This window comes from Lontra canadensis, unplaced genomic scaffold (genome assembly GCF_010015895.1).
Source record: "Lontra canadensis isolate GAN:19392208 unplaced genomic scaffold, GSC_riverotter_1.0 scaffold22, whole genome shotgun sequence".
Taxonomy (NCBI): Eukaryota; Metazoa; Chordata; class Mammalia; order Carnivora; family Mustelidae; genus Lontra; species Lontra canadensis.
Window position 1 is genome coordinate 21,944,657 of NW_022631016.1, and position 72,089 is coordinate 22,016,745.

At 35.3% G+C, this 72,089-nt stretch overlaps 1 pseudogene; it reads left to right on the plus strand.

Moving 5' to 3' along the window:
• Positions 1-6,870: 6,870 nt before the first annotated feature.
• On the plus strand, positions 6,871-36,985 carry LOC116870316 (annotated as a pseudogene).
• Positions 36,986-72,089: the final 35,104 nt, after the last annotated feature.

Consider the following 72,089-nt stretch of genomic DNA (forward strand, 5'->3'; position numbering starts at 1 on the left):
TTTGTCAGAAGCTATCCACCCTTAAAGAGGCTTCAACAATCAAAAAGACAAAGAGAGAATCCTTTAAACATAAACATTTGGTTCTCATGACAGACATAAAGGATGTGCATGTACCAACCAATATGAATTCTCTCTCATAAAGACTAATTCAGCTATTGCTACTGGGGGTAGTCCAACCCTGCATGAATAGAAACCAACAGAGTTCCTTTAATACAGTCTAATTCCATCAGACCTCTTCCCTTGTGAAAGGGACAGCAACTTGACAGCAAGTTTTAAAATGAGTCTGTTTTCACTGACTGTACTGCCTCTCAAAACATTAACAATCGGAACTTAAAAAAATGTCTCTATTTCTGTGATATTTTACATAATTTTGCCTCTAAATAATTAAGTATTGTAATGTTAAAGGAAGTGTTATAATGGGAACATCAGCTCAGAATGCACTTGTATTAGTACACATGGTATCATCAGAAACATCCATTCTAATAGTATGCTTAAATGGCATTCAAACAGCTTAGCTAAGGCAATCATTTACAGAAAAATCTCTGCAGGGGTCCTGTCTCTCCTCCAGGATGCTAAAACGACAGGCAATATGCAGTGCAGTCACTCTAGTATCTATTAAAAACTGTTTCAAGAGCCAAAAAATGCTAACACTCCTAACGATGAAATTGAAAAAAAAATTGTGCTTATTATCACAGCAACTTTAGAGTCTACAAGATTTGATCTTGTCTTCCGCGAAGAACACTATTCGGTGTTTGATGAACTTGTGTCTGTGACTAATACCTGATCACTTCGTGTTCCTTAGGCAACTGAACAACCAGAAGGGGGAGAAAAAAGAGGGCGCGAGGGATACTTTACTGATTTTACTCCAGATACCATAATAATCTAGAATTCCTTTTACAGAGTAGGGGCAGTCTGAAACCGATGGAATTAATTGTGGCATTTTTTTTAATGCTTCTATGCTCATAAGTAACATATAATGTGAAATTACAGCAACTTCATTCTCAAAAAGCAACCATGTCCTTAGAACTCTCAGAGATTAGGCTTTAGGTTATACCAAAAGGGAGCAATCCAGCCAAGTTGTGCTGCCTAAATGTGAGGAAAATATGTAACAAATGTCAAAGGAGGGAGGTGAATGTAATTTATATTCTCTGCATAAGCTCTAGCAACAAAACAATTACTTGTTTCAGGAATCTCCTTGCATTAAGTCTTTGAAGATATGGGAGCTACCATTTTTAAATGTTACTCAGATGTAGTTTAAATTTAAAGAAAGGACAGAATATATCTGAGTAGTGCAAGCATGGGTCATATCCAGTCCAATGTGATTCTCTCAGTTTTACCTGTTTTTTGTCTTAGTTTTTGTTTTTTGTTTTCCATCCATCTGCAACATCAAATTTTGCAGGGATCGTAATCAGCTTCATGTTGGTACAATATCACAGTATCCTTTCACAGGACCATGAAATCTAGAAATGCAAGGGAGTTAATTATTCGTGGAGAGAATTTTTGACCAACTGGAAAAAAAATGATTAAGTGCTTCCATTTTTGTGCCCAAGATGATGGTCCTTGGAAATATTTATTATATCTTCTCAAATAGTATTATGAGATAAGAGAGGCAACTACTCGGTACTGCATTTTTGCACTGTTTCCCACTCTTTCCTTGATAGGTTCTTCTGAATTCCTATTAATTTTGAATTATATTCCCAATAGAGTGGTTTAGAAGCCAGGACGTTGTTTTGTTTTGCTTTTTGTTTTTTTAGGAAGGTTTTTTCGTTTTGTTTTTTGTCTTGTTGTTTTTTTGTTTGTTTGTTTTTTAAGATTTTAGTTATTTATTTGACAGAGAGAGATCACAAGTAGGCAGAGAGGCAGGCAGAGAGAGAGGAGGAAGCAGGCTCCCTGCCAAGCAGAGAGCCTGATGCGGGACTCGATCCCAGGACCCTGAGATCATGACCTGAGCCAAAGGCAGAGGCTTAAACCACTGAGCCACCCAGTTGCCCCTGTTTTTAAGTTTTGGATTCTTTCTTCTCTGTCAATGTAATTCTAGACCCTTATGATAATTGGAGTCTGCCCGTAAAGTCTCCTTTTAGTTTTGCCTTGGTCATTTGGGGAATTCAAAAACACAAAATAAAAATAAAAACTAATTAGTTAAAATAAAATATAACAAAATAAAATTCCTATAGTCACTCAGAATGTAAGGTATGGAATGAGTCAAGGGTAAGAGATAAATATAAGTAGAAACAGATTCTACTTAGTGTTTTGAAAGTTAAACTGAAAGTATTATCTCATAAGTGGCTAGAAACTCATTGATAATTTTTAAGTTTGGAAGTCACATTTGGAAAGCTATTATTACAGAAATTAAACACTCATTTAGGAAGGAATGATGCAGAAAAGATTTGTGTATGGCTGCCAGAGTGAGGCTATTTCAGTAATACAGGTGTGAGTTGATGAGTTCCAGAACTAAGGAGGTGGGAGTTAACAACTAAATAAAATAACACATTTAAAGACATTTAGAGGAAGGGATTGACAAGATTTGACTGCCTATTAGGAATAAGTGGTGAAAGAAGGAAATATATTAAAAATAACTCAGTATCAAACTGTACACAAATATTTGTTTTCTGAAAAGGATCCTTTTCTATGTCATATAGCAAATAACCAGATAGAAGTGACTATAATGTGATAAACAAAATGGAGATTTGGGAGTTAATAAAATTATTCAAGAACAAATAGTAATTGAGAATGTATTTTAAGACAGGCATTAAATATTAGGTGAGGCCTACAGTGAATAATGAATAACAGTGAATAAAACAGACAAAAAAAAATACCTGCTTTAATGAACATTAATTTAGTGTGTGGGGGGAGTTTGAGTGGGGAGAGGTGGACAAATCAGGTTAACTAATTCATTTTCATAGCATTTTAGAAGATTATAAGTGCAGTGGAAAAAAACAGATCCTGCTGAAAGGGATCATAAGTATTAGAATGTGTAAACTTGTGAATAGGGGATTAAAGTAAGTCTTAACTGATAAGCGACATTGGAGCCAAGCCTAGAAGTGAGCAAGGGGGATGTAGGTTAACAAGGACTCCAAGTAGATTGAACAGCTAATGGGAAGACCCTGTCACAGAAGTTTCTGAAAGGATACTGAAGCCCCTGGCAGACCGAAGAAAATCCCAGGGGCAATATTTAAATAACTTGAGCATCTACTTGGATTTTTTTGATATGTGTCTATTAGTTTTTGAAAACATTCTTGATTTCTGACACACAAAATTATTGGAGGCTTAGTTCATATATATATATATATATATAATTCTCCAGACCCCAAATCAGTTTTTTATTAAAGAAGCTTGCAGACAGTTTGTGAAAAATTGACTGGGGTCTGGACCTGCTCACTATTAGAATGGTATCATTGTTTCTAGGCCTTGTTGGTGGCCTGTGTTTTCTACTCATTTGACTTTTTATCTGTGAATTTAAAATGACTACTTTTAATTCTAACTCTTCCACCATCGAAACTGAGTCTTCTTCTCTATTTTGATGGGGGTCTATAGCTCCTTTTCCTCATAGAGTATCTGAGCTCCCACCTATATCTAGGTATTTTATTTCCTTTTGCAATGTATACAAAATAGAATTAGAATTGCTACACCAATATCACCACTAATAGCATACCTTCCAAGTTCAAGATTCCTTTTATTGTCTTTCAAACTATATCCCATAGAGGAAATACATTCAAAGTATGGTATTCAAAGTTACTTGAAATAATTAACTCTTGGTGTGTACATAGATGTATATATTCTCTGCATATTATTAATTTGATATTATATTTTTCTGCTTCTATTTGATTTTAGTTTTCCCTCTTGTTTGATATAATTTAGATTTAATTGCATTGTTTAACTTTGGGAATAATTAACAGAATTCAAATATCAAAGTCTCATTCTGTTCTCAATCCCTACTATCCCATTACTGTTCTTATGCATAAGTGATTTAATTTAATTAGCTTTGTGTTTATGATGTGCATTTTTTTTCTTTTTTCAAAAATGAGGTCACAAATACATATTCATGTCTTATTTTTTATTTCCTTACAACAAATAATTGTATTTTATGTACATAAAAATATAATATATATAGTATATTTGTATTGTGTTATAATATATATTCTGTTATATATTTTATAATATAGTATATATATTACATAATATATAGATAATTATATAATTACATAGTACAGATATATTATCTATGTAATTACACATTGCTTTTTTTTAAGTTTTTTATTTTAAGATTTTATTTATTTGACAGACATAAATCACAAGTAGGCAGAGAGGCAGGCAGAGAGAGAAGGAGGGAAGCAGGCTCCCTGCTGAGCAGAGAACCCAATTGGGGCTCGATCCCAGGACCCCGGGATCATGACCTGAGCTTAAGGCAGAGGCTTTAACCCACTGAGCCACCCAGGCACCCCTGCACATTGCTTTTTTGATATAAAGGTAACAATTTGTCCTAAAAATATAAATAGCTTTTCATATATTAATCATACATCATACATCAACAAAGTGATTTAAATTGTATTTACATATTTGTGAGTTTGTGTCTTTTTCTATTATATTCTTTGCAAATATACGTTCCACTTTGCATTTATTTTTTCATAAGTAATATTTTACTTATTTTTTTCCATACAATTGTTTTATGTAACTCAGTGTATTGATCCTTTTATTGTATATTTATTTACTTTTGTATTTATCATTAAAATGTTTTCTCTCCCATCCAGATTCAAAGGAAATCTACACAGTATTTCTTCTATTGCTTGTATAATTTCATTTTTTTAACACTTAAGTAGCATTCATTTGATGTTTATTCTAAAATAATATATTTTATGTAGTCGATTCCATCAATCTTTCTTTTTCAAAATGAGGATCCAGATTTGCCAATACTGTTTCATAAAAAGTTCACCTTTTCTGCGACTAGTTGAGATGCCACCTTAATTACATACAAAAAATTTCCCCTGTTTACTTGGGAGTATATATGGGCTGTCTACTGTTTCTCAGGTTTGCAGTCATTAGAATTGTTTATGATATGTTTTCTAATCTGAAAAATCTAAGATAATTTTATTTATTCTGGTTTCAGATTTTTATATTATTTCATATTAATCTTTTCATGTGAGCTTTATAATCAACTGGTATATACCAGTTGATTATATATAGGGAAGTATGCTCTATTTATTATAATTCCAAGGAGCTGACTTGCATTTTTTGACTATTACTCTGACTACTACTCTGTTTTTAGGTAGATTGATGGTGAAGATGGGGAGAAATGATGGAAACAGAATAATCAGTTGATATAGAAATAATCTTGGTGAAAGATGACTAAGACTTGGACCAGTTTAGTAACACAGGAAACAAATTATCGCCACTTAATGCACTGAGCCACCCGGGTGCCCCTTTCTGAGTCATTTTAGAAAGCCAAATTTCATTCTGTTACTTATTTCTAATAACATTTGTTCATTTTAATTCATTTACTGTATTTTTCTTTGCGTTTACATTTTATTTTATTTTTTTTTAAGATGTTTTTCATTCATTTGACAGAGATAGACGGGGGGGTCACAAGTAGGCAGAGAGACAGGGGGAAGCAGGCTCCCCACCAAGCACAGAGCCCGACGCGGGGCTCAATTCCAGGACCCCGGGATCATGACCTGAGCCGAAGGCAGAGGATTTAACCCACTGTGCCACCCAGGTGCCCCTACATTTTATTTTTTAAGTTACTGATTTGACAACTTAGCTAAATTTCTTCTACTCCAGATACTTTTTCTAACATACTCCATTAACATTATAAATTTTCCTCCAGTAAAATTTTTGGTTGAATTCAGTAAGTTTTGAAGGAAGATTTTTATGTTTTTAAAAATTTTATGTATTGGGGCACCGGGGACTCAGTCATTTAAGCCTCCGCCTTCAGCTCAGGTCTTGAGCCAGGGTCCTAGGATCAAGCCCCAAGATAAGCTGCCTGCTCAGCAAGGAGCCTGCTTCTCTCTGTCTTTCTGCTGTTCCCTCTGCTTGTGCTCTCTGTCCCTCTCTCTGTCAAATAAATAAATAAAACTTTTAAAAAATAAATAAATAAAATAAAAATTTTATGTATTTTCTCATTTCAATTGTTACTTGTTTATGAGACAATAACATATCTCCCTCAAATTATTGTTTATTTTAACAGAATATGGACAATGGCCTTGAGCAGAAATAAAGATCTGACCTGTCTTCTGAAAAATGGGTTTGTAATTTTTTTTTTTTACTATGTAACTGTAAGTACACTTTAAACAAATCAAGCATTTTGTATGCAATCAATCCCCTAGATTGTAGAGACTTGTTATTTGATAACTGAAATATTTATGCCTTAATGAAATATCTGGACAGAGCCAAAAGTGTTTGGGCTGCTGCTTTGTTTCAGAAATGGTTTTAAAATGCTTTTAAAGTAAATCCCTTGCGACTGAAAAAGTAAAAGTTCAAAATAATTAGAAGCCATTTCATTTTAGAGTAACTTGTCAAAGAACCATGAGTTAAAATTAATCCCTAGATGCTCTGAAGTCTCTCATTAGTTGAACTGTTTGTTCATAATTAATAATTAACGTATAGTTCCAAAATGCTTACATTTTGGGAAAGAAGAAATATATACATGTTTACCTATAAATGTCATTTGACAAAAAAATTTTATGAAAATAACTGACATTTTCATTAATGAGACTAAAATATAGGGAGCACAGGGATTGCAAAGGAGGCAATGTCCATGGGGGTCTGGAGGCTTCGGTGCTGGTAGGCAGCCCCTGGTGGTAGCTTGGGATGGCTGGCTAGAGATTTATAGCAACATGGCCAACTTCTCAGCTGTCACTGACAGAACTGATAGAAATGCAGAATGATCTCCTTAGTAAAGAGAAAAACAGGCAGTTATCATTAATTCCACCAACTGAGAAGATTGAAGTTAAACACTGAGAAAACATGCTGGCACTGTCTTTGTGATAAACAGAAACATTTCAACTCTTTACACTTTGTCATGCATTTAAGTGGGTGGGATTGCAGAAGTCCATTCTGGCTCTTGTGGACAGACACCTTTGGGACCTGTATAACCCTTTGACCAAGGCCTGTAAAGTTAAATTTCTTACCTTTTTTTTAAAGATTTTATTTATTTATTAGAGAGAAAGAGCACAAGCAGGCAGAGCAGCAGGCAGAGGGAGAGGGAGAAGCAGTCTCCCTACTGAGCAGAGAACCCGATGCGGAACTCGATCCCAGGACCCGGGATCATGACCTAAGCCAAAGCCAGTTGCTTAACCAACTGAGCCACCCAGGTGCCCCTATGACATAGTTCTAGAGAAGGAACTTGATGAGCGGATGCTAACAAAAGAGAACCTACATCCCTTCACAAAAGATACTTGTGCTTTCATTTATAACAATCTTCCATCTGAAACTCTGGAAGTTGAAGCCAAAGAGGCATTAGCTATCTATCAACACAGGGGTGCTTGGGTGGCTCATTTGGTTAAGCATCCAACTCTTGGTTTCAGCTCAGCTCAAGTCATAATCTCAGGTTCCTGAGAATAAACACTGCATCAGGCTCTGTGCTCAGCAGGGAGTCTGCTTGAGATACTCTCTCTCCCTCTGCCCCTCCTCCCACTCTTTCTCTCTAAAATAAATAAAATCTTAAAAAAAAAAAAAAAAGATATGGGGCGCCTGGGTGGCTCAGGGGGTTAAAGCCTCTGCCTTCGGCTCGGGTCATCATCCCAGGGTCCTGGGATCAAGCCCCCATCAGGCTCTCTGCTCAGTGGGAAACCTGCTTCCCTCTCTTTCTCTGCCTGCCTCTCTGCCTACTTGTGATCTCTATCGGATAAATAAATAAAATCTTTAAAAAAAAAAAAAAAGATATATTTCCAAACAGCAAGGACAAAATAGATTTCATAGAGGAGGGTATCTCCAACCCCGAGAGAACAGTACAACTACACAGATTTGATGACTTAATTGATGTGAGTAAGGGTCTTATTATTCCAAGAACAAATGTTTGTTTCTAGTTTGAAGAGTCAGCAGGTCACAATCTCCAGTCCAGTCTGGTAGGAAGATCCCAGGGGCTCTCTTTACTTGTACACATCAGGGCATATTTTGTGATACAGGATAAGCTATTGAAAAGATCTCAGAAAATGGTAACTAAAGATCAAATTAAACCTCAGAGGGAAGTGCATCTATCTAGTAGTTTTCTAAAATTAAATATGCATAGTAGATTAAAATAAAGTCTTCTATTACACAAAACAAAACAAACATGGGAGCATAGCCTTCTTGGCAGGCCAGGAATTACAGTGGTTCTGCACAAATGGCCTTGTTAGCTCTGATCCCTCCCTCAGTTTTTTTGTTTTCCTCATGCTCTCATCTGGAGCTCCCTTTCATCACCTCTCCATTTCTGTCTTCTCACTTTTCCAGAGAAACATTCCTGTAGTTTATGTCTTTGTAGATATGTTCTCTGGTTTCATTTAGAAACAGTGTTTGCCAGATAATTTAAATTATTTATGTAGTTCATTTAAGCATAAATAAATCTAAATTGTCTCCCCAAAGAAACTAAAAAATATATACATCATGAATTCCATGACTGACTGTGGTATTTTTTTGTCTTTGTTTCCATATAAAATTAATTCAGGGGGAAATGAAAGGTGTAGAGCAGTAGCTTGACTACTGGATGATAACATTTCAGTGACCCACTCGAAATCGAGCCCAACTGCAGACATTTAAGTAATAAAGCTCAAGAGATCCAAATTAATTTTAATCTATGTGATTTGTGTTTAACTGGGTGAGTAGATAATTTCTTTGTACATTCTCAGAAATGAGATATTTAAAGAATGAATGACAATAATTTTGGGAAGTTTATTAATCATGTGAAAAATTAACTCATCGACTTATCTGCCACTGGTATTTATGACTTTTTTCTTGTTTATTTGATTATACATTTAATTCAAGTCATATCTGTCAGAAAAAAATTGTGTATAACAATATTTATTTTATTATGTATAATATTTCTACATTTCTTTTGTCTAATAAAGACAACTTTCAAGAACTAACAGCTGAAAAGACACTTGAAGTAAATAGTAAGCCTTACTTTCTGAGCAATGTAATAGATAGGATTTTTGCATAAATATCCAGTAGACATGAAGATATTATCCCATAAAGATGTGTTGATATCATCCTGGAAAGTGGTCAAGTATTCTAGATTCAGAAAACCTTAGAATAATCTGGCCATGACTGATTCTATCAAAGACCAAAAAATGCAAAACAAAACATGTTTCAGTTGGATCATATAATACATTCTATTGTTCTAGCTATTACTGCCAAGTTAGTCTTGGTTTAATTAGACTGGTTCTAAAATTTGAAACAAATAAACGTTAATAATAGAGTTGGAGTCACACTTCTTAAGAACAATGCTTTTGGCCTAGAAGTTTCACTTCTTATCCATCATTATCATCCATCTTTGTCCTAAAGCTTAATTACACACACACACACACACACATCTGCATACCCAGATATTGTACAGAAATATACAGATAGGGGAAAATTTTCTTAGGTTTATCACAATAACCATTTCTTATATTTGCATTTTATTTTGTAACAGTATCTGAAACCCAAAAAGAGTAAGTTGTTCTCTGCTTTATTAAAAACACTACATTATAAAGTTTGGTTTATTTGTTAAAAATAAATGTAAAACACAATGATTTGGGATACTCTTTTCATAAACATATCCATTCATTCCTTTTATTAGAAGCCACACATGAAGTTTTTAGTGTTAAAATTCTTCCAAGGATAATATCAAAAGACAATTTAGGCAGTTTTATTTCCTTTATCCTCCTATTTGAGGTTTAGAGACTCTTTTGAACCCTAGATCATTTTCTTCACAAACACACCTATAAGATCCTTATAATTACTCCATAGAGACAATTCAAAAAGATCATTTGATTGGATATGAAATAACAATAATTCTAAATATTTTAATGTTAGCTCTTTTAAGGCAGCCCCTACATAGAAACAATTTATATTTTAAATCATCTTTCTGTATAGTTAATTGTTATTTTATACTTTTGACTTTATCATGGATTTTTTTCTAACTATCCATTTTTCATATCATACTTTTGTTTTCTTATTCATAGGGTAATAGGCCTGCTCTGAACAGTCGTGGGACCTGGGTCAAGAAAACAAATGCAGGTTTATTTTAAAATAGAAGTCAAGAGGAGCGCCTGGGTGACTCAGTTGCTAAGCATCTGCCTTCAGCTCAGGTCATGGTCCCAAGGTCAAGGATCAAGCCCAGCATGGGGCTCCCTGCTCAGCGGGAAGCCTGCTTTTCCCTCTTGCATTCTCTCTGCTTGTGTTTCCTCTCTTGCCATGTCTCTCTGTGTCAAATAAATAAATTAAGTCTTTAAAAATAAAAAAAATAAATAATAAAATAAAATAAAATATAAGTCAAAATAACAAACTTAAGTAAAACATGTTCTATATCCTAAACTTGATGATAAACCTGCCTAAACACAGGAATGAAAAATTGGGTATAAAACTATATTTTACATTCTGATTCATGTCCATGCCTTAAACATAGAACCCTAGTTAAGGGCCTCCATTCACTGAAGCCAAAGGCAGTCCTCAAGATTGGGGCTGGTACTTGATTTTTAATTTTGTATTACATTCATTAGCATTTTGTGCACTTACTGCATTCCTACCTAGTTGACTCCGGCAAAATAAAAATGACCCCAAAATATACCTTGTGTGTATGTCAAGTGGAACATGAAAAATAAATACTTTATGTTTAAGAAAGAATTATAGCAGAATATCTGATGACACAAAGTTGCAAAGGACTCCTTAAGAAAAAACAATAAAACACAACTGTAGAGGATAGATTATAGTACCAATAAACGTCAAAGGATTTAAAGGATATCTTTTCATAAAACGACACCAAAAACAAAGGTTAAAAAAAAAAAGTATACAAAGAAAATATAACCAGTGCATATATGTGATTTACAGGGTGATATTTATTCTCTGTTTCTTATATCTGTATAGGGTTAAGAAAATTTCCAACATTCTTCCCAAGAGCAGAGTATCTGTTGGGGGCGGTGGGCTAAACTCCATACACAGTAAGGAAAAATTGGCATTTAAAGTCAAGAATCTGGGTGGAAATTTACTAAAAGGAAACATCCAAGGAAGGGGAAGATTCTGGCTAAACTCACTGGGTGGGCTTCTTGCTGAAGGCAGGCCGGAGTGAAGACATCCCCTGGGGAATGGTGGAAATTGAGGAGCTGCATTAGATATCAACAATTCTGACTAAACAGAAGTAGGAGGTCTTGATAAAACTGGGTAATGCAGTGATGACCATGGAAGTCCAAAAATCAGGGCCTAGCTAAGAAGAGTTGAGGGAGGCTGAGGAGAGTTTAATTAGGGAGGGAATCTTTTTTTTTTTTTTTTTTTTTATTTATTTGATAGACAGAGATCACAAGCAGGCAGAGAGGCAGACAGAGAGAGAGGAGGGGAAGCAGGCTCCCAGCTGAGCAGAGAGCCCCATGCAGGGCTGGATCCCAGGACCCTGAGATCATGACCTGAGCCTAAGGCAGAGGCTTTAACCCACTGAGCCACCCAGGCACCCCCAGGGAGGGAATCCCATCCCAAAACCCATTGCCAGGTTTACCTTTCTCAATACCCCTTATCATCTTCACAGCATGCGATTGATATATACTTTTGTTACATTTCCCTCGTTAAAATGTAAACTCCAAGAGAGCATGGATTTTTGTATCTAATTTATTCTTTGCAGTTGACCCACCAACTAGAACCCGGACTGTGCTGAGTAGGGACTAAGCATACAATTGTTGATTTATTATCTATTGCATAATTTCTGTTGGGCATTTCAAATAAAATAACTCATGAAAATTATTTCTAATGATACCTAGAATAAAACCTTTAGTAAATAAAACGTGATCGTTTTGTCTGTTGGATTTAAGATGTTAGATCTAGAATGAGTTAGTATAATGCTGTAGAAAGTGAAAATGACCATTTAGCTGACAATGCTGAATAAAAGGATGTAATTAGCATACTGTTTTGCCTCTTAGATACAATTGATCTTACTGCTGGTAGAAATAGCAAATGGAAGAATTCACCGATTTTATTCTTGTGGATGTTTCTCCTCTCTTCCACCTGAAGCAGCTGACATGCTGCTGATAAGGAGGCATGAAATTTGACAAATATTCTCTAATTTATTTCTGGTTTTCAAGTGTGCAAAACACAGGAAAAAAGATCAGAAAGCCAGAAAACTTGCCATGATGTCAAAATAAGAAAAGAAGGTCTAACCTCAAAAAGAATATTTTTAGTTGAAATATACATTTGTATGTGAACATTATGAGCATTATCCTTCTGAGTAACAAATCCCATGGATTTCAGGTACTCTGGGAAGAACAACTATAATGCATTTGTCAATGATTTGCCTAAATTTGACTTACAGACTTCTAAGTGTTTAGGGGATTTTAGTGAACAAGAGAACAAGACAAGTTCCCTCTATGCCCTCACTGAAGTTACTGTGTAGGAAGACATGAACTCAATAATTCATTTATATGAATTTTGAAATAATGTATATTATACAGGACATGTTAGAAACGGACAGATTGTCCAATTTTAAAAAGTCTTGAGGTCTATGAAGGGACCCTGGAAAATATAATGGTTAAGTTAAGATTAGAGAAAGAAGTAAGTAGATATTATGGGGCGCCTGGGTGGCTCAGTAGGTTAAAGCCTCTGCCTTCAGCTCAGGTCATGATCCCAGGGTCCTGGGATTGAGTCCCACATCAGGATCTCTGCTCAGCAGGGAGCCTGCTTCCTCCTCTTTCTCTCTGCCTGACTCTCTGCCTACTTGTGATCTGTCTGTCAAATAAATAAATAAAATCTTTAAAAAAAAAAAAGAAGTAAGTAGATATTAACTTAGGGAGAGAGGAAATATAGGAGGAGGGAATCGTACTCTGAGAGGCTATGAGGTGAAATGTTATCTGAGCACTACAGGAAACTGAAGAACAATCTGACTAAAACATAGATCTTCAAGCAGAGAGAGGTGGGTGAAGGCTCAGAAAATCAATGGCCTGATAATGTATATTAAAAAATTAAAGTTTATCTTAAAGACAAATGAAGCCATTTGAAGATACAGATGGCATCCCTAGAGAGGACAAAGACCATGAGACAAAACTTGAAGACTACTGGGGCCATCCAGATCATGGTGATCTGGACGAGACTTGTGGCCGCGAAGATGTGGAGAGGTTGATAGACGGCAGAGATATGAAAATGACTGGGTGTGTGAGATGTATAGGGAGGAGTGGTCAAGGCTCAGTTCACCATTTCTGGCTTGAAAAGCTAGGTAATATGGTTTGCTAATTGCACGTGTGTTTACTAATATAGAAACAAAAGAGGAAGAGTAAGTGTGGAAGGAAAAAATCAATGATGGGCTCAGTTTTAGGGAGAAATGCAAAATACAGTGCAGGCAGAATGCAGATGAAAAGTCTGCACTAAAGAAAGATATTTGTCGGGGCGCCTGGGTGGCTCAGAGGGTTAAGCCTCTGCCTTCAGCTCAGGTCATGATCTTGGGTTCCTGGGATGGAGCCCCGCATTGGGCTCTCTGCTCAGCACGGAGCCTGCTTCCCCTTCTCTGTCTCTGCCTGCCTCTCTGCCTACTTGTGATCTCTCTCTCTCTGTCAAATAAATAAATAAAATCTTTAAAATAAAAAAAAAGATATTTGTCACCAGCAGCATATACATGGCATTCTGTTTCAACCCTTACTAGTAGTATGCAGTGTAGTTCTGAGATGAACATCCTGAGTTAGCCTCACACTCCACAGATCTATAACATTTTTTTTTCCAGAAAGAATTCACTTAAATAACATTTATTAAGAGTCAGAAAAACAAAAATCAAAATAGCAATTATACCCTCAGATAAGAATGTAGCAATCCCATTCCAGGCCTTAAATTAAGTAAATACAGTTTTATTTTTCAGTTGAACTCAACTGTATGTGTATTAATATAATTCATTGTCTTCAATGATCCATATTTTGCTCCTTTCAATACAAGACTCTTGTTTCCTTTGTTTCTGTTCCCCTTGTATTTTTCCCTACAAAGTACAATTTTCACTTGTATAAGCAGCTCAATCATCTGCCCTTGAAAACGTATTCTCAAACCTGCAATTCCACAGGGCTCTTTCATTTTGGCATTTCTTGTGAACCAAGACAATAACAGCTTCATTTTTAAAGAAGCCTGAATCGGGCTTCACAGCCTCTGCATCTGTCACCAGTCTCTCTTCACATATTTCTCTGGGGGGTGGGGCTTGGGAGCCGGCATGAGAATATACTGGTACTGTTACTGCTGCTATTGCCATAAATAAGAAAGTCTTTTGTCTCTGACCCGGGAGTATCATGACTTCTACTAATATCCAAGAATGAGGTTAATGAGACAGGTTAATGAGCTAGCTTCCAAGTAAAGTAACAGTTCTCTGTTAATATGAAAAACAAAAACAAAAAGCAACTATTATTTATATGAACTAAGACAGACTAATAGAACTTCCTAGTGTGCATTAGACAAAATGGGAGGTAAATTTATCGTGACCATGCAATGATATAAGGGTTAGTCAACCTGGTTTAGGTTATAAAAATGAGGTCTCAGGAGGTAATCTTGACAGGAAAAAGTCATACAAGATACACTTTTATCTAAGGAGAAAATTCTGTCAATTCAGGGAATCAAAAAATTACAGGTGCAATTTTATTGGTTAAGACATAGGCTATTAATTAGGAATGAAATTCTGATATCATCTATCCTAAAAGTTAGGTCTATGTTGCAGCAGAAAATATAATTAAATGGGGTGAGGCATTGTCTCCTTTCTCATTCCTTAATACATATAAGCGCTCTAATATACTTGACTGATGATAGCATGTATAGCACAGGTACACATCTATACTCCTAAGATTCAGTGTTTGTGTAACGGTATGATCTTCGAATTCAGAAGAAGGGGTACACTGGGAGGAATTCTCCTTTTGGAAATTGTTGGGGGAAATAAACTACAACAATATTCACCACGTGGACCCCAGGAGCTCTTTGAGCAGCACTACACAACAAGAACGGCTGAAACTGCGGACTTTTCAGGGAAGACAAGGGCTGATTTATCAAGAGCATGACAGGCCATTGAATTATGAAAGGGTCAGGTGCATTCTGCTCCAAATCTTTCATCTTTCTAAAGGTGATCTCTCACCTACACTTCAGGCGAGTTCCTCAACTACATAGTACCTGGATTTATGACTCACAGGCACTAGGCATGGTGGCGGGCTCAGTTTTTAGTGTGCTGCGTGTATTCAGAAGGGGGGGGTAACCTCCACCTTCACCTAAATTGCCGTTTCCAAAGGCCTGAGCTCGACTATCAGGCAGTATGTCTCAGAGAGGCAGAGCCTCCATATGGGAAGGATTGCGTGGTGTGTGAACATGTTGGCAGGTGTATGTGTGTACACATCTGTGCACACATGAGGACTTACACATGAAGCACTCATTATCGCTCACAAGGCTATGGGTAAGTTGGGCCTGACCCCTGTTCCGGACTGGGCACGTTCACATTTCCAGTCAACCCCAAGTCAGATGGGTCGTTCTACTGACATAGACTGGACTTTCTAATTTCTCTGTAAGGTCAGCTGACTGTCAGTTAATCTAGGATGACCTTGTCTGGGTCCATGAGCATTACTTGCCTCCGGCCATGTGATCTCTTATCTTCTACCATGCTGAACTAAACTTCTCATTTATGTCTCACAGGCAGAATTCCAAGAAGGAGTGGAAGGAACACACGGGGTCTTAATCACAGGCCCAGAACTAGAAAACTATTAGTTCCAGTACTTTTTGTTGGTCAAAACAAGTCACAGTCCAGCTCATATTTAAGAATCTCCAGCTCTAAATAGCATTTCCTCAGAGAGGACTACTCCAAATTTATTATCCTATCATTTTGTTTAATTCTCTGATCAACACATGGAACTGTCAGAGCTTGAGGAATTATTTGCATTTCTGTTTTATTTGTCCTTAACGATCTCCACAGATGAGAATGTAAACTCAGAGTCTTGTCCATTGCTAAAACCTCAACTGATGGGGTGCCTGTGTGGCTCAGTGGGTTAAAGCCTCTGCCTTCAGCTCAGGTCATGATCTCAAGGTCCTGGGATCAAGCCCTGCATGGGGCTCTCTGCTCAGCAGGGAGCCTGCTTCCTCCTCTTTTTCTCTGCCTGCCTCTCTGCCTACTTGTGATCTCTGTCTGTCAAATAAATAAATAAAATCTTAAAAAAAAATAAAACCTCAACTGATAAACTCAGTAAAATAGTTCATGGCACATAGTAGGTACTCGATTCACATTTTCTGATGGCTCTGTGAAAATTCACTAAGTGCACAGGAGTCCTCTTTTTTTAAGGACAATGAAAACTCTTATCCTTATACTCTAGTAAGTGAAATATTGCAAATATAAGAATGAAAAAGGAGCAGGGAAGTAAATTAAAAAAGCTGATTTTATCATATTTATAAACATATATGAAAAAATCCAAAATGCTTCTGAACATACTATTTGTTCTCTGGTTTATTCATTATTAACAAAAAATTTGTAAAAAAAAAAAGGTATTAAATTTTAAATGTTTTTTTAAATTAGCAAATTATCCATTGTAACATATATCATCAAATTTTCTATTTTTAAACATTTAGGAAATAAAGCTAGATTTGTTAACTGTTACTTTATTTGAATGCTGTGCTTTATCCAGAAAGGATGAAATAAATTATTCACTTTAAATGGAGAAATATATTAATAAATTCTGATCACTTCTATTCTGTGAATCATCTCTTTTGCATTGCAAAAAAATTAATGTCTCTCCATACCCTGAATAATTTATGTACTCTCCTCAGTCTTAGCAGCGATGTAATAAATGTACTGCATTCCTGGCAAGTTGAAGGTTCTGTTCACAAAGTGTGGTAGATTTTTTAACACAGTTGCCATGTGCTTCTAAGTCATCTGCCTACTAATTATCAACGAGGCTGTCATTCGAGCAATACAGTCTAAACCTTTCTCAGATTTCTGCCCAAACTACATGTGCCACATTCTCCATCAGGGTTAGCCAGGCAAATATAATGTTTATTTTTTTTTCCTTTTTATTTCTCTAAGCAAGATAATTTCTGTTCAATACGGACTTAAAACTGAGTGTCCTGGAGGTAAGCTCTCGTAGTTCTCATCTTTTCTCTATGTTTAATAGTGTAAAACTTGGGCAAGTAGTTTTATTTTTTTCTCCCACAAAGGCAGATTTTTTATTTTTTTAATCTGTATAGTAGTGATAACAAAGACTTTTTAAAAAATATTATAGGTAAAATACCAGAATTAAATGATGCAAAAATCATAAATTGATTAGAATAGTGTCTAGAACATAGAAATTCCTCTATAAGTTTAGTTATTATTAACAAAAGGAATTTATACTTTCATTAATTCAAAGCTAAATATTATTATTTTATGAATGTCAAACACATTAATTAAATTATTATCTCATGGGATTGGTAGTTTTTAAGAATAGGAATATCATTATTTTATCTGATTATAATAGAAAAATGAAGCAGAGAAAAAATCATAATATAGTATGTGTTTCTCCTACTTAGTGCAGATAAAATTGAGTCATGCATGCATTTTTATTTCATTTCTTAAAGAACTCAACCTGAAAAAACAAACTCATATTCAAAGTAACTAAATTTTAATTTAATGTTAATGGTGAGAGCAGCTCATACAGGTATACCCACAGGAATCCTGGATTACTTCCACTAGATGAAAATGTTTAGTTTAAAATGGCTGAGATGTCAAGAATTTGCTTTGATGACACCATTAAAGTAAACAAATGGAGAAAACCAAGGAGAAGTGCTTCTTGGTTATGTTGAGATGTCTTCCCTGGAAAATAACCAATATCCCATCTAAATCCCAAGTTTCTTTAGTTCAGCTATTTTAAATGTACCCAAAACTTCAGACATAAAGTACCCGTAGCAAAAAGTGTGGAAAACGAATAGCTTTTTTTAGGCCAGCAACTTTGGGGAAAGATTGAAGCAACAGAGCAGAAGAAAGAGAAGCACTAAACTAAAAACTGCAGCCAGTTTTAGCAAGCTTCAGGGGATGTTCAGAGAACAGGAAAAAGTAAGAGTGATGGAAAGAACAACTAACATGAGACTTCGAGAGCAATACCATAGAAAGAGAAATTCATGAGAAAGAAAAGGAAAAATATGAATATTTACACTATGGTGGGGGAGAACTAAAAACCCTAGTAATATCACTGGTGATGTGGACATTTATGTACTAACATGTACAGTTGGTAGCAACATTGCAATGACATGAATGGAGCTAGAGAGCATTAAGTTAAGCAAAATTGGTCAAAGAAAGAAAAATACCATATGATTCCTTCATATGTGGAATTTAAGATACAAAACAAAGGAGCAAAGGGCAGGGGAGAAAGGTAAACCAAGGAAGAGACTCACATATAGAGAACCAATGATGTTTACCAGAGAGGAAGGGGGTGGGAGGAGGGTGAAATAGGCGATGGGGATGAAGGGATGCACTGGGTGTTGTATGGAAGCATTGAATTACTATATTGTGCACCTGAAACTAATATTGCACAGTATAGCAACTAGCTGGAGTTTAAATAAAAATTAAAAAAAAAATGGCAGGTGTTAATTCAGCTTTGGGTTATGAATTAACACTACTTAATAAAGTGGGATTGATACACCAGACAATCCCATCATCCATCCATCCATCCATCCATCCACACATCAATCTACCCTTCTATCTCTCCATTGTCAATTAGGTATCAGTCAGTCTAACAACCACTCAATATCTACCTATATTGTACTAAATATTCAGGGTATGCCAGTGACAAGCCTTTCATTTCTTTTAATATATAATAATACATATTTATTTAAAATATGTGTTTGTATGTTAAAAATCTGGTTGTATAAATTTATTCATAATATTGAAATCTGACTTTTCCTCAATCATCTATCATTTGAAGTTCAATTATGAACCTGCTCTCAGCAAAAATACTTCACATGTGTAGATCCACTCATGCAGAGGTCAACATATGGGTGCCTATCTAGTATTATACTAAAATCTCATTATTTAGCATAATGTTGTGAAGAGGCTGGTTTGAATAGAGACATTCTACTGAGAATGCTTGTTTACAAAACCCAACATTTCTGCCTGGTGTGCTTGCATTTATCCTACTGTTACCTAACTACTTCTTCACTGTTGTTGGAGTATAATTAATACTTCATTGCTTTGAGTATTGACATGGAAAATTTCTGGGGTCAAGTACATATCCAGATAATCATTCTACTAAAATTTTAATTGATAATTCATTACTAAAATTCTTCCCCCTTAGTTATAAAGGAACACTTTTTAATATTTCTTTCCTGTAAAATTACTTGTAAAACTATTTTTCTTTGCTTTATAGGCCATTATTATCTTTTTCCATATATATGTTAAATATATGTATGTGTTATATATATCACTATATATATACACATTTTAGATACATATATATATATATATATATAACGGGAATAGAGATAGATAGATAGATTGACGATCAATCTCCTAATTTTCACCAAGACCAAGTTTTCTTTTTAGTTCAAGCAATCCAACATATTTTAATAATTGTTCTGAGTCAAGTAATTACAAAGGAGTCAAGATCAGAAATAATTTTATAGTAGTTTATGGTAACCTCTTAGATCTTCTGTAAGTTTTCTAAATATTTTACTTCACATCATGTATTTGTTGTGGAAAAAACAATGATGTATCCTGAATAACTTTCAGTTGGTGTTGATGAAGAGATAGTGATACTTTCCCTCCAAATTGAGTCTACAAATATTATTATTGTTTGTTTCCATTGTCTAGATGGGTCTTTCTCTTTTCTTCTCTAAGATGAATTTGTTGATATTTGCTCAAAATCTCATCCCTTTCAATATCCTTTGGGAACTCGATCTCTCCATTATCCTGTGTTTCATGTGCCTTCATTTGTCTCATCTCTACTGGGTACCTCATAATAGAACATAAGCACCAAATTTTTGCCATTTTAAAGTTAAGATAAATAAATAAGTAAATAAACAGTAGCATTCATTTGGGCCTTGTTCCTCTCTAGATCTTATGGTACAGGCCTCTTTCTAGCCATAGAGAATTTTCTAGAAAGAGTATCCTGCACTTGCTACTTCTGCCTCTTAACCTTTTGATTAATTTCCAAAATTGTATTCTGGCTTCTACCTTTTTCATGCTAATGAAGTGCTTTTCTTCAGTTACTAATGACCTCCTCATTTCTAAATAAAACAGGGCTTCTTTTTTAGTCTTCATCCTCTTGGCTCATTAATATGCATGTTAGTCTCATATTAGTTCACCTCCCTAGAATATATATCCCAGCAACGTTGATACCAGCTCGTGGCACTGTGGCTGAATTCTGGACAAGAAAACGTAGGGACATATGATGTATGTCACATTCAGGATTGTCTTATGAAACTTCTTTCCACTCCTGTAAGCTGTCTGTATTTTTTCATCTGTGGATCACCGTGGAGCTTCCATAAGACTCACAAATAGTAAAAACATAGTGGAACTGAAGAAAGAACCCTTGTTTTCAGAATAGTCAGGTAGAATGAGGGTGACCACCAGTTATCCAAGTTTGTCTGAGACCTGCCCAGTTTTAGAACAGAAACTCGGGAATTCTGGGAATCTTTTCAGTTCTGCACAAATCAGGAAGGTTGATTATCTTTCAACATGGGTAGCATTGAACACTATGATATCCATTGAACACTAGATATGTAGTGAATGACCAATAAACATTCCACTCTATTAAGATACAAAGATCTGAATTTTTTTTGTTATCACAGCCATCCTGAATAAATATCTAACTTAAATAAGAGAAACCAATTATCTTCTTTCATATTGCTTCAATTCCTCTTTTATTTATTACATTTCCAATTACTATTATCAATTCTCTACTTAGTCCAGACCTGATGATTATTTGATGCTCAATTCTTTTTAGTCATTCATAGAGCCAAGCAAACCCTGAATTGAATGGCCTAACTCCCTACAATCTCTAAATGTTTCCCTTCTCTCTATTTTCCTTCCCAGACATGAGTTTGTGTTCTCCTATTTCTTCACTTAGAACACTGATAATCATATTTGCTGACATAATATAATTAATCATTGATTTGTTAAAGATGTCCTGAATACACCTAAAGTATTCTGATCATAGGTCTGGGATGGGAGGGACCTGTTATTTAAATCAGCCCCATGACACTGATAATAAGTGTGACGGTTTAGAAACATTCGCATTGACTGTTGCTAAAGCCTTATTATGAATGCTTTGTACATTAATAAAAGTCCCCTCCATATTAGGAGTTTGGTAATAATAATTTTCTAAAGGAAGAAATAAACTCATATATCTGTGGCAGAGTAAATAGTTTTTCTAAAATAATCCCCCCCCCCCAACTCCATGGAAAAAAATATATGCCCTTGCCCTTTGATTAGGGCTTGATTTTAAGTGTGTATGATTTATATGGGTTATATATTTATACTTTAATTCTAAACAGAAATGACCCAAAAAGCCATACAACAGTAACAGGTAACTAAGTTGAACCTCTTCAGGAAATTGTCAAATTTTGTTGATGAGCTTAAATTCCCCAAAACATGACAACATTCACGTAAGAAATTAATCTGGTTTGACTCATCTGAATCTTTTTTTTTTGAAAGTTTCATTTGAGAGAAGGGGTGGGGAAGGACAGAAGGAGAGGGAGACAAGCCGACTCTCCCCTGAGCAGGGAGCATGACTCAATGCCAGGACTCTATCCCAGGACTCTGAGGTCATGACTTGAGCCAGGAACCAGCTACTTAACTGACTGAGCCACTAAGATTCCTCTCATCTTTTTGAATATTATGTCTTGAGGATTTTTAGGGAGATCCCAAGGTGTCACTTGAAATGATAGAAGGTAGACAAAAGATGTGCCATTTTTGGAAGCTGTTCAAGTTGCTCTTTGATTTCCTTTTCAAAACACTGAGTATATTTGTTTCACTCATTGTAAAATCCAATACCCTTTCAGTCATGGGAAGAGCCAGACATGGCCCTGTGTTACCTCACTTAGCTTATCCTCTAATCTCCTTCCTTCTCTCTCCCCCGTAGATATCCTCTTCTCCTTGTTGTTTCCTTGTCAGTGCAGTCTTAAGCAGAGTGATCATGTTCCTGAGGAGGCATAAATGGGTTCTTGATGTGGAGGTGTGGTGACAAAAACAATACTTTAAAAAATGTATATGCCACTGATATACATATGGTCCATTAACAGATTTATAGTGAGCATGTGGCATGAAAATTTCCTCGCAGGGGTTATTAGAGGAAAAATTGTCTAAAAGGGCCCCTTAGCAGGGTACTAATGAAAAAAAAAAAGGCTAAGAAACACTGTTAGCTCATCAGGAAATCAGGAAATACCATACATAGCACCGTATGACTGGTTGTGTCCACTGCCTGGAAAATTCTCTCCCTGGAAACTGCACAACTTGATCTGTCCAAAGTGTTTAAAATTTTTTCGCACTCTGATATGTTCCTTTCTTGCATTTTATTTTTCTCCTTACCCCTTAACACTAACAATTGTATTGCAAGTTTCTTTCTCATTCACTAAAATAAAATTTCCAATAGCTGGGATTTTTCCTTTTCCAGTTTATTCTCCAGAACCTAGAAAATTGTACGCCCTGAAAATAGAATAGTGGGGATAGGGAAGGAAGATAAGCCAAGCCTTTAGCTTTATATATCTAAAACATTATAGTTGCTAGCCAAACGTAGCATCACTATGTTCATCTCTAGATCCATTATCCTGGAGTTTCTGGGATAGCGTACAGATCTGAGGAAAGGCCAAATGAATTGATTCAACTTGTAGCTTGGAAAAGTGGTGTGATTAGACATAGATGTGAATGGACACATTCTGGGGAGCCCTCTTACCCATGAGTGTATGAATTGGATATTTTCATGAGCATCTGATACTCTGTATCACAAATTATATAAGTCCTAGGACTTTTAAGAGCACCTAGGCAACAGACCACAGGCTCTGCTTGCTTAATAAAAACATTCTATCCAAACATGCACAAAAATGAAAAATATCTCTTCCCCCTTTCTGATGTTTCATTGTTAGCACAGGGAATTCCAACAGTGTAATACTTCTGCCTTTTTTTTTTTCCTTTATTCACTCACATTCCTTGCTCATTCAGATCTTGGATAGATGGAAGGATTTATTTGCATCATAAATTTGGCAAACATTACTGTGCTTACCCAGTAACAGGGAGCTGGTTATAAGGTAAGGTAAGTGTCATAAACATGACACTTTGGCATGAACATAGCTTTGTTTTTCTTCTGAATTTGTTCAGAAAATGGACATAGAAAATTTATATTAGTAGCTCTCTTAGATACCCCAAACCGTATGTCCCATAATTTCTTCTTTTATTTACTCATTTATTCCATTACTCATTTAAACAATATTTATTAAGACTACTACTTTTTATGGACTGCTCTGGTACTAAGAGAACTTGTAATTTAGTCTCTAAAGTACAGGGAAGTCTTTTGGTTGAGAAAACAAAACAAAAAAAGTTGTTTCTACATTAATATTCCCACTGTACAAAAGACTTTACAGAGAAAACATTAAGTCTCCAAATGAGTGTTCTGCCTGATAAGCCAAATGCTAAGCCTTCTGTGAATATATAGATACTACCTTGTGGCAAGGATTCATTAGACTCTTCAAGTCACTTACTAAATTGTCAATATTCATAATTAGAAAGAAGAAAGGTTGTTGGCCTGGCCATGATTGCAACTCATAAATTATAAGGAACAGAAACTAACTCAAGGTAAGGAATTTATTTTGTCCAATTCCAAGATTGGGGATGATATTCTTCTTTAAGTACAGACCCTGCATAAGGATTTAAAATGTTGTCAGAAATCCTCCTACCTTTGACAGAAGAGGATCAGCCTTACGACCGTAGTTTCAGTCATATGTAGATACTCCTTCCGCATCCTATTTCTAAATTTCAGAGAAAGAGAGAGAGAGAGAGATCATCTGATAAGTCCAATCTGGAGCAATCATCTTTCTTTTTTAATGAGTTACAGCCAGGAGGTTGGATAACATAGTGGAAACATAGAATAGTCCCATGTGTAAGATAAGCATTTCTCTCTTTTTTATTTAATATTGTATTTATTTATTTTGAGAGAGAGTGCACGCATGAGGGCAGTGAGAGGGGTAGAGGGAGAGAAAGAGAGACTTTCTCAAGCAGACTGCACACTGAGCGCAGAGCCTGACATGGCACTCAATCTCAGGACTGATCTCTTGACCGTGAGATCTTGACCTGAGCTGAAATCAAAAGTCAGACGCTTAACCAACTGAGCCACACAGGAGCTCTAAGATAAACATTTCTAAGAGAGCTATTGCCAATCAGACCTACGAATAGTCTCATCTATGCAGAGAATAAAATAGACTTCAGTAATCCTTAATGTGAATGTTTATTCATGATCTTTATAGGTATTTTGATCTTTATAAAATTTGAAAGTTGTGTCATACATATTAACATATCTTTAAGAATAAGAGGAAATCATCCTTCTAGGAATACTTGGGGGCAATCTGGCTATTCTTATTACCTTCAGTATGTGTGTCTATTTATTAGTTTCAACTATCATCCGGTGCTTTTATCTGTAATATAACACTGATAACTTTCCAATGCAGTTAGACCAGAATTAATGTTTTTGAGCAAAATGTTATTGAGCATAACTTATTTAACAATAAACTAAAATGTGACAAATTTACAACGTAAAAATAGAGAACATTCATGTCACTGTCACTTTCTTCCTTTCTTTATGGGATCTTAAAGAAGAAGACGAAGGGATAGGGTATTTTCAGCTGACAGTACATATATGAGAGCAATTATATGATATAAACCAATGCATTAACAATCCCAATATTTTCCGCAATGTTTCATTTGTTGAAAATGATTTTGTCTGCCCCCTGTCCCAGCTCATTGCTGGGCTGAATGATAGAGATGCACTGGAAGATTGTAAGAATATGAGCTAAACTAAATCAATTACTATACAAGTGGTAGAGCATTATCACAGAATAAAAAGCAACAATGCATCTAGAAGTCTGGAGGAAGTCAGGCTAGATATAAGCAAGAGGATAGGGTAACAGGAAGCCAGGCTAGGAAATTTTTCAGGAGAAGAGGAAGAAGAAGGCCAATTGAGCAGTGAACAGCTGCTTGGAAGATGAGGTGGGTGAGCATTTACCAAAGAATGTGCAGAAATTTTCCCATGTGTTATTTTGAGGCTTTTGATCTCTATGATAGCTGAGGCATAACATACTAACACTGTTCTCAAAGCAGTTTATTTTTATTCAGTTTTAACACACGTCTTAATAATTCTATGTGAATGCCATTCATAATGCTGCTGTACTCCACAGACCAACATACATAATTGTTCTGAATCTAAGCATTCCAGGAAATTATCAATCACATATAATAACTCAAATGGGTCAGTATCAGATATTTTATTTTTGAGGACCACATAGTATAGATTCTGGGCCAAGTTAGATATAATAAAATGTAAAATCCGTTGCTTTCTTGAAGCAGAAAACCATCACATGTTATCAAAGATAATGACATATTCCTAAATTTGCCAATTTCAAATATGGGTACTATCCCAAATTTTATTTCTCCATTTCTATAAGTTGTATGGATTTCTCTGCAACAGGCATTGTTTCACCCGGACTGGTAGTCCAAAAATTAATAAGAAATAGCATCCTTATCTATTTTCAAGCAATTCTCTCTAAAACCCAAGAGGTTATTGTATACATCAAAGAGGATTGATAGGTAAGCAACTTCAGTACGGTACATATTTCCCCTCCACCAAAAAATTACCACTAAGGATGATATATACAGTCTTAGAAAACTGCCTTTAATAAATATAGGATTTTTTAAAAAGATTTCATTTATTTATTTGAGAGAAAGAGAGAGAGAGCACAAGAGCCAGGAAAAGGGCAGAGGGAGGAGCAGGCTCCCCACTGAGCAGGGAGTCCAAAGACACCAGGCTTGATCCCAGGACCCTGAATTCAGGACCTGAGCTGAAAGCATATGTTTAACCTACTGATCCACGCAGGTGCCCCAGCACAGGAGGTTTTGAAGAAGGCTGATGGGCAATAATTCAAACTAAAACCTAAACTTCATCCTGATAAAGTTAGAGCTCAGGTGGCTGCAATTAACATACACTATAATCACTATAGTTTATCTTCAGTCCTCAGAAGCTGAAGCATAAGGTGCTAGATAGAGCCCATAATGTGGCAGACTGGCTCTTCCTAAAATGCCTAGTAATGACCAAAAACTCGCAATCAAAGGCAAAAATAACAGCAAACAAATAGTGGAGATTAGTTTTTCAATCTAAGAAATCTAGAGCCACTTATCATATAGTACACGTGAAGAAGCTCCAGCTTGCCCTATTAAAGCCCCCTTGGTAAGCAGTCACGGTCCCCAAAAATGTCCACACCCTAATCCACAAGACCTGCTAACATATTTTCTTACATAAAAAGGGTACATTGCAGATGTGATTATGGCTGGAGGTTTCAAGATGTAGAGATTACCCTAGATTATCCCGGTGGGTCCAATCTAATTACATGAATCTTAACAATCAGACATCCTGTGCCCACTGCAGTGAATGAGATAAGCGACAAGGGAAGGGTCAACACAACCCAACTTGCTGGCTTTGAGAATGGAAGAACAGGCCATGAGTCCAGGTGTGTGGGTGATCTCTAGATGCTATCAGTGCCAAGAAACTCATTTCCTCCTAAAGACATCAGAAAGGGACCTTGTCCTGATCATACCTTGATTTTAGCCTTGTGAAACCCATGTCTGATTTCTAACCCACAAAACTGTAAGATAAGAAATTTGTGTTGTTTGTAAGTCATGAAGTTTGTAGTAATATTTTATGGCTGTAATAGGAAATTAATCTATCACCTAAAGTGTTGTTTGTTAAACTTAATAGGAATATGAATTGACTGAAGATCTTGAAAAATCTTGACCTGGTAGAGCTCAGTTTTTTTCCAGGATTCTGCATTCCTAATTAGGACCCAGGTTATGCCAGTACTGCTGGTCCCTGGATCATATGTTCATGAGCAAGGGTGCAAAATGTGCTCAGCTCTCTGGTCTTATGTCAGACTGACCCATCTATGAAACCTATGACAAAAAAAAAAAAAAAAAAGGCTGCAAGCATTCTAATTTTACTTAAGAAAGTTATCTTGTACTATTTATTGTTGCTTTCTTTCTATTTCTATTTTGATTCACCCTATGTTAAGTCTCTGACCCTACATCTCTTTACTGATAGTATAAGCAATGCTGATTATAAAATGATTTTTCTATTTCAGCCCTAGGACTTGACACAGAGTTCTTTCTCTCATAAAGCTTTTTTCCCTCTCATAATTCAACTGTTTTGCATATTAACACTGTCATGATTGGTCCCAGCATGCTTGACTCAACAACAATCACCTTTATGACCAACTTTTTAATAGAATACTTGCCACCCCTTCAATGTTTAAGGGATATAAAAGGTATTTTATTATGTAGGGGAAAAAACGTGTTATTTCCAAGTCTCTATAATGCTCTATTTCAAACATGCCCTGTTTGAGCAGAGACATGTCACATAAATCTAGGCAAATGAAAATTACAAACAGAGTTTCAGAATGTCAGGATCATTAGAGGTGTTATTTTAATTAGTGTAGCCTTTTTTGTGTGTGTGCTGTTCTATTGCTTCTGGTTATGTATACTCCATTGTAACAATGTTCTATTTTTGGATACATTAGAATTTAAATATATTCTTCCTGTTAATCATCTATATCTCAATGTTTGATTTTACATTAGAATTGCCTTAGAAGTTCAATATAGATTGATAGATAAATAAACTAGCCCCTTCTCCACACTCCAGACATAAATCAGAATCTCTAGAGAAGGTAAGAGATGTTAATAACTTTAAAATTTCCCTAGATGATTCAAATCAGTGGCCAAGTTTGAATACTACTAAGAGAAGATAATGACAATCTTACATTTTTCTTAAAGCACTTAAAATTTATTTTCTAAGATAATTGGAATTAGCTATTATTCTGAAAGTCAATTTTCTACTCCAAGGATAATAAAATATTGAAAACTATTTGCATAGTGAATCAGTCATTTATTGCTACATAAACAACCTTCCTAAAACTTAGTGAATTAAAACATCAATTTATTTTTTTCATAGCCCTACTGTTTAGGCTGAGTTCAATTAATGGATCTGCCAGGCTTACCTGGGGACATTCATGTGGCGATAGTCTTCTGGCTCATCAAGTGGAGCTGGATGGGCCAAGAAGACTCAGCAGTGAGTGGGGCTGTTGGCTGGGGTAGCTTGGTTCCCATCTCTGGTGCCTCACCAGCTCATCAGTCTAGATATCTTGTATAGTAGCGACAGTATTTGAGGAAGCCAAAGTCCAATGTACAAGTGTTTATCAAGCCTTTTTTTCTGTAACATTTATTGATATACCATTTGTCAAAACACATAACATGGCCAGGACCAAAGTCAATATAGGACGTGAGTAAACAAAAGCAAGAATACTAAAAGTGTGAGTAATGGGAAATCATGAATGTATATCACAATCAATATAAAGTGTTTGCACCACTAAAATGTGGACAGGGCTAATTATGAAATACATACTCTGACTTCAGCTTCTGCAAAATTGTTTTTCCTCTGAAATATAGTTTATTTACCAACATAAATAAAACATAATTGTCAAGCTTAGTAAGAGAAATGACTGCCAATAAACACTAAGGTGACCAAAATTCTGCATGAGAAGTAAAATTTTTTCAACACCCCTTGGAAACCCTTTTTGAAACACAAATTTTTATTTATCGCAAGTATCTGCTTCCCTCACACTGTGGGAATCGCTTGCTTGCTTTTCTTGAGAACCACTTTCAACAATTTTTATCCTGTTTTTTTTTAACTTTTAAGAATGTAATATAGTGCATATTATCTTTTGAGAACAGCATATATTCCAGTCATACAAGGTATTGGATAGAACTACACAACATTGATTTAATGGCTATATCGTATTTAATTTTATAAATACCCCATATTTTCTTTGTTCGTTCTACTGCAGCTGGGCATTTCAGCTTCTAGCTTACATTGATTATATTTATTATGAATAATATTGCTATAAACTTTTCACTAAACATAAATATTCATTAAAACTATGTATGTTTTTCTAGGTTCTAGTGCACATAAACATATATATATATATATATATATATATGCGCATTCTCAAAATGTATATATAAGCTCAGAATAGAACTGTTTCTGGGTCATAGGACACATGCTCAAACTTAATGATAATAAAATATAATAAACACTTCAGCAGTATGTGGCTAATTTTAGTGAGTGTTTCATAGTCACTTGGTGAAGATACGGACTTTAGCATTATATAAATTTCTGTATCTGTCATTTAACAATTCAGCTCATCTATAGATTTGTTTAAATTGTCTATATTCAAATTTAATTAACTGTGAATAATGAAAACTTTCTTTTTCTTAATGTTATTTATTTTTCTTCTTAAATAAACAGATATTTCAGCTCAATTATGATGAGAAATGTTGAAAGCAAGTAAACATTTTTACATGAAATAATACATGTGCAACTCAAGCACCGGAAAGAATGTATTTTTGCTTCCTTGACATCAAATCCCCATCTCAGTTCTATCTGCAGACATTATGCATTTTCTTTATGCCTATTAACTTTAATTACTCCATTTTCATTGAAATTCATTATTATTTTTCTATATTAAGCACTTTAAAATGAGTTTTGGAGGGATGCTTTGAGGGCTATTTTTATTGCATGTTAATATTACTATGTTCATTATTTAAGAAATAAAATGAAAAAAAAAGTCCTTTTTCAAATCGTGTCTCAACATTCAATTCATATTTTAGATCCTTAAACCACTGTGTAAGAAGTCATAGTCAGCTTGGACTGCCAAAATAAAATATGACAGACTGGGTGTACAAATGACAGGAATTTATTTTCTCAGTTCGGTCAGGTTCTGGTGAGATATCTCTTTCTGGCTTGCAGATGACTGCTTTTCTGGCGGTGCCCTCATGTGACAGAGAAAGAAACTCTTTGGTGTCTCATTTTACAAGGGCACTAATCCCTTCAAGAGGGAGCCATAATTATGACCTCATGTAAATCTCATTATCTTCCAAAGTCTATGCCTCCAAATCCTATCACATTGGGACTGGAGCTTCAATATATACATCTGAGAAACACACGATTCAACCCACAGCAAGAAGTACACCCCCCTTTATTCTTTTTTCCTTTCTTCCTTTTATTTCCCTTTTCTTCCCTACCCCCCCCCGCCCCCGGTTTCTCTCTCTTTTTCCTCTTCTTTCCTTCCTTATCTTTTTATGTTGAAAATTCTTTAAATAATAATCATAGCATAGTACTTTAATTTTATGTTAGTAGCCATTTCATGATAATCCTCGAATGATTTATTATCTCTTTGAACCTTTCAAATTGTCAGAACTTTTCTCTGAATCACAGGGGATTATCTCTTTCCATGAGGATAAAATAAGAAATATATATGACCCAGTTGGTCTACACACTTCATAGCAATAAGATATTCCTTATGCAGTAAGACTGTCTTTAAAACCCAGTATTTACATATAAATAAATGATCTAATCCCCTTTTCATAGAATATCCACATATCTATGTTTCTTTAGTTAAACTGACCTGTGATTATGCATTTAATTCAATACTTATTTTCATTTTAAATAAAAGAAGAACACTTGTGAGGTATTGAAGTATGAGTTATCCCTTTTAACTTTACCACATAGTAATTTACTGTGGTCCTTTGTATCTTGGTATATATACTTGTTATATAGTTTTATTTTTGAATACATTGGAGAACGCTAGTAAAGCATTCTTGTCACTTCACCTTTAACATGGTGGGTTTGGATCTAAGATATATTTGCTCTGTACTTTTACTGAAATATTTACCCTGGCAAATTATAAATAAAGATAATTTAAACCCTGGTTGTTTATGTTTCTTATCAAAATGAATTAATTCCATTGGAAATTATTTATTCTAAGACAATTTATTAACCTTTTGTTTACTCCCCTTTCTGTAAAATTATTTTTAACATATAAATGTGCACCTTTCCTCATTTTTTATATTGTTCTCTAGATTATTTTCAACTGAAGTTCAAAAAGCTTCAATGCATGCAATTTCTGCCTTATTTAAAAAAAAGTCATTTTAAAAATAAAACTGTTTCATCACAATTTTAAATGTATGCCATGGAATAGAGTTAAAGTTGCATCCGTATGTTATTTTTAAGTCAGAATGTTTGCACAACTTTTTCTCATTTGATTTGCATTTGCATTCTCTTTTCTGCAATATTTAACCCCAATGCAATGTATTTTTTAAAAAGTGTATTTCAGATCTGAATTATAATATTATTCTAAAAAAAAGAGATTACAAATTTAATTTGTTATTTACAAACAATTTATTTTAACTCAATTAGGAAAATTTTTTCTGGAATGAATGATATTTACAATTATTATTAATAAAGAATAATCATGACTTTTCTCAATTTTGAAAAAAGTTAAATTAACTAAATAAGGAGGCCTGTAGGTGCTCTAATGCTGTGGTGGCCTACACAAGCAATCCAACATCTAAGAACAAAATGCCCCAAGGTTACCAAATCAAATCCTAAGCACAACCAATAACAAAGAGCCAACTAGGCTTTAAGCTATAGCTGATCAGTAATTTCCTTACTTTGTTTCCCTTTTTTCTCCTTAAATCTCTCCCAGAGCACCTCAGAGGCACAATGCTCCTAACCACTTCTGATTTTGCACTTCCTGATTGGAACTGATTTTTGCTCAAATAAACTTTTAAAATGTTACTATGTCTCAATTTGTCTTCTACTAGAAATAAGGAGTGAAATCCCTATGTGAAAAAGCAAATATTAGCAAATATTTTTGAAGCAAACTTATTAGTAGCAAATATAATTAAGAAAAGAGTTTATTTTCCAGACAGTTCACACAAGTGAGGGCAGAGGGGACGGGAGTCATGGAGTTCAAACTGTTGAACCGAACAAAAGCTGAGATGCTAATTTACTAAATGCAAATGATGATAGCATAAGAAAAAGTGATGCATATTTACTAGGAACCTTTAAAACGCATATAGAAATAATAATAAATCATAAGTTATTATTAAAATACATTGAAAATATATACAATTAGGTGGTTGAACTGAATGTATTATTATTTTGCTAAAAAAAATCTTAAACCAGTTGGGTAAAGAGATCTTTACTTCAGATTTGTCATTAAAGACAAAAGCCTAGTTTGTTTTGTGAGATTAAGAGTCACTTATGGTTTGTCTCCCTCCCAATCCCATCTTGCTTCATTTACTCTTCTCCTACCCCCTTAACCTCCCATGTTGCATCTCCTCTCCTTCATATCAGGGAGATCATATGATAGTTGTCTTTCTCTGATTGACTTATTTCGCTAAGCATGATACCCTCTAGTTCCATCCACGTCGTCGCAAATGGCAAGATTTCATTTCTTTTGATGGCTGCATAGTATTCCATTGTGTATATATACCACATCTTCTTTATCCATTCGTCTGTTGATGGACATCTAGGTTCTTTCCATAGTTTGGCTATTGTAGACATTGCTACTATAAACATTCGGGTGCACGTGCCCCTTCGGATCACTACATTTGTATCTTTAGGGTAAATACCTGAGGGTTGATGGGGGGAGGGGGGATGGGGGGTGGGGTTATGGACAGTGGGGAGGGTGTGTGCTGTGGTGAGTGCTGTGAAGTATGTAAAGCTGGTGATTCACAGACCTGTACCCCTGGGGATAAAAATATATGTTCATAAAAAATAAAATTAAAAAAAAAAAAAGGAAAAAAAAAAGACAAAAACCTAAGGAGATGTTCCAGCCCTTCTCTCAGACACATCACTTGCTTATCAAGTAAGGGCATCATTTTGGCCAATCTGAGTGGACAACACTTAAGAAGTTTCATTACGTTATATTTCACTAGTGAATAAGTTTTTTTGTAACTTAAAGTCACAATCCTATTGTATCATCATTGTTTTCCTTCTTATTTCCACATGTGGAACGAATCTGTTTAGGATCTGTGTCTTTGGGTAAGGCTAAAGCAAAAACTCCTCTTTTTTCCCTTTTTTCCCTTTTGACTAGGGGAATAAATTGAGATTTGAAGGAAGCTGCCTTTAACATCTCCAGACTTAAAATCAATTCTCCAAACCACCTTTTCCCAGGCAGTACAGTCTTAACTGTCCCTACCATTTTCTTTTGTTTGTTTTGTTTTTAGTTCAGGTGGAAATTAATTATTTTTTGTGTGCTTTCATTTTTGACCAGAAGAGCTATACACTTTATTATAGTAATCCTGAATCCTCTTAAGATATCCAAAAAGACAAATCCATGAATTGTAATAAAAATAAAATGTTCATCAGGGGCGCCTGGGTGGCTCAGTGGGTTAAAGCCTCTGCCTTCAGATCAGGTCATGATACCAGGGTCCTGGGATTGAGCCCCACATCTGGCTCTCTGCTCAGCGGGGATCCTGCTTCCCTCTCTCTCTGTCTCTGCCTGCCTCTCTGCCTGCTTATGACCTCTGTCTGTCAAATAAATAAATAAATCTTTAAAAAAAATGTTCATCATACTATTACATATATTCACATAAGTACTAAATGGTTTTTAAGACTATACAAAGAAAAATCATAGGCATAGACAGAGCTACATGAAAAATTACTTAGCTATATGCTTATGGCTTATAAAATTATAACATGACAAGGGTGACAACAAATGTTACATGTAATTTAAAATTCTGTGCTTTAAATCTGTTTAAAAAGAAAGAGAGAGAAACAATAGGCTGCAAATTAAGTCTTTTGTGCTAAGCCCCATCACCAAACCAAGACTTAATACCTAACCTAATAGAATTTTCATCCTCTCCCAGAGTTGTCTTATTGGCACTAGTGAAATAATACACCTGGCAGAGAGCCCTGTTGTCCCCAGAAGGAAGATGACCTTGCCTGAAACAATCCACTCTTTGCTAGTAGCTTTCTTGTCCTGCCCTCTTTCTGACTATAAAAATCTTATATTTTGTACAGCTCTGCAGAGCTTTCTGTTTGTTCGATGGGCTATTGCTTCATTCATGAATCATTAAACAAAGCCAACAAGACCTTTAAAATGTATTCAGTTGAAATTTGTTAATAAATCCAATTAAAATATGGAAAACATTACCCATACTATTAGGCACAAAATCCAGATAAAGTGTTATTTTTGAATACCATAGATGGAAAAAACTCACATTCACAAAAAGAACAAAATTAAAAAACAAAATACCCTACTATTACTTATTTTTTCTAGTTAATCATAATAAAAAATTATTTTCCAAGTGTATTAATAAGACTAAATTACTATTTTTATTCAGCTGTACAATGTCAATATAAAGAAAAGGGAATCATGAAGATAATTTTGTGCAACTCAGTATACCTTACAATGTTTCTCATTTTCACTGTCATCTTTCATGCTCATCTTTATTTCTAACCCTTTTGAGATGGGTACACCTCCTCATAAACATATTTTCTTTTGTATGTATGCTTCATAGGAATACGGATAAAGGCATTTAAATATGTGTGAATGTATTGATAGTTTGCTATCAGGTCCTTTCATTTTAGATTTATTCTGAATGAATTTTTCAGTGGTATCCTTTTTGTAGTGACTTTCCAAGAATGTTACTTGTTAAAGCCACAATAAGGTTAACTTCACCTTGAAGGCATCTCATCATTTTGGAGGCATTTCATTGTATTCTTTGTCGATACTGCAATTATCATTTGCATTAAGTGACATTTTAAAAACAAGATACAAATGTTTGTGCTCTTAAAGTTTCACCATGCTTTTGGCATGTTCAAGTTGTATTTTTTCAATTTTTTTTTATTCTATTTACTCAATTTTGGACTTCCATGAGAAAAGTCATGAGAAATTGACCAATATTCATAGATTAGTGTTCATTTTATTCTGTTGAGCTTTATTGGGTGTGGTTTGAAGAAATTGTAATTGACTGTGAGCAATTTCTGTGCCAAAGTTAGAAGCAAAACATCGTGTTATTACTAAGAATATGAATATACTCAGTCGTGTATGCATAATTTGTACAATAGTGTTGTCTAAAATGATGCTAATAATAATAATAATGCATTTTATTTCATATCTTTGAATACTGTTTTGTTCCTAATTATTTTTGTTAGTTTTTCTTTAAGTATGACTGTACACAGCAAAGAATGTTGCACATTCTCTGACCTCTGTTTTGCCATTAAATTTAAGTAAAATAATCATGACACACTAGTATAAACAGTGTAAGATTTCATATACTTCCACTCCAGAAGCAGAAAATATTTTTCTTTTTCTCATCGTCTTACAAAGCCTCAACTGAACTGAAGAAATAGTGCTCTGATCCAGGGACCAAATCAAAGAAGCAGTGCCCGTGCCCTGTGGAGGCGGGCTTTCCCTGCCCCAGGATTGACAGTTCTCCATCTTTCCCTTCCCTGGGCTGCTTTTTTTTCTCCAACACCTGACCCGAGGTTTCATACTTCTCCTTGCAATAGGTTCCTCCTTCCCAGAATCACCTGGTCTCAAGCTATTCAACTAGTTAATCAGGAAGGAATTTTGTCTGAAATAGAAGATTTCAGAAATCAGATCATGAGAATGTGACCTTTCACAAGATCTCCACTTGCCTATTCCACAGAGCGAGATTCCAGGGACAGTAGAGAGACATGTGGTGGGCGGGGATCAGAGTCTGTGGTCCTCAGCATATATGCATGGTTCCTGAATACTGTGAAAGTTCAGAACTGTGCTTTACTACCTATTATGCACATTGCCTCTTGACTTTGACCAAGGAGCTGGGGACAGAAGTGAAAAAGCAGTGTCCATCTCTCTCTCTCCCTCTCAAGACTGGCGGCAATAATCAATACACAGACAGCAGGACAAGCTGTTTGTATCCAGTCCTTTGTGGCAGCAATGGCATTTCCTAGCGAGACCACTTCTGCTAGGAATGTCTGTGGTTGTCCCTGGAATCTTTTTACTGATTTAGGTCTTCCAGCTCTCCTAAAGGTTTTGTAAGCTTCCTGAAATCCTTAACAAATTTATTAAATTGCTTAATCATCTGAATTATCAGGCAGAATTGCATGGATTACTTTCAGCCAGGAAAATTAACTAAATTTGACTCATAATTTTCAAGGCAACTGCCTCCAAATGAAGTACAAACGTTATGTGTGGGGGAGGTAGGCGCTTTCCTTCAATTCTTGCTTTCAGATTTTGACTCTTAGCGGTGATGTGAACTTGGTCACGGCATGTCTTTTATATTCAACGTCTTATTGTCAAGAGCTGAACTGTCACTGTTGGAAGAGTTGATTAAAACGACAAGCCAAAATTAAAGTAACAGTCAAGCCTTTAATTGCTTATTGCAATGGTATAAGCAAGAGGCTAAAGAGCAAAAGATGTTCACAGCTGTAATGTTCGATTTTTCAGCACAGAGCTGCACCAGATGCATCAGTGCAGACGGGGGTGGGAGGTTGTCTCACTGCCATAGGATCTCTGAACAAAGAGCAGCTGCCATTTTATCGACCGCAGGAGCTGGGAGAAGGGAGAGGGAAAAGGACTGGGAGTCAAAAAGTCCTGAGACAGAGTAAAGTGCCTTTAAGTTTTCCCCCTCCTCCTCTGTAAGGAGTCTGGGCTGACATGCCAGTGGGAAGACCTCCGAATGGCAGTGTGTGGACCTGGAGTGCAGATGTGCTTGGAAGCTCAGCTGGCCACGGTGGGGCCTGACTCTTGCACGGCCACTACCTTCAGAGACCACAGTGGCTGAAGACCATGTAGGGTTTGGGGGGCTTTCTCCCATGAGATTCCACACAGAAAGCCTTGTAATTGCCTGTGATTGGGCCTAAAGGACCTATATTGTGTTTTGTTCAGAAACTGGACTCCTCACTTTTTTTTTTTTTAAAGATTTTATTTATTTATTTGACAGACAGAGATCACAAGTAGGCAGAGAGGCAGGCAGAGAGAGAGGAGGAAGCAGGCTCCCTGCTGAGCAGAGAGCCAGATGTGGGGTTGTTGGTGGGGGGGCTCGATCAAAGGACCCTGGGATCAAGGCCCCAGCCAAAGGCAGAGGCTTTAACCCACTGAGCCACCTAGGTACTCATGTACCCGAACTCCTCACTTATTAACTGGACTTGTGTTCTGGGGCTGCTATCACATGGTACACAGACCAAGGGGCTGACACAACAGAATTTTCATTTCTTACAATTCTAGAGGCCAGAAGTCTGAGAGGTGTGAGGACAGTCGGTTTCTTCCAAGTTCTTTCTCCTAGGCTTGTGGTTGTTGCTGAGAAGCTCAGGACATGCCAGCCCCAAATATGACGGTTTGGCATATAGAGTATTTTAAGCTGAAGGAGACCGAGAAAATCACAGAAGCAGCAAAGACCCTTGCCCTCCTGCCCTCATAAAATCCTTGAAGAATCTGAACAAACCAACCTGACTAAATTTCCCCAGGGCATCACGCTTACCTCCTTCTTTTTAACCTGTCATATTCCTCCTAGACTGTCCACTTGTCAACAGACCTAGCATAAAAATACTCAGCTGTGTTTCTTTAGATTTTCATTTTGAAGGGAGGGAAAAAATCTTCTCTACCCTCAAGATCTTCCAGCTAAATTGAGGATTAAATTTAAATGAGACAGATTAACAGGAGGAACAAACCAAAGTTTTATTAGATGCACATGGAGGCCCAATAATAAAATTGAGACCCAAAGAAATGACCAAGGCTGGCATTTTCTACAATTTTTAGAAAAAGAGACAATGAATTTGTGAGGGATTGACAGGACAAATAAAGCTTAAACTTTGAGATCTTCAGTTAGTACGGAATTCTGAACAGATTTTGGGCTGTGGTGGTAAATCAGTAAAAACTAACAAGGGTTATTTATACAGCTTTCTCAGCTCTAAATTCCCTATCTTTGGTGACAAGGATGTCCCTTCACCTCTGGGTACAGGGAGGGTAACTCTCAAATGAAAGATTTATTTCCTGCTTTAAGGGAAACAGAGGAGGGTCTGAGGGTCCTTCTTGCATAGGCTGGCTCTTACTAATTTTTATTTTAAATATTCCGTATGCCAAAGTGGCACATTTTGGGGCAGCTTGCCCTTGGAACCTAGTTTCCTTATGAAGGCTCCTGTGTCAGGTAAAATTTACATTAAATAAGTTTGGATGCTTTTCTGCTATTAAGGTCTTTGACAGTTTTATTTTCATACCCAGCCAGGGACTCTACAAAGATTGAGGAAAACTTTTCTCCTCTCATATAGAGTCTTGATCTGTTTGGGTTGCTACAGGGGAACATCCCAGAGTGAGTAGTGTATAAACAACAGAAACTTATTGCTCACAGTTGTGGGAGCCGGAATGCTGAGATCAGGGTGTCAGTATGGCAAAGACTCTCTTCCAGATTGCAGACTTCTCCGTGAATCCTCACATGGCAGAAGGGACTATGGGAGCTCTCTGGGGTCTCATTTATGGAACACGAATCCTGTTTATGAGAGCTCTCCACTCATGACCCAGTCACCTCCCAAAGGCCCCACTAACACCATAACATGGGACATTAGAATTCAAAAATGTGAATTTGAGGGCACGTAAACATTCAGATAATATCAGTTGGCCATCTTCTCCTTATATCTTCACATGGTCTCTCTGTGGGTACCTGTGACCTAATTTCCTTTTATAAAAGCACCAGTTGGGGGAACGCCTGGGTGGCTCAGTGGGTTAAAGCCTCTGCCTTCGGCTCAGGTCATGGTCACAGGGTCCTGGGATGGAGCCCCGCATCAGGATCTCTGCTCAGCAGGGAGCCTATTTCCCCCTCTCTCTGCCTGCCTCTGCCTACTTGTGATCTCGGTCTGTCAAATAAATAAATAAATAAATAAAAGCACCAGTTGTATTGGATTAGGACCCATCTTAATAATCTCATTTTAAACTTAGTTACTTCTTTAAAGAACTTATGTCCAAATATAGTCACATACTTAGTTACTGAGAGTTAGGATATTGACATATGAATTTAGAAGTGGGGGCACAATTCAGTTCATAACATTAACCAAAGATACAGTTGAAGATTTGAGATTTAAGGGCTCTCAGACTCCATTCCCACTCTCTCTCTATGGGAAATGACATCTTATTCTCATAGTTGTAATCTATTTTTCCAGTTTCAAACAATTTCCTATAATTTCCAAGATTAATATTTTTTAGTGTTTATATATTTTATGAGCAACTTGATATACGTGGCAGAGTGAATATGGCAAACTGATAAAAGAGCTTAGACAATTAGCAAGAGCACTATATCACTTACAGTTCATAAAACCTCATCTTGTTAGTGTCACTCTAACTAGACAGAAGCTAATAAGCACCAAAGGTTCCAGTTTTTAGAATTTATGAAAGGACGGAAGAAAGCAAAAGGAAGCAGGAAAAGTAGAGTCAGGAAGGTTTAAAAAAATCAGAATTTTGAGATGTTGAATGTGGAACAACATTGTAAAGAAGAATATGGTGTGAAGCAACTGGAAAAGAATGGGCAAACATGAGAAAGAACCCAAACTATGTTACCTGCTTCATGTTATTAGGAGTAAAGAAGAATTGGTAGATGTATGCAGCAGGACAAGAACCTTCAAGTTCTTCATGATGTAACATCATCTTCTTTAAGGTCTCGTAAGAACTAGTATACCAGAGTCAAAGTTAAATGACCAACTTTCTTAGAAGAGCCCTTCTTGCATGGCTGGGAGATTCCATTTGTATGTTATTCCCACGGTGATGGTTGTCAAAATATTTTAAAGTGATAGGTAATGTGAATTCACATAAATTTAAATTTTGATTTGTATTTAAAATTTCTCTTGCTCTCTTGCTTTCTGTGCACACACACACATAATGCTGCTTATTAAATAATATAAGCTTAGTCAAAACTACTAATCAAGTCACTTAAAAACACTCATTTTTAAAACATTTTTGTAAATGTTTGCTAAGTTGTTTTTTATGCATATGTCTCTCTCAAAAACAAAGCATCTGTCTTGAACACAATATTTCTTAAGGAATAGCATAAACTCTTCCAATGACATAGGTGTTCTTTAGTTTCAATATGTAGAGGACTGGGACACCTGGGTGGCTCAGTTGGTTCAGCGGCTGCCTTCGGCTGGGGTCGTGGTCCCAGTGTCCTGGGATCGAGTCCCACATCGGGCTCCTTGCTCGGCAGGGAACCTGCTTCTCCCTCTGCCTCTGCCTGCCTCTCTGTCTGCCTGTGCTCGCTCGCTCTCTTTCCCTCTGTCCCTGACAAAAAAATAAATAAAATCTTTACCAAAAAAAAAAAATGTAGAGGACTACTTTCAATGTTAATGATTTTGTTCATTACGCTTAAAGCTTCCCCTACTACCGCTGAGCCAAAAGCAATTGCATAAAAATATTACAATACTTAAAAGAGCATCTAAATTTTTATATGTATCCTATCTTTATTGTGAATTAAAAGTTACAAAATTGTGAATAAGAATGTCATATTTAATTAGAGAAAATTTCGTCCTTTAGGCTAGACAAGAAATGCTGTAGGATGAGGATAAGGAGTGCAGTATTGACAAGATTTGAATGAAAGCTCTACAACTTACATAACTTCTCTCCATCTCATTTTCCTCCTCAATCTAAAGTAAAAATGATACAACTTAAAGCAAATGAAATGAACAATCACAGATACTAGACATTGCACTGACATATAACTCTGGAGAGCTTCCATGGTGCCAAATATTAATCATTTAGTTTCAGGATCATGGGACTCTTGAGGGGTTTCCTGGTGAAATTCCACATCAGCAGGAAAAACAATCAAAACAAAATAAAACAAAAAAACAGGTAATGTTTTGGAAGTAGTGCTTACATATCAAGTATGGAAGTATTTGATATCTTAACATCCACTAACATCAGTATTTTAATGTTTAGTAATGCCAACACTAGATATTCTAATTTTGAATACCATAAGCATGCTGCCTGCTTATTAACTGTGATCACACTAACGTTAATGTGTTAAATTCTTCCTGGGTTCATGAAACAGAAAAGGGAGATGGCAGTAGGGTTTGATGGAGAAGAGTGAATGGACTGTAGTTTATAAGCTAAACTTTTCCAGGAAGGAAGGGAAAAGATCTTTGAGCCAGCAGAGGAGCTCAAAAAAAGATGTGCTGGACAGAAGTTTCCAGTGAATCAAGATGGTGGCATTTTTCAAGTGTTTAGAAGCTGTGTTAGCTAAATAAAAGGTATCACCAGTTGATAATCCAGTCTCCACTTTATAAGTAACATCATGTATCATTTATGCCTGGAGACCTTGAAACATAAACATTCAGAGGAACATTTGCATGAAAAATTTCCATTGGTATAATTAAGCCTTCTCCTTGTCGTATTTGCAGAAGTGATATATTTCTGCATCTAGACTTCTCACCAAAGAGTAGAGCTTCACCTCTGTTTTTGATCTTCCTGAAAGTTTTACCGTCATGGTAATGAAATAAAAGAAAAACCCTATGAGGTAATCATAGATGTATAAATGCATGGAATTGAGCAAATGTAGAGGAAAAAACTGAGCTAACAAGTAGCGAAACTGGAATTTAGATACATGCCTGATACCAACATTCATTGTTTTAACCACTCTTCTATAATAACTGTGAAGAATCAGTGTACCAGGATATAAATTTATGGATGAAGATTAATTGAATATTTCAAAGACTTTGTATAATGCTTATAAATGTATAACAATAATAATAATGATGGTAAAAATATATTAATTTAATAGCAAAATTAATAACAATGGCAACCACTAGCATTTATAGAATGTTCATAAAATAAACACCTTATTACTGGTTTTACATTCATTATCTTTTTTTCATTATCTTTTTTTAATTGTAAGAAATACCCAGTATGTAATCTCGTGTCCCATTTTACCAATGGGTTAAATGGGAATCAAAGGCAAAAACCAAGTTGTCTAAGAGTAAGTGGACAATGTCAAGATTTGAATATGTCTTGCTCTAATGGTATACTTCAATGATTTCAATGTATGAATTTATATTTAAAATACTTGAAAAAATACATGAAACAATATTAGAAACTGAGATCCCATTCAAATATTCAGCCCTGCTATTTAGTGAGAAGCAATTTAATGATTTTTTTTTATAGCAAACATTTACCATATAATATTTGCTTTGAAAAGGCATATTTTATTCTTACCAAGAAAGGAATTTTGAGTCATTGTGTAGATTTTTGTGTCATTTACTCCATAAGAATACAGTTAGAGTTTATAGTTAAATCAATGTTTTTCATATCTGTATGTTTTAGTATTGTTAATAGCAAAGAAGTTTGAAAGAACAATAAATCGACATCAAGTCAAGGAGTCTAAACACCAGTTGCTTAGTGGTATCCATTTCAAAAGTCTACATCTACTTCTTTGCTGGTTAGTAGCTTCCCTTGAGCAGACATGAGAAACAAAGTCTATTGGGTGTTTGCATGCATTTAAGAATTGTTTCATTCATTATTCTCTGCAGGTACTTTCTCTCAGGATATTTTCTTGTTAACAGAAAACAGGGTTTGACAAGGTGTTTTAAACATGAGCGCAAGGGGATATTATTCCTGGAAGGAGCAGAGTAAGTTAAGTATAATGTGCTCAACTTTGTAGTTAACCTGATTTTCAAAATGTCAATTTTAACGATATGACCCCAGCCTACAGTGGATTTGGGGAAAGACAGAGTAGTTTTCCAGTTGCAAAATAGACTGAAATTATAAGATTTCGATGCATAGGTGGTAACTACGGGATTTAGTGTGGCACTGGCAGATGAGGCATTTGGTTTGTTTTTAATTAATTAATTAGTTCATTAATTTTATTAACATATAATGTATTATTTGCTTCAGGGGTACAGGTCTGTGAATCATCAGTCTTACACAATTCACAGCACTCACCATAGCACATGCCCTCCCCAATGTCCATAATCCAACCACCCTCTCCCTCCCTCCACACCCCAGCAACACTCAGTTTGTTTCCTGAGATTAAGAGGCTCTTATGGTTTGTCTCCCTCCAGATCCCATCATGTTTTAGAGGCATTTGGCTTTGGAAGTATATGCAAGTTCTGCATTTGACCCTGTTTTTTCCACTTCGACTGACTTTACTTGGTGATTCTCCATCTTCCCAAAAGGTATTCCAACATCTCAAACAGAAAGACCATTGAAATTGTGGAAGGTGAGTGACCACCATAAAATGACTGACTGTCACCGTCGACTGTAACTGTTTCTTTTCTCTATTATCAGAGTGCTTGGTTCCATCCCTTTAGTTCATTATCTCTATTTTATGAGACCCTCTCTGAACTAATGGGAAAAGAGCCAAAATGTGGAAGCAAAGTATGAACCTGACTATAGAGACTTATATTGCATAGAAAATTCAAAATAAAAATAACACTAGATATTTTAGATATAACTGAAAATGAGCATTTGCGGCATACATTTTGAGAAGAATAACTCCATTTATTTTCATCTCTGTATTTCCACTTCTATTTCTCCCTCCATTTTTTTTTTTATTTAGTAAACATTTATGTTGTCCTGCCTTATTCCAGATGGTGTGCTAAATTTGGGAAATATAACAATTAATTCAAACATCCGGTCGAAGAGCTGCCTACTACAATGGAAGATAATAAAAACAATGTACAGCATTCTATGCAAACACAGATGTGGTGTGATATTGTGATTTATATAAGAAATATATATTTGGTTTTCATCTTGTTTCTGGCACAGAACTCCCAAAACACGTGGAATTTTCCAACTGATAAAATCCAATAAAGGTGTCTTTTGCTATGTTAGTGAGATGACTTTTTGGACTGCACCTAAGGATGGGGATTCATTGCCAGGAGAACCATGTGATTAGGGGGTTGGAACTTTCAGGCCTAACCCCTGAATTCCAGGGAGGGAAGAGATGGTGGAGGTTCAACTGATCTCCAGGGACCAATGACCTGATCAAATCAGACTTTGTAATGAAACTTCCATAAAAACCCAAAAGAATAAGGTTTAAGAGATGGGTCACTGAACACATGGGTGTGCTAACGGAATGACCCGGAGAGTATAGGGAAGCTTCCTGCTCTTTCCCCATACCTTATTCTATGCAACTCTACCTTCTTGCTGTTCCCGAGTTATACCCTTTTATGATGAACTGGTGATCTAGTAAGTAATGTTTCTCCAAGTTCTATGACCCATGTTAGCAAATTAATCAAACCAAAGAAAGAAGTTGTGGAAACCTCTAATCTACAGCTGGTTGGTCAGAAGTGCGGGCTAACAATCCAGGTTTGTTGATTGGCATCTGAAATGCAGAATGTGATGTCATATCCAAGTAGATAGTGCCAGAATTGAGTTGGGATTTTTTTTTTTTTAAGATTTATTTATTTATTTATTTGACAGACAGATATCACAAGTAGGAAGAGAGGCAGGCAGAGAGAGAGAGAAGGAATCAGGCTCCCCGCTGAGCAGAGAGCCTGATGTGGGGACCCTGAGATCCCTGGACCCTGGGATCATGACCTGAGCTGAAGGCAGAGGCTTTAACCCACTGAGCCACACAGGTGCCCCTTGAGTTGGGTTCTTGCACATCTTGTTTGTGTCCAAGAATTGTTTGGTAGTGTGTAGGGAACCTCCCCATACTCATGTTGGAATTGGGTTTGGACACCCTTTCATGTGAGTAGAAGGAACTGTCTTGTTGGGAATGATTAAGAAATCTCCAGTTTGCTAAGAGAGAGAATTGTATAACAGACAGATGAACAATAGATGTAAAAAGGAGACATAAAATCCTGTAAGAAATACAGGAGATTTCAAGGAGGTGGACGAGGCTGGGCAAATGAAAATGTGGTTAGGAGGTGGGTTATGAGGTTTCTACTAGAATTTTCAAACATATTCAGGAATATATATATGGAATTGAGCTGCATAGATCTGGCAATTTAAGGTCTTGCTACTCCAAATATGGTTTGTGTTCCAGAAGTATTGTCATCACTTGCAAGTTTGTTAGAAATACACATTAGTATACACCTAAAATTTCAAAATTTAAAACTACTTCTTTAAAAAAAAATCCCATGATATAGGGGCACCTGCATGGCTCATTTGGTTAAGCATCCCACCCTGGATTTTGGCTCTTGTCATGATCTCAGGGTCGTGGGATCAAGTCCTGTGCCTGGCTCCAGGGTTAGTGGGGAGTCTGCTCCTTTTCTTCTCTTTCTCCCTTGGCCTGCCCCGTCCTGTGCATGCGAGATTGCTTGCTCCCTCTCACTCTCTCAAATAAATAAGTAAACTTAAAAAAAAAATTAAAAGATCCTGACATAATCTAAATCATATGTATATTAAAGTTTGAGATAAATTGCAAATGACATATTTGACAGTGTCTATCTGAAGAACTTGAAAGCAATTGGCTGAGATAAAAAATCATCACTGAAGTCTTTTAAGGATAGATAAAGCTCAAAGGCATTTATTCTGAAAACATAAAAAAAGACCTTAATACTAATTACAAATACTTCCATAACAAGTTCCTATAGATAAGGAAATCATTTTATAGACATATTTTATGTTTGTTTGTTTGTTTGTTTTTATTGAGTTTTGAAACAAATCAATCCTTCCTTTTTATGTAGCATCCTGTTTCAGAATAATTCCTGGTAATATCTAATCTGAAATTGAAGTTCAAATGGTCATGGTAGTTTATAGCCTGAAATTTTAAATTGGTATTGTCTATGTCAAAATCAGGTTTGTGTATTAATGAACCAGAGGGAGACTCTATGCTCATTACATGTTGTTTTATATCCTACATATATCCTACATTATCTATTCTGTTTTGATTTTATAGAAATTACTTTTCTAAATAAAAGCTTTGAATTATTAATATTCTGTGGAATAAAATCAATGAGAGTTTTTATTGGAAGTCTCCACAAGAACATTCTAGTTTGGGCAAGGGGCAGGAATCCTCTAAAGGGTTTTAGCAGGATTGGGTCAGCCAAAGTTCTGCAAGTTTTGGAGAACAGCTAGTCAAGGATGGCACTTGGAAGAGGACGAATTTGGTCTTATGGACTGGCAGGCATTGTATGGGTGATTTGGGTATTATCAGGAGAGGTAGAAGAAGAGTGAAAGTCTAAATTTATGAACTAGAGATGATGAGAGAAAGAGCTCTAGGGGATGAGGGCATGCAGGGGCCATAGTGAAAAATTCTTGGTCCTCCCATGACTTTCACAATCAGCATGATATTTTAGCATACTTTATAAGTGTAATATTTACCTAGACATCCCATATTTGTTATTATAAATCCAAGCCTAGCATAATATCTATTTCACTAATGCTAAACTATCTTTAAGTATCGTTTGTTTGTGCTTTGGCTAAAAAGAGAAAGGAAATGATATTGAAGGTTTGCACAAAACTATTAAACCCAATCATGTAGGAGAACTCAATTTTTTCTAATGGAATGTGTTAAATATCTCCATCGCTGCCTTAGGTGTCTTTGCTTCCATCCTTGTTACTTAATCCTAAAATGCCAAGGACTCTGTTTATCGTACTTTGCTTCTCCATGTTTAAGTCCAGGCAGGTTTGGTCCACTGGTGGTCTCAAAATTAAAAACCTATGCCTGATTATCTGGTGTTATAGCTGAATTGTGTCCCCTCAAAATCCATATATTTAAGCCCTAACCCCTTAATACCTCAGAATATGAATGTATTAGGGTTTTTAAAGAGGTGATTAAGGTAAAATTAGGTAATATGAGCAGGCTTTAATCCATTATGACTCGTGGCTTTATAAGAAAAGGAGCTTAGGATGCAGAAAATACATAGATCAAGAGCAGAGCATGTGAGGACACAGAAGTAGGATTATTTTTTTAATGAAGAAATAGCTCTAGAGTCAAGGTACAAGGGAAAAGTTGGAAAGAGTGTTCCATTATATTGCTTACTGTTCATTCTGGTTTAAGTGTGTGTTTTTATATTAATCCAAGGAAATAGGTTGCTCCTGTTTGAAACTCTCACATATCGTGGTTATGTAGGTCTGGTGCTTGTGCTGCTCTTGAGAATGAAAAGAGAATTAGAAGAAACCTTGTAAGTGTTTATGGCCTGGTGATTAGTTATCAGAACTTTCTCAGTGTGAACAGTTATTTCCAACAAAAAGAGAAGATAATTTTAGACAATCACTGAATATTAAAATTAACCTGAATATTGGCAAACTCATCTAGGAAACAAAGAGTAATTACCAATCTAAACTTTTAACTTACGAATTTTAGGTTTTCAAAATAAAATTTTAACTTTTGCATTGTTTGTGGAAAATATACGAAGAAAAATATAGCTTGAAAATTTAAATTCAAATGAATAATAAATGATCCAGCAAAATCACTTGCCAACTCCTACTTTACATTTCTACTATTATTACAAATATCAGTAAAGAAATTTTAACATTCTGGTCAACATGGGATAATCCCTACTTCTGTAATTTTCTTCTTTGTTATTCAAGAAGAAAAATCAAAATCTCATAGATCAATGGCTTTAAAACAGATATTTCATAGACTTAAATCCAAAATATCTATAAAACGTGCCCAAACGTGCTTTTATAAAAGTCATATATAATATAATTTCCCCCAAATAAATTGATGATATTAAAACATTTGATAATACATTATATTCATGATAGTGTTGAATAACAGATATATTGCAAACAGTATTTTAGGAATCTAAATTGGTACAGACTTTTGGCGGGAACAGTTTGGTAATATTTCATTTTAATACATACGTGTTCTTGGCCTTAGTATTTTCACTTCCAGAAATTCAACCTACAAGTGGATATGTACACAAATATAAAAATATATTTTAGTAATGACTATTGCTTCTTTGCTTTTATTAATTTTTTAAAAATTTATTTAACAGAGGGATAGAGAGAGCACAAGTAGGCAGAGCAGCAGGCAGAGGGAAAAGGAGAAACAGGCTCCCTGCTGAGCAGAGAGCCCCAACGGGGTTAGATTCCAGGACCCTGGAATCATGACCTAAGCAGAAGGCAGATGCTTAACCAAATGAACCACCCAGGTGCCCCACTTCATTGTTTTTAAAAGCAAAAATTTAAATCAACATAAAGGGCAATCTATTGAAAACCTGAGGAAACAAATATGGCAGGTCCTTATACTGGGATTATTTTATGCCATGGAAATAGATGAAGCTGGGATCCGAAGGGAGATAACAGTAAGAGAATCTTAATCTCAGGAAACAAACTGAGGGTTGCTGGAGGGTTGGGAGTAGGGATAAGGTGGCTGGGTTATGGACACTGGGGAGGGTATATGCTATCATGAGTGTTATGAAATGTGGAAGCCTGATGATTCACAGACCTGCACCCCTGAGGCAAATAATACATCATATGTTAATTTAAAAAAGAAAAAAAAGGAAAGAAAAAAATAGATGAAGAAGATACAGTGTGTAGTAATAGACGAAGATATGCATATATAATGTAAGGAAGCAAAGAACATTTGCAAACAATATTCAGTCACACATTTTTGCCTCTTGGAAAAAGAAAAATAGAGACTTCCTTGCCTTGCATCTTTCATCAGAGGCTAATCTTTTTACTGTGCCCCCTGACAACCAAATTCCTTTGAAGAATTGCCTCTTTTCATTCTTTAATCCTCTTTCCCCTTCTCTCTTAAACTATTTACACAGCCCCTTGACCTCATTGCGCTACCAAAATCTCCCATTGCAAGATCACCAATAACATCCAGCTGGGTAAATCGAATGATTAATGATCAATTTTGTCTTATCTGACCTGACTGATCAGTAACAGATAACCAACATGATTGTTTTATTTTCCTAGAAATTTGTGTCTTTATTTCACCTGCCACACTCTTTTCTTGCTAGCTGGTATGTAATATTTTTTAAATCTTCTTAACTGATTTCTCCTTACCTCTTAATATTGGAGTGACCAGGGATCATTCCATCCACCTCTTTATCATTTATTTTCTTCATCCTTTTATTTGGTTATATGGTTTCCAATAATACGTGTATGTTGAGAACTCTCATCTGAATTCCACCCTCTATAAAACAAACAAAAAACAAAACCGTTTAATTCAGCATCACCACTCTAATACCTATTAGATCTCTTAAATTTAATTGTTTAAAACTGAACGTCTGATCTCTTACAATCTATTCTTTCAACAATCTTATCAGTTAGTGGCAACTACAGTGTTTCTATTGCTTAGGCCAGACACTTGGAGTCATTCATGACCTGTGTTCCTTCTATACCACATTCAATCTACTCAGAAATCTTGCTGGGTCTACCTTTAGGAAATGTCCAGGATCTGATTTCACACCATTCCCACAGCTTTCACTGTTAGGTCCATGGTCAAAGGAATGAGACTGATACAAAGTGAAGGTCAAGCAAAGCTTTATTTCGTGCCAAGCATTGAGAATCAAACCGTCCGTTAGGGGCCGCCTCTTACAGAGAGGGCGACCCTTCCCTGCCTTACAGACTAATATTTAAAGGGCAAAGGCCATGTGGTTGGGCCTGGCCACACATAGGTGGCCAATGAAACTGTAACACACAGAGAAAGCTGCACAGTCATGCTAGGTCACACACGGGTGGCCAATTGAATTACAATTCACCCCATAGTAGCTATTTGAACTAGCCTATTGCCTTGGTCAGAACTGGCACCCAAAAGGTGCCCAAAAGGCGAAGGCCACACTCCTTGGTAGCTAGGGAGACAGTATGCATACTCCACTGATTGGATGTCTCCACCTGGCCTGACCCACCCTTGTATTTGGGCTCTGTTATCAGGGACTGGTCGACCACATTCTTCTGGTTTCCCAGACTTGCTTTTAAGTAAGTTCCCCTGGGGGGTGGGGGGGCAGGGTCAGTTTAAGTTTTACTGCATAAACAACAAAATAGCTGTTCAACCAGAACTATTAAGTTTTCTAATGTAAACTCTCTAAGAAATGGGAAGGGGAATTTTCAACAGGGAAATTTAAGTCTCATTTTTAATTTGCTTTTACTCTTATAACACATGTGTATCTATATTTTCATTTTAGAAATAATCTGGATGCATCAACTAAAACTCTCACAAGCTTTGTATGTACATATGCATGCATGTGTATAAGTATTTTATTCTTGGGAGCATGACTGGATGTTTTTGGGCAAAAGGAGAACTTGTGTTTCATTTACTTGAAGTGTAGAACTGCACCTGAACTTTTTTTTTTTTAACTATAAGCATGAATTTTTGTTTGTAATTATAATATCTTCTAAATTTTATTAAATAAAGATGAAATCAAGTTCTGGCATCTGACTTCACTTTAATTACTTTACTTTTAAATATGACACATAAATTAATGCCACCCTAGACCTATCTTTCATTTCTTTCTACATTCATCTGCTTCCTTAAAGATTTGTACTCATTATTAAGCATAATAAGATAGTTATGTTTATTCCTTAGGAATTAATTATGTCAGTTTAGATAAATAATTAGTTCTAAGTCACTGTCCATGATGTTGATGCTCTCTTTATGGTGTGGGAATCACCACATATCAGGACTTCATTCCAGAGCCTATTCCAAGGCCCAGACATCCTCTGTGTTAGGGATCAAGATGGCCTCTCTTGATCTCGTAGTAAAAAGATATGTAAAATATTACTGCTTTTGAACTTTTCCAGAGGTCAGTCACACAAAGTTGGTAAATAAAGTAGGCAAGTTGAGGCTGCATTTTGCTATAAATGGATACAAATTAATCTCTTATGTTATATTTAAAAATAAAGATTTAATTTATTTGTTTGACACAGAGAGACAGCGAGAGAGAGGATACAAGCTGGGGGAGTTGGAGAGGGACAAACAGGCTCCCCGCTGAACAGGGAGCCTCAATTGAGGCTCTATCCCCGGATCCTGGGATCATGACCTGAGCCGAAGTCAGACACTTAATAATGGAGCCACCCAGGGACCTCAATCCCTTATATTAGAAAAGGATTTTGTTGGGGGCGCCTGGGTGGCTCAGTGGGTTAGGCCTCTGCCTTCAGCTCAGGTCATGATCTCAGGGTCCTGGGATCGATCCCCGCATCGGGCTCTCTTCTCAGCAGGGAGCCTGCTTCCCCCTCTCTCTCTGCCTGTTGCTCTGCTTACTTGTGATCTCTCTCTCTCTGTCAAATAAATAAATAAAATCTTTAAAAAAATAAATAAATAAATAAATAAATAAAAATTAAAAAATAAAGAAAAGGATTTTGTTTATTGGTTCATTATTATTAGCATAATCTGCACCATCATTGTATTTACATTGATCTAATAACAAATAATATAAAGCATAATTTTTCTTTTCATAGGAGCATACAACCTGAAAACAAGTTACACAATATTGAAGAAAGACTTTTTCCTCAGCCCTACATTAAGCCTAAGTATTTTGAACCATAAAAATATCCAAAAAGGGGCACCTGGGTGGCTCAGTCGGTTAAGGCAATGACTCTTGATTTCTGCTCAGGTCATGATCTCAGTATAGTGGGATCACAGTGGGCTTCATGCTCACCAGGAATTCTTTGTCCCTCTCCCTCCGCTCCTCCCTCCCTCTGCTCCTCCCCTACTCTCTCTCTCTCTAATAAATAAATAAAAGTTCTTAAAAAAAGAACTTAAAAAAATCCAAAAAATAGTTGTAAAAGAAGAACAATGTTGTAAGCATTTAATTAGAACAATCAAATCTATGATGCTATATAGAGAGAGCCCTTTTTTTTTCCAGTAAGCCTTCATCAATTTCTTCATATCTTGTTATAAGTCAAGAATAACAGAAATCAAAAGCCATAGAATTTAAATAGACAGAAAATGCTTGTATTTTCAATTTTGGACTTTGAGCAACATTAATTATAAAGAATGGAAGCACTGTTTTTAATATCTAAACTCAAAGCAAAATTAACCAGACTGATGGGAATCAGAATGAACACAAAAAGACATCTAAGATGACTATGAAAAGGAAAAATGATTTTAAAAAATTACTTTACAAATCATTCTTTGCACATACACTTTCAAGATGCTAGCAAAAATGAAATGGAAAGAATGTAAAGAACATTATTAAGTGTTAATATTGCCTAGATAATGATTTGGATGCCTTGCATAAAGGGGACTGGATGTTTGCACCACACTGTTTTGCCTCCATTGTTTTAATATAATGTTATTTGGACACCAATATTTTGATCAGAAAACATACTTATATTCATGAATAAAAAATGAAATAAGGGTCACCGGGTGGCTCAGATGGTTAAGCCTCTGACTTCTGCTCAGTTCTTTATCTCTAAGTTCTGGAATGGAGGCCTAAGCCGGGCTCCCTGCTCAGTGGGGAGTCTGCTTCTCTCTCTCCCTCTCTCTGACTCTCCCCCTGCTTATGCATTCTCTCTCTCTCTCTTTCTCTTGCTCTCTCAAATGAATAAGTAAAATCTTAAAAAAAAAAAAAAAGAAATAGAAAGCAAAAACTTCCTCAACATTATTGATTCATTCTTATTGAAAAATTGGTTTCCATCATAAAACTTTTTTAATTTAAAAGATTTTATTTATTTATTTGACAGAGAGAGATCACAAGTAGGCAGAGAGGCAGGCCGAGAGAGAGAGGGGGAAGCGGGCTCCCTGCTGAGCAGAGAGGCTGGTGCAGGGCTCCATCCCAGAACCCTGGGATCATGATCTGAGCCTAAGGCAGATGTTTAACCCACTGATCTAACCAGGTGTCCCCCATCATGAAACTTTTATAACCACCTTAACTTATCATTAAAATTAATGTTAAGTTAAAAAAATTTAACATAAAAATTAATGCATTTTCTATATGGACAATAAACATACCTGTCACATATCCTCATCTAATGTAAATTAAATTGGATTTAATTAATATCCCCATAAAAATTATAATCTGTTTTCCAAAATATTAAAATAAATATTAACATTTTTCTGAATTGTCTCAAGTTCAATTTTCCTGGATCAACTTACCCGATCCAAATTTTAAAATGAAGATTTAATTCTTTCCTCAATTTTAATAAAGAACAAATTTTATTAAATGTTATTTTAATCACTAAAAGTTTATGTTTATGGAATTTATACTAGTAATATATGTTATTAATATGCTATTGCAAGGGCGCCTGGGTGGCTCAGTGGGTTAAAGCCTCTGCCTTCAGCTCAGGTCATGATCCCAGGGTCCTGGGATGGAGCCCCACATCGGGCTCTCTGCTCAGCAGGGAGCTTGCATACCCCCCTCACCTGCCTCTCTGCCAATTTGTAATCTCTCTCTCTCTGACAAATAAATAAATAAAATCTTAAAAAAAAAAACCTGTTTAAAAAAAAATAATATGCTATTGCAAGAAAATTGGGAGAAAGCTTTTTGAGACATAACCAGATTATTGCCACTTTTTATTTTAGTGTATAATCTCAATTACATTAGTTATCAACACTGATCATTTTTTCCAATGGGAAAAACTAAAACAGCAAGGTCAGAATATTTTGTGGGTAAAATTTTCAGGTTCCAAATGAATGATTCAAAATGGAAGGACAAAAAACTTACTTTAAAAACATGACTCTTTCAAAGCAATGAGTGTATTGCAGAAGTATAAATAGTGAGATTAAGTTAAGGAGTGAAGATTTCTTCTACTGTTGCTCTAACTTTATTCAACAGGTTGACTTTAACCTGCTATGGATAAATTTTCTGATTACTCGTTGTTTCTTATATCATATTAAATTTGCCAAACTCTCTTATTTTAGTAAAATAAGATGTCTAGTTCTTTAAACAATCTGAATTTTTAGTTTACTTGTCTTCCTCATTAACACAGGCTCACAGGGTGTGATAGTCCTAAAATGTGGGTAGGGGACACAAGAACCTTTTCTCCCCATTTTCAACTTCTCATTTTTTCCAACTAGCCAGCTTCTATTTCTAACACCTCACCGTAGTAGGAAAAGGGAAAGAGGAAGAAGGAGAAATAACAGTAAATTCTTATTTTACTAAAACAGTTTAAAAACTGGCTTCTCAATCTTTCATTCAGATGACATACAAAACTAAGTTTTGTTTTTGAGGTAATATTATATCTTCTGTGGAGATATCACTAGGAATCTTTCATTTTTTTTCTCATTTTTAATTTAAATTCAGTTAATTAATATAGAAGTTATTATTAGTTTCAGAGTTAGAGGTCAGTGACTTCTCAGTCTTATATAATACCCAGTGTTCATTACATCATGTGCCTTCTTAATGCTTATCATCCAGTTGCCCCATCCCCCATCTCCCTGCCCTAGAGCAATCCTCAGTTTGTTTCCTATGATTTAGAGTCTCTTATGGTTTGTTTCCCACTCTTGTTTTCTCTTGTTTTATTCTTCCTCTCTTCTCTATGATCTTCTGTTTTGTTTCTTAAATTCTACAAATCAGTACCATTATATGATAATTGTCTTTTTCTGATTGACAAATCTTTCACTTGTTGATGCCAGTAATGCACTATCTTCCAGTTTACATGTCTCATCTGATACTCCCAGCAATACCTTCAGCTTCTTCCTACCAAATTCAGTTGACCCTCAAAGTACCTTTTTGGACGGGGCCTAATACAATCTCTCACAGATTGCCACTCACATATAGTCTATATTGTACTCTACAGGAAACAAACTCAAGCAGTATGGATGTGTCCTGAGACAGTCACATCCCCTTGGGTTTTCTTCAGCAGCTAAACATACTCTTTCTCAATTGTTAAAATTAATGGCCAAGTAGTACTCATTCATTGGACTTCCCAACCCAAACTGCAGTTGTCTTATATCCTGTTTTCTAAGTGGGCTGTCTTCATATTCTGCTAGCCTTGAGTTGAGGAAGAAATTCTTCACCTTCCAAAATAGTGTCAGGAAGAGAGTTCATAACAAATCAAAACCTCTCTACGGTAAATTATCATCCAAGTCCTCCAAAAACATTTATTTATGTCTTGAATAGGGGTTGCAGTTTTAAAAGTGGGATAGCTGGTTTTCAGTATGTTGCTCTAAGACTTATAATTTTGCTTTGGCAAATGACAGTGGTATGTGATGTCAGTATTATCTGTTGCCTCAGGCTAACCTTCCAATTAAAAATTCCACTTCTGTGTATATTTACAAAGAAAATGAAAACAGGGCATTGAAACACATCTACACTCCCATGTAGCCGAGATATAGAAACAACCCAAGGGCCTGTCAAGGGATGAATGGATAAAGAAGATGTGGGGTGTGTTTATGCATATATATATATATGTATGGCATATACACGGCATATATATGTGTATATAATGTATATAATATATAGATATACAATGTATATTATATATATATATATATATGCGCCATTAGCTAAGTGCAATAATTCAGAAGGAAAAGTATGATTATAATATGATATTACTTGGAATCTAAAAAACCAAACTTGTGAAATCAGAGAGTAGAATGGTGGTTACCAAGAGCTGGGCAGTATTGGGCAGGGGGAGGGGGAAAGCAGATGGGAAGATGCAGTTTAAGAGTACAAAGCTACAATCAGATAAAAAAATTCCGAATATGTAATGGTAAACATAGTGATTATAGTCTACAATACTATATTAAAAACTTCAAAGCTGCTAAGAGATTACACCTTAATTGTTCTTACCACACACAAACAAAAATGGTAATTATGTTGCATGATACAGGTATCACCTAACACTAAGGTGGTGACCATATTGCAATATACAATGCATGAAATCAACACACTGTGCACCTTAAACTTACTCAATGTTACAGATCAAATATGTCAACAAAAAAATAAAATATAAATAAAAATTCTGTTATACATATTTCTAAAAATCTTTACAACTGTACTTATACTTCCCTCTTTTACATTTGTGAAAAAAAAGCACTTTAGAGAAATTAGCTAATTCTTTTAAACTCCATAGTTAAAAGGAGTTATAATAGCTATTTAAAGCCAGATTTTTCTACCTATTTTTTTGTGTCTATATTGTTTGTAGTAAAACAAAGCACTACAGTGCAGTGAAGTTCATCTTATCTTGACATAATATGTACACGTATGTGTGTAAATAGACACATTTATGCTGCATCATTTTATTTATTTTATTCCCAACTAATCCCTTTGCAATTTTCATCCTAACATTTGTTAATATACTGCCTTCAATAGTTAAAGAGAGAATTAGCAAATCACTCTCATTTGGAGGGATTATCAGCATGCTACTATTTCTCTAACCAGATAAGCAATGTGTTTATACATTACAGCCTTAGGGGTATGTGCCATTAATTACGCACGCCCAGCAGCTGACATATGATTAATTAGAAGTGGGAAAACTATTCTTCAGGTGACCAGAAAACTCCTTCCACTTGTCAATGTTTATCTCTTTTTCAAAGTTGTATTATCCCAGAAGATATAGCAAAGAGTATTAAAGAAAATAAAGCTCGATCCAGAAATTTTCAGTTTCCAAATATATTTAGAGGATCGATGCCAAAGCTATTTGAGAAACCAGATCAAAATTATAACAACAAATAGACAAAAACAAAACAAACTGCAGGCCAACTTCACTTATAAATATTAAAGAAAAAATTAAGAATACAGGAATTTTCATTTAATTTAGTATAATTCAATTTAATTTGAAATATCATAAATAAAATGCTCTATATTAAGGATTACGGACTCAAAATTAAATGTTCATTCTGTATTTATACCCATTTTCATTCAACTTCCAAAAATGCAATTTAAAGTCCACTCTTAACCCTACCGTTGCAAGGTTTTCACCTTTTAATCTATTTGAGCCTAATGGTTTTTACGGAATAAGAATGAATCTCTTATTCCTTTGAAACTCAACTGCAGTTTTGTTTCTTTATATTTGTACTCACAAGCTTTGGGTTTGTTTATTTTATGCGAGATTACTCAGTTATTGTATTGGTGTTGAAATTCTCTAAGCATCTTATAATTATGAGATCAAAAATCTTTTTCTATAGGAATTAAAATTGTCAAGGACAAGTTAGTCCTAAATATCTATTTTCATATTTGACAATTTTGTCAATGCAAAAATAAATCAGAATTCCTAAGTAATTAATTTTATTTTTACTAATACTCAGCTGAAGGCTAATTTATGCATTTACTGCATGGAGTCTTGGAAAAATAGTGTTAACTAGAAAAAAAAAGTGTTACCTAAAGCAATCAAATTTTTGCAAATATACATACAAAAATACAGACATACACATATTCTTAGGTTATTACAGTAATACTTTTATCAATTTTCTGAATTTTTTACACAATGTTCTAAATGTCTTTAAATAGAAATATTCTTTTTAAAAAATCTCTGACAGTTCTGTCTAAATGTGCTCTGCAGACCATTTGTTAAAACACAAATTCAGATAGGTATCCCTGATCTACAAAATTAGAATCATTGGAGTTGGGTTCAGGAATCGTTTCTGACAAAATATCCAGGATATTTTCGGTGAACTACGTTGTTTGACTCATTGCCCTATGAGGTATATACTGTTATTCCATCCACGTGATGGAGCTGGCTAGAAGCAGACTCTAGATGCAAATTCAGGTCCACCTCAGCCATCCCAAAGGCCACTCTCATTTATATGCTAAGACAAACCATACAGCAGAGCTAAAAGAAAACTGACAGATTGCTTCCACCTCTATATATTTGCTAGGTACATTAGAGAACTACAGCTGTTTTGAAGCTCTATAACTAAAACTTACAGTGTTTTCAATTTAAAATTTATTTTAAACTTACACCACATTCTCTTTTGTGATTTGGTTATGATTAGGCTGGCTCTGTTGCTGCTTCTAGTTTAAGCAGGGATTTTGCACTGTCACAATTTATACACTGGTAGCCATCAGTGTATCTCCGATCACCATTTTTCTGCTCCCTGTGCTGCAGTTAATGTTGTACCTCAGTGCAATCTATTCTTATTTAAATTCAGCTCTTCATTATAACAAATAAGACTTACTGCATACTGTGTGCTCCGCTGCATGGATCCCTAATGTAGTATTTAGCGTGGTTTGCAATAGGCAAACTACAGAATAATCTGAGCTACCAAGGGACCAGACAATGTAGTCAAGATGAATGTCAGGTCCTGGATTTAATGAAAGGTAGAGCCCATACAACCTGAGCGCTTTGGAAAAGAAGTAGATCTTGACATAGCATAAACATTCCAAACCGGAAGGACTGAAACCTGGCATGCAGTGATTCATGGGTTCATTAAGTGGAGAGAAAAAGAGCACTCTTATTGACTGATGATATCTCTAGGATGATGTCATCGAGCCTAAAGCTAAGAATCTCGGGAGGAGTGAAAGTTAAGAAGTAATGTAGTATGTGGAGGCAGAGGAAGACCGGAGAAAATTCGGAAACAGCTAGAAGAACAACAGACTGCAGCTACTGTTCTGGTGGCTGAATCAGAATGTAAAACCACCATGGGGGCGAGGTTATGGGAAGCCATTACAACTTTCAAAAAAGGAACTATCCCATTCAGACCTTAAATCAACAGTAGGGCAAAGACACCACAGCAGTCTCCAGAGAGCTTTCCTGGATTGACCCCAACTCCTTCTTTGTCTATGCCTTAACTTCTCTTTGCAATTTTTCCTGACCCTTCTTTCCATTCATACAAGAACTCTCTGTCTCCATTGTGTTCCAAAGTTGGCATCTCATTTCATAAGCCTCTTTATCCTGTCAAAAGTTCAGAAATAACAGAAGTAAAACCAATGAATCACTGAAGTAGGAAATAGTAAAAGTTTATCGAGCACACATTAAAAACAAGTTTGCTAACTGGGAGCACTCAGACCAAAACATGGAATGAGGCCCAGGGGTATATCATTATGAAGCAGCTTATATAGTAAGAAGGCAGTGACTACTTACTCTTCATGGTGATTAGTCATAATACTATAATTTTCTTAAATAATCAGGAATTGGTCAGTGGTTACCTCATATCCACCTTGGGAAGCAGTGTGTTTTGCTTATGATTTCCAGAAGTATAAACAAGAAATGACCCAGGTCAAGTTAGTATTCCAAAATAAGCTAATTGAAACTTTGTTTGTATGACTAAATTGGTCTTGTCAGCGCCCGGAAGTTTTAGGGCTGTCATAGTTTGTCTTTTGTTTTAACAATGCACTATTTTATCCTTATCTCATACTTACCTTCTACATCAGGCTCCTATCAAAAATTCTTTATGGGAATGAAACTGTCCAGCCTTGGAAAATCACTTCTCAGATTTCTTCAGGGATGGCCCTAGAGGATCATTGCCTCTGGCACTGGTAGTGAATAGGCATATTCGAAGAAGGGTAGAAAATGCTTCTTTTCAATTTGTCCATCTTCTGAAGCTATAAATGCACACCAACAATTTCAGTTAGCAGAATGCTGGGGAAAAGGGACATTAATTTTATATGTGTAGGACAATAGCAACTTTCTGTAGTTATTCACCTTGAAGAAAAATTATACATTTATAAGTAAAATTATGTACATTATATCTCATAAATGTCTAAGGCAACAAAGAAGCTATAAACTTACACAAACATAGCCTGATCCCCAATAAAAGTTATTAAAGGTGAAAATTTCAATTAACACGGCATTTAGGAGACTGTGCTAATGAAGTCAGTCTGCCAAAATTCGGAACTACTTCAAAAATAAGGGGCTTATCACATACAGTGTAACTGTATTTCTACAGAAAATACTACCTTCTAGTGATGGACTGTACAGGAGAACTCTGACCCTATATTAAGTATTTTATAATCCAATCCTTGTAGTTGTGCTTGTATCAAAGCAATATTTTATAATATAAATTCAGTAACTTACACTTTTGATAATATAGTTAACCATAACATTAAAATAATTTAGTAAAAACATTGTACTCCCAGAGATATCTCCTCCAACCTTCTCATTCATTAGCAATTATTTGAGAATCAACTATGGATTAATAGTTGATATATTAATTAATAATAACTAATAGTAAAAAGCCCCTTATAGGACATGATGCTAAATCAACTATGGATTAATAGTTGATATATTAATTAATAATAACTAATAGTAAAAAGCCCCTTATAGGACATGATGCTAAATTTGACAGTGCATTGCTACTGAGGTAAATTCAACCCTCTCAAATATTAATTTATGGCAAGGGCAATCAGCTTTTGCTCAATTAATCCAAATCCTTAGAAAGGCACTGAAATTTTCATGAATATTTCTAAGATAATTAGAGAATTTCTATATTTGCAGTATACTGACATCTCATAAATATCACATTGTGCTTTTATCTTCATATGTGCTTCTTCTCACTAAATATAGAAGAGTAGTAATTAGCCTTAGAAACACCCATTAAACAAAAAGGAAGATAAATATAAGGATTGAATGCTGTACACTCATCAGGATTTGCAAAATAAAAATATTAATTCTTTGGTGGTAGTCATTAATATGGCAAAACATTGTCTATTAACATAAAAGTAGAAACTCATTCCACTCCATGTGGACTAAAGGTTTACTAGGATAACATCATCATAAAAACAAAACATATCATTAAAATTGGAAAACTAGTAGGAACATGAGTTTTTAAAACATTATTTCTTTAATAAGCAAAAAAAGCACAAAAAACAGGGTAAAATATTAAAAATTTTAAAATGTTTAAAAATTTTATGGCAATATTAAAATATCATGTATCTTAAAAAATTAAGCAAAGGCAAAGGGGGTAAAAATAAATCTAAACTAAATTACATTCCTTGATAGAACTATCTAAACATTAAATAATTTGAACACATTGAAATAGAGACTGCTGCTATAGGCCTCTAATATTATAGACATATAATTCTACTTTTATTCCTGCTATAAAATTTAATTATAAATATTAGGGTAGCTATTTATTTGGATTTATTCTCTCAGACCATGTCCCATAAAGATAAAGTTAAATGTGTAAGACAAAAATAATTGTAAGTAAATTACTTCTGAGAGTTAAATCAAACTGTTTAAATGTCACTTTTAGACTGATGCATGTTTGACATAGCTTCTAAGACCCATCTAATTTTTTATCCCTTTTGAATATTTAAATTTTTTCAGTTGGTGGATATGAAAGTATTTCTTTGAACATTTTCTTTGAGTATTTCTTTGAAAGTATTTCTTTGAACAAAATAAATCTACATTAAAAAAGGTAAATAACAACTCATTTCTCACAAATGAATTGCATTAGTCACCATATATTTCTAATAGAAACCTACCTTTTAAAAGGAATTCTCATGGAAAAACTATATATAATATATACATATATGCATATATATTGTAATTATTAAAGTAATAATGCACTAAATATGAAAATGCAAAAATAGGATAAAATGAAATACATTCTTTTTATTTTTTTAAAGATTTTATTTATTTATTTAAAGAGAGAGAGATCACAAGTAGGCAGAGAGGCAGGCAGAGAGAGAGAGGGAAGCAGGATCCCTGCTGAGTGGAGAGCCCAATGCTGGGCTTAATCCCAGGACTCTGAGCTCATGACCTGAGCCGAAGGCAGAGGCTTAACCTACTGAGCCACCCAGGTGCCCCAAAATACAAATTTTAATAGTAGGAGATAAGGATCATCCATTTTCCCTTACTGAAAACAATAATGATCTACTGATTATTATTAATTAATCAATGAAGAAGATGCCATCCTATTAGATAGCCAGTTATTTGAAACTTAACTAATGTAAAAATTCAGTTAAAATTCATATACTTAATATAAATATAATAAAATTAAATCCAAAAGTCAAGATCAAGCTATACAAATAGAGAAGTAGATAAGCAGCAAGTGCATACTTTAATAGTAAATGGAAATAAATATTCCTTCTTTTCTGTACTTTAATCAAGACTATAAATAAAATTAAACATCAAATAAAACATTGGGAAAAAAATGGTAATTTATGATAAAAATTGAAAAGCATACTATATGAAAACATTAAATTTAGTCTAGGATGAACCTCAGATTGGTAAAGACTATATAACATCATGTTAATGGTAAAAGACCAACTGCTTTCTTCCTAAGGTCAAAAAATAAAATAATGTCTACTCTCATTACCTTTATTCAGTGTTTTATAGGAAGTTCTAATTAGGACATTTATGCAAGAAAATTAAGTAAAATGCATTCAGATTGAAGAGGAAGAAGCAAAATCATCTGTATGTTGAGAAAAAATATATATATACATATATCTCCACTAAAAAAACTATAAGAACTAATAAATTAAACAAATTTATAGAGCACAAAACTAACATATAAAACTACACTTCATTCATAAAAAACTACCAATAAATTATCTTACAATAAAATTATATAAGTAATTCAATTTCTAGTAGTATTACAATAACATAGTTGGGAATACATTTTTTCAGAGAGCAAATATGTACTTTGAAAATGGCAAAATCAGTTATAAAAGAAATTACAGACCTACATAAATAAAAATACATCCCATGCCATGGAACAAAAGACTTAATATTAAGACAGAGCTAAAACTATCAAACTCTTAGATAAAAATATAGCAGTAATTCTCTGTGACATTGATTTAAGCAAATCTGAGACATGACACCAAAAGCACAGGTAACAAAGAAAAAAAAGAAACAGATGTTGGATTTTAACAAAATTAAAAATATTGTGAGTCAAGAGATATCTTTAAGAGAGTGAAAGGGGTTCCTGGGTGGCTCTGTCTGTTGAGTGTCCAACTCTTGATTTCAGCTCAGGTCCTGATCTCAGGGTCTTGAGATCCTGGGGCTCTAAACTGCCGTAGAGTCTGCTTAAGATTTTCTCACTCTCTCTCTCTGCTTCCCCCCCTCACCTAAATAAAGAAAAAAATAAATAAATGTTACAATATATTAAGAAGTATTACTATATTAAGATAATAATCAACAAGAAAGATTATAAGAGGTATTGATGAAGATGTGGAAAAATAATTTAAAAATACTAATCACATAGTTCAAAAATGGATCTGAATATACTTCTCACCAAAAAAACAAAACAAAACAAAACAAAAAATCAGAAAGGGTCAATAACCACATGAAAAATTGTTTAATATCATTATCAAACAGGAAATGCAAATCAAAAGCACAATTCATTGATACCATTAAGTACCCAATAAGATAACTATAATCAACAAGAAAGAATATAAGAGGCATTGATGAGGATGTGGAAAAATTTGAACATTTATATATTGCCAGTTAGAATAGAAAATTGTGCAGCCTCTTAAAAAGCATTCTGACAGTGCCTCAAAATATCAAAAATAGAGTTATGGTATACCCAGGAATTCCACTCCAAGGCATGTACCCAAGAGATATGAAAACACAAATGTTCATAACAAGATATTCATAGCAGTCAAAAAGTGAAAAAACTCAAATGTCTTGATAGTTAGTGGAGTATTATTATATTTTATATATATATATATATATATATATATATATATATATATATATATAAAACAAAGTGGAGTATTATTTGACAACATAAAGAAATAAAATACTGCATGATAAAACATGGATGAACTTTGAAAACATTATGCTAAGTAAACAAGGCCAGTCACTAAAAATTGAACTAAAAGAGCAAAAGAAACCAGTCTCACATTATGTGATTTAATTTATATGAACAATGCCCAGAATAGACAAATTTATAAAGACAGCAGGTAGTTTACTGGTTTCCTAGTGCTGGGGGGTTGGAAGGTTAATGGAAAGTGATTGCAGAATTATTTTAAGATGATAAATTATCTAAAATTGATACTGGTAATGGTTACACAAGTCTGAATATACTAAAATCCATTGAATTGTATACTTTATATGGATAAGTTGTATGGTATATAATTATCTCAATAAAGCTGCTATACATTAAAAAAAAAAAAAAAAGGCAATAGGGGGTCCCTGGGTGGTTTAGTCAGTTAAGCATCTGCCTTCAGATCAGGTCATGATCTCAGGGTCCTGGGACTGAGCCCCAAGTAGGGCTCAATGCATAGCAAGGAGTCTGCTTCCTCCTCTCTCTCTCTGCCTCTCCCCTGCTTCTGCTCTCTCTCAAATAAATAAATTAAATCTTAAAAAAAAAAAAAAAAAGGAAATGGCTTCTTAGTAGGTATCACTAAACAAAAAGAGAAATACGTTGGAAATTTTCTTACATACTTGATTTTTTCCTTTAATAAACAGCAAATCATTTTTGGTGTCATATATCCAAAAGTATTGTATAATAGAAATGCATTCAATAGTTTTATGTTAAGTTTGTCATTTTATCTGCTCTCAAGTAGTTCTCTGCTTCTATCATTACAATCTGGTTTGGTACAATTATAAAGAGGATTTGGTAATATATTTAGATCTATAGATTGTATAGCCTAATGTTTTTCAGTTTGGTCCTGAAGATATTCTCTGAAGGCAGCTCAAGATGTGAAAATATGAAGAGGCATGAGGCAGAGGAGGTAAATAGCCCCCTGTTCCCACTTTGTTCAGAATAGTTGATAATCTAAGTCTTCACTTTAGAAATGAAGATAATCAGCTCCAAGAAATCCAGTCTTTATCTAGCTAACCAATCATGTTAGTAAAGATTTAAGACAAGGAATCAGATTGCAATGATTCTCTATTCAGTGAATTTTCACTGCAGCCTACTTAGTTTAAGGATATTTAAATTACTTCACTCACTACAATATGGTTCAAATAAAATCATATTTATATAAAAACTGTGAACTGTTTCTGAATTTATTTTTGAATATTTATTTATAATTTGCTATTCCTCCCACCCTGATTATATTAATATTCATTGAATAAATTTATGATGTTGACTATTCCTTTTTGGGGGGAAACTGGCCATCCTTTCCATTCTAATCACGTCTTTAGAAATTGACAAATTCAGTATAACACCTTCTGGCTGCTGGATCAAAGGCATAATAAGTTACACAGAAATAGGTATGTACATAGTAAAGACAGAGTAGACATGAGCAGATGTCTCTTTCTGATGGGAAGTTTTAAATATGTGAGGTTTATGATATGCACATAATTGTGTCTACAGTAGAAAATTCACCAGAGTGTAGTGAACCAATAAGTAGACAAAGGCCAAGAAATGAAGCAGCAGTGATTCCTAATGGTGTTTGGGTCCCTAAACTCAGTTATATTTGAGTTCCATCTCATGATTACTTTAGTCCTATCTGAAACCACTTTAAAATTACTTACAGTTTTGCTATTTTCAGTAGTTATTTTATTCTTGCTTTTTAATTGTATAATTTCCTTTTCTAGTTAAAAAACATGGCTGAAAATGTAGAAAATTAATAGCATAGTCTCCCCTAGCATATGCTTTAGGTGGTAGCACTGGTTTCCTGTTGTGTTCTTCCTACACCATTAGCTTACTTCACTCATAGTCAACATTCATCCTGGCAGCCCATGAAAGAAATTGTGCATAGGAGGGAAGATGGGATCCTCTTACCAAGCCATCCTCTTAGAGCTGGAGACTGGCTCTGGGGCCTTGAAATGACCACACTGAAAAAAGGCCTGAACACTTTCAGAATATCTGATTCAACCCATAATGAGTGGACCTGGCAGGAAAGGGGTCAGAAAGACATTCAAAGAGAAATGAAAACTGAACCTGATGGCTGAAGATCCCAGGGACTGCAGGGAAATTGAAAATCCCAAAGGCATTTCAAAGAGCAGGGCCTCCTTGGACCCAGGACAGAGGCACATTTGTATCTAAGGAAGGTACTAAATAATAGAAGACATAAAAACATATTTAATGAAATTTAGTTATGAACCAATTATCAGTGTGAGACTATTAAAGTTCTGTGTGTTGCTCTGTATGTGTAAAAATAAAATAAGTTTGAAATATGAAAATGTTAATTCTACAAATGTCCGTATCTTTCCCACATTACATTAGCCACCTGAACATGATTTCTTCTGTTGAATTCATTCACTATTTTCTTCCTGGCTTTTTATAGACACAATATTGTTCAATGTTACTTATGAATTTTCCAAGAGAGAAAATTAGATGTGACTGCTCTTATGAAATTTCCCATGCTAGAAGGAACTAGGGGACTGTCATTCAGAAAGACCAAGGGAGGAATGTCAATGAAAAAGATGTGAATAGTGTGCATTGGCTCTTAGCCAGACCCACACTATTTGGTGTTGTTTTGGCCATAAATTGAAAGGGTTTTGAAAGTGCTTATACTATGTGACATATCTTTGATTACCTAAATTCTCTATGCCAAAACTGGAAAAAGATTCATATGAAATATTTATGAGTTGGAAGGAAACCTGGAGAGAAGTAGCAATATTAAATGATTGATTAGGATTCAAAGGTACAAATTGCAGTGTGTCTAATATATTCAAGTCAATCCTTAAAACTAGGATTTACCCATCCTAGTTGCCCGGCAGCTACACTTGAGTATAAAGAACCCCACTGTGAGCAGTTAATGGTTAGAAATAGCCCCTTCCTTGAAATACAAATCCCTAAGACTAAGTATACATCAACAATATAGATTTTATAAAAAATTATTCAAATTTTATATCCTCTTTTCTTAAACTATTTGTTAGTAACTACAGTTTGTTTTCACTGTTTAAAAACAAATAAAACCGTATGTTAAATCTGTGTCACAAGGTAATTCTCATCGTTTTGTAAAAATCCCAATAATAAAGATATTTTAATAAGAAAAAGAATGATATTCTAGAATAAAAAGATACTTTTTTCAAAGAATTATTCCCAAGTCCTTAACAATAAATTAAGGATCACAAGTTTATTGCAATTAAAATATAATTAATGATAGAGGTTCTTATTCTTAATTAATATTGGTAAGAATTCACAAGACATACTGCCTTGCATAAAATTAATTTGACAACCATATTTTACATATCTTTTATGTATGTGTCAGAAAATAGAATTGTCAAGTATATTTTCATTATATTCTTCATGCATGGGTTGGCCATTTTTATTTAATTAATACGTGTTAGTTCATTAGCAGTTGTTTCTATAAGAATATTCCTTTAGGCTCTATTTCTTAAGTTTCCCATCCATAAATATATAATTAAGGAATTACATTTTTATTAATAATCATGTTCTATCACTCCATCTTGTAACTGTAGGCCCCAGGGGATATAAAGAGATTATTTGATTAGTGTAACTTCTGAAGATAGTTGAAGTGAATCACTGTCCCTAACTCTATCAGTCAGCTATTGCTGCTTATAAAATCTAACCAAATGCAAGTTGCTGAAAATACCACTTATTTAATTTACAATTCTATGACTTGACTGGGATTCTTTATGCACCTGTGGTCAGCTATGCTAATATTACCATGGCTCTTTCCTAAATTGGACAGACTTGGCTCAGACCCTGCAGATCTCCCATCTTCTGGCAGTCCCCCTCACTGTTCACCTGGAGGAGGCAGGTGTCCCGAGAGAGTGCAAATATGCATGGCCTTTTGAGTGCTAGACTTAAAATTGGCACTGTGCAACTTCTGTCACATTCTACTGGACTGAAAATGTCACAAGGTCTGTCCAGATACAATAGGTAGAGAAATGAACTCCACAGCTTTAAAGTAGGAGCTACAAGGTCACATTGTAAAACATGAGTGTTGCGGAAAATCTGAGGTGACCAAGGAATCCCAAATGGCACATGGAAAGATGGGAGAACACAGCTTTATTAATGCTAGCGGGCTCAGTGGGATCACTCCCAAAGACTGAGCACCGGACAGGGTGAGGAGTGAGTTTTTATGGTTACAGGCAATGGGGGATGGTAACAGGGTGTTTTTGAGGTCTCTTAAGGCCCATATGCTTTCCCAGTCTCTCGAGGCCAAATGGCCCTTTTCACATGGAAGTATAATCTGTGTGGAGGTATGCCAGAGAGTGCTAAATCACCTAGGGGGCTGTTTCTCTTTCTTTTCTTATTCAAACAGGACTGGGCTTCTGGTCTTTTTCTTCTGTCTCAGCAGGAGCAATGACTTGTTATCTTATCTTAGTCAAATGGGATGGCTCTTTGGTGTTTCCTTGGCCTTAGCTGGAGCAAAGGGGAGCCAGGGATGGAAAAGGGCTGGAGCCCAGAGTCTCTATCTGCCTCATGTGTACAGGAAGGTTGGCAAAAAGTACAGTTTTAATACTCAGTCTACCTATTGCTGAAGCCTGACTTTGAGTGGGACTTTAAAGAAGTCCCCTAAGCTTCCAAATGACAATTACTCTTGAAATGTCATACCCCTTAGCTTATCTTCTATAGACACTCTTAAAACAGCCACTACACTAAAAAAAAAAAAAAAAAAAAAAAAAAAAAAATTTTTTTGGCAGGGGGATTTAGAGAGACGGAGATCCCCAAAGACAGATGATTCCTACCACTGCAGATCTTTATCCTGAGCAACCAACCTCTGTGTTTTTGTCTTGTGAATTGCTGACATCGTGGCTTTTAGACTCTGCCTGTAAATACTGGGACATTGACAGTCAAAGCCCAGCTTTGTATAATAGCGAAAGAAAATGTGAGCTTTTGCCTTTCCCTCTTAAACAATCATCATCTTATCTACTTATCAACTTATTTACTTATCTACTTATCTACTATGTCACACATGCTCATAATTCACAAATGCACAAAACATTTCCACACTTATAATTACACTGTGATTGCCCTCCCTGTATCCACACTTCCTTGTAATTTACCTTTGCAATTCCTCTCCTCAAAAGAAGATTACTTTCCCTACTCACTAAATATGCTCTGGTCTTCTGACTTTGACCAATACAATATGACCAACAGGGAAATGTGCTAATTCTGAAGTGGGACAAAGAGAACCTTGCACACTTCTTCGAGAGTTGTGCAAGTCTTGGAACCTCATCACTCCGTGAATAGTAATCTATGCTAGTTTGCTAAAATCATTGTGATTTAGGAAAGATGTTAGGGTTCGAAGCTGTGGCTCAGAAAGAATTCTTGAGATATGTTCCTTGCAAAAAAAAAAAAAAAATAGTTTTATTTAAGCACAGGGACAAGACCTGGGGGAAGAAAGAGCAGCACTGGGGTTGAGAAGATTGAGCCATTATATACTTTCAAGTAGGGAGGGGGATTAGAGATAGTTTAAGTGTCTATGGAATTTGTAAGCAAGATTTCCAGGACCTTGAGGGGGCTAGCTATTGTTGGGAAATGGCCATTTATTGCTGCCTAATAAAAACTTAGTCATGAGAACCTTCAGATGTCTATCAGTGGGCCATATGCTTGGAGAATGACTGCCAACATATATTTTGTGGGGTATGGGGTGGACAGGTAGAAATAAAGCAAGTTTCCAAAGGAATTTTTATATGTTTAAATAGACTTACAGGATCCTGGGGGTTGGGCTAGGATTGTCTTTTGTCCTTAGCAAAGTATTAACATCCAGGCAGCTGTGTTCCTAGAGGAACATCACTCTGCCTGTTTCAACGGCTTGTCAATGAGCTGTATGTAGTAAGGAAATTTTAATTTTTCTTTTGCCTTTGTTTCCCACATTAACTGGGTAAGGAATCCAACAACCGGTCACTTGATCACACTGTTAACAGCTAAGCAACTACTAAGATATGTTGTTATGCCCCAATAATGGGTCCGTGATTAAAGGAGCAAGACTGATATAAAGTGAAAATCAAGCGAAGCCTTATTTTGCGCCAAGCATCAAGAATCTAACCAAACGTTCAGGGATGCACCTCTTACAAGAGAGGGCGACCCTTCTCTGTTTCACAGTCTAGCTTTTAAGGGCAAAGGCCACGCGGTCGGGCCTGGCCACACACAGGTGGCCAATGAGATTGTAACACACACAGGAAACTCCACAGTGATGCTAGGTGACCAGTTGAGTTACAATTTACCCTAGTAGACATTTGACCCAGCCTATCACCTTGCTTGGGATTGGCACCCAAAAGGCTCCCAAAGGGCGGAGCCCATACTCCTTGGTAACCAGGGAGAAAGTATGCATCCCCCCACTGATCTATGTCTCCACCTGGCCTGACCCACCCTTGTATCTGGGCTTTGTTACCTGGAGCTGGTTCCCAGGACTTGTTTTTAAGTGAATCCCATGGGGGAAGGGGAGCAGGGACAGTTTAAGGATTAAACAACAAGGTTTTTGTTTAACCTCAATGAAAGCTTCTTGCTAAAATATAAAAATATAAAATAGGTCCTTACAACGTGAATGAATCCACTGGAGACAAGCCAGTCCTACCTAACCCATTAGCTCACCACACACATGAATATACTCAACTGAGATCCCTCAAACCTAAGTCTGATTGTAAACAGTGTCCAATAATTAATAGATTTGTGGAGAAAAATAAAATAATTGTTTTAAAGTTAAACCATAAGTGTACAATGTATTCTTTATAGCTAAAACTGTCAAATCTCCTTGATAAATATGTCACAAATTAGGGAAAAGTAAAAATAATTATTCAGGTATAGATGTCATAACTCCTAACATTGGCAAGAAGATGATTGTAAGAATTTTACACTCTTCGAGTACATCTAAATTCTGGTGTATTTTTGGTGCTGTAAATTTTAATGTTATTTCTTAAAAATTTATTCGCAGATTGAATCAAATGGATTGACCAGTATGCAAAAACAGTACATACTGCTGAACTAATTCCTTCAGGACATTTGCATTTTCAATCATTGCCTAACACATGCATTGCCAAGATATTTAGTTACTAGTTTGAATTCTTCTTTGCTAGACCTATACTTTGCATCAGTCAGATCACTATGAATTTGAATTAGACCTCCCCTGGTTTTTTCACCTGTCAAACTCTATCCTATTATAGCAACATCAAAAGCTTAACTGTCTTCCCTGACCTAATTTTTACTCAAGTGGCCAGATAAAAGGGAGTGAAAAATAAATTATAAAACCATCCGTTGCAGCACAAGAGAGTAAATATGAAAAGAGGTTAATGAGAGGACAAAGATCAAAGAAGCTCAAACAAAATAACAAGCATACTCTTCTTAAGGACTGCAAATGTTCACAAGACTTTTTACTTTTATCCTGTAAAATAAAATATCCTAAAACACAATGAATTATATTGAAATGAGAATGAATACCACCTCAAGGCCAGGGTTCATTGTCCTTGAGTTCTTATCAGAAGAATGTTTCTCACAAGTCTCTCCACATCAGATCACAGTGGTTATTTTCTATATTCGGTTGTTTACTCAACAGACTTACTCAGTATTACTGTAGAATGAATTACTGTGTGGTTCCTTTATCAGGTTGTGTGAACTCACAATAACTCACCTACACAAAACTAAAATAAAAACACCAGATAACCTGTCCTATGACTCAAGAGACCACCTTGCCTCTGGTGACCAATTCCCTACTTGCCATTACACATGCTAAGTAAAAGGCTTTGCATTTCAATATCAGACCTTATTATAAATTTGATACAAATAAACAATAATAATAATAGGCCTAGCAACTTGCATTTTGATAAATGCAGCTATTAATTACCAAAGTAGATGAGATAAATTTTAAAAACCACTTTTTCTGCAACTTGAGTCATTCTGTCACAAGTTACATCTCAGTCTTATGGTACAGAAAAATACCAAGAAAATTCTAGGAATCTTGACTGTTGGAAGGCCTTTTTTATATATGTGGAATTATAAAACTCTTGAATTCAAGTGACCTGAAAATATCTTGATTGATGTATACTAAGCCCTAAACGAGACCTTCTATTTTTTATATAGTGGCTTTTCCACAAATAAGTCTGATGAACCAGGAAATAATTTTTTTTAACCAGGAAGAATTTTTTTCAATAATTTCTGTTCCACTTCTTTTCTTGCAAAACCTCAGCAGTTTCTAGGTTCTTTATCTAATTTGTCTTCCCATAACTCTTACATTCACTTTTCCTCCTCTTACAGGCAAAACTTCAGGGGAGTTTATGGCACAGATAAAGCCAGGAAATCCTTTTTTTCTTTTTATATTATAAGTTTTCTGAATGTAAGAATTTGAGTTCTATTCCAGTGAAGGTGTGATCTCCTGGATATATAAAAATCACTAAATGAATTTATTAAAAGTACATCTCCTTGGTTTACAACA